The sequence below is a fragment of the Coptis chinensis genome, chromosome 4 (genome assembly GCF_015680905.1).
Source record: "Coptis chinensis isolate HL-2020 chromosome 4, ASM1568090v1, whole genome shotgun sequence".
Classification (NCBI taxonomy): domain Eukaryota; kingdom Viridiplantae; phylum Streptophyta; class Magnoliopsida; order Ranunculales; family Ranunculaceae; genus Coptis; species Coptis chinensis.
In genome coordinates, this window is record NC_141459.1 from 3507815 (window position 1) to 3579903 (window position 72089).

A 72089-nucleotide genomic window follows, 5' to 3' on the forward strand; every position below is an offset into this window, starting at 1 on the left:
GAAGGTCAATTTAAACCCACCTTCACTGTTTCTTCATCATCTCAACACCAACTTTGCCCTATCTATCACAATAACCATGGTCAGTTCCAAAGGAAAAACCACCTTTACCCAAGATCACTCAAAAAACATTGAAAATCTTTCTACTGACTTTGCCCAAAAAGTTTGTTTGCCTTACAAATCAACCCCTACTATTGTTTACTCAGACCGTATGAAAGTAAAACTATTGGAGCATAATAAACTTAGCATTTTTATTCATGTCTTGGATGGTAAAATAGTAGCTGGTAATATGTGTGCTGGTCTGGAAAAACTATGGGCACCTTTCAAGATAGTTAAGATGGAGTTTTATAAAAATGAAATCTTTCAGGACTGGCTAGAGAACCAACACCAACTGGAACTGATCCTCAAAAGGCAACCTTGGATTGTGTTGCAACATATCTTGCAGATTGAACCTTGGATATATAGATGTGAAGGAAAGCAAGGAACTTGATTTCAACAAGTTCTTCATGTGGGCCCAATTACTAAATTTTCATGAGATTTTTTAGGACAAGGAAATAGTTGAGAACAACTTACTTGAATCTGGTTGTTTCAGACCTACCCAATTGATGCACTTAGAACTATACCTAAAGCACAAAGATATGGCTGAACTAACAAGACTCAAGGTGTTACTTGATGTTAAAGACCCTATTCCACCTGGTTTTAAGCTTCCTAAATCGATTAATGGGGCAGAATGGATCCAGTTTGCTTATGAGTATCTACCAATTTTTTGCTTCCGTTGTGGTTTCATTAGACACATTTAGGCGTCATGCAATTTCAACAATGGTGATTTCTGTGTTGAACCTCAATTCACCTCAACTGGATTGAAGTTTGAACTCTACAATGCCAAGAACCACATTTTTCCTAAACCAATTATTGAGCGTCCTGTTCAAGAATCTCAAGTGTTATCGCCAATAGAACCACCTCGAGGACATTACCCTTTTCTCATCAGAAACTCTTTTAATGAAGGAGGACTGTATACTTCAATGAAAGGGCCAAATGAAGATGGTTACAATCCAAGTCTACCAAGTAAAGGTAAAGGTCCGATGATAATGGAAATAAACACCCTCGATTCTAATATGGGCACATGCCAACATTTTAGTGGAGACTGGATGATCAATGACAACCCTGTCAACACTGAAGCCATTTTTCCTGATCAACTGGGTTTTACCCATCAAATCCCTGTAATTCAGTTCAATACACTTCCATCACAGCCTTTCTATGCAGGAACATCATAGATAGAAATGTCTACTATTAATGTTGTTCCTTTGGTTGATCTTACTACGCAGTTTGAAGGCAGCGAAGCGGGACATTTGAACCAGTTCAAAAGGCAAGAAATTAGTCAAGGAAAAGCTACTGATACTAATGAAAACTATGTCCAAGTCCAGACTGAAGTGGTGGAAAACTATAGCAAGGAAAGAGAGCAGCGACGCAAGACTCTACTAAATATAATTATGGAGGACCGTGACAACTCCATGTCTTTGAATGGTAATACTTTGTGCCTATCTGGCAGGCGTAAGAGAAGCCAGACGGTGAAGGCAGCTGCCCACAAGCAGCTCCACCCCAAGCCATGAATTGCATCAGCTAGAATTGTCGGTGGTGTGGCCCCTCGACTTTGGAGGAGCTTAAGAAGAAGGTATCTCTTATTAGGCCATTGTTTATTTTTGTAATGGAAACTAAATGTAGTAACCTAAATAAAACTACTAGTATGATACGTAGATTGGGTGACTATAGTTCTTTTGTAGTGCCAAGTATGGGTTTGTCAGGTGGTATGTGGTTATTGTGGGAAAGTTTTGTGAAGGTGGAAGTGTTGGGATCAGACATTTGATTTATTTATTGTAATGTCGATCTATCTATGAATGGGAAGGATGAGAAATTTGTTTTGTTTTGTGTTTATGGAAATCCCAAATTGGCAATTTGTAAGATGCAATGGGATGTTTTACCTCTGCTGAAACCACAAAATGATGCAAACGAAGTAACAACCGAGATAGAAAAGTGGGGTGGTCGGCCTTTTAACTATGTACAAGCCATACCTTTTCTGGATATGATTGCATCTTGTGAATTGATCGATTTGGGTTTCATTGGGAACATTTTCACATGGACAAATAAATAAGTTGGACGGCGGAGAATATGGGAACAACTCGATAGAACTTTGGTTAATGCTGCTTGGATGTTGCAGTTTGTGAACACAAATGTTTATCATCAAATGTCAATGACTTCTGATCATAAGTTCCTGGTTAATTATCAAAGTTTACAATGAACCAAATCACCTCCCAAGACTTTTTCGATTTGAAGTCATGTGGTTACAAGATAGGAGCTGTACAGAATAAGTTCAATTGGCTTTTGAAGTTGACGTTGCGGGCTCTCCCTCTTTTAGTTTGTGTAACAAGCTAAAGCAATGTCAGAAGAACCTCAAATGGTGAAATAAGAACATTTTCGGACTTTTAGACACCAAAATGCAAGAAACATAGCAGAAACTTGAGCATATTCAATATGATATCCTTACTCACAACGATCCTAGTGATGATTTGTTCGCGGCAGAGCACACATAAATTCAAATATACAATGATCTTCTGGTCCAACAAGCTACTCACTGGGGACAGAAATCTTGCTTAGACTGGTATAAGTTCGGTGACCTGAACACCAAGTATTTTCATGCTTTAGTCAAATGTCAACGGCAAAAATCTTTCATTCACCGGATTAGCGACCCTACAGGTGCTATACTCATAGAAAGGCAGCAAATTGGAGATAGATTAATTGATGGAATTCTTTGTAGATTTAATGACTACTTTTGCACCTTCTTTTGATTTTGAGATTCTAAATGTTGAGACACCGGCTTTGTCCACTAATGATCTTCATTGTCTCGCGAAGCCGATTGATAACAAGGAGATCTTGTTCACTTTAAAACAAATGCACCCTTTCAAAGCTCCAGGGCCTGACGGTTTCCAAGAAATTTTCTTTCATCAATTATGGCACCTTGTCGGACCACAGGTTTGTGATGCGGTAAACAGATTTTTTACCCAAGGATCCTTTTCACTCCAGCTAAACCATTCTTTCATTGCATTAATCCCAAAAATTTCACATCCTACATCCCCTGAACATTATCGCCCCATCAGCTTAACTAATGTTGTGTACAAATTAATCTAAAAAATTATTGTAAATAGGTTACGACCTATTCTAAGAGGAAAATAATCAGCCCTTTTCAAACCGCTTTTCTTCCACAGAGAAGTATCCATGACAATGCTTTTCTAGCAAATGAGTTTTATCATAAAATTAGGGGTCATGGCAATAGGAAACCCAAGTTCTTTGCCTTAAAGATTGACATGCAAAAAACTTTTGATAAACTTGAATGGTCCTTTCTTAAAGTTGTACTTACCAAATTTGGATTTCCTATTGACTGGATTAAGCATTATGTTTTGTGTGGAGAAAGTCTCGTACTCTATTCTTTTAGATAGAGTTGCTCATAGTTTCTTCAAGCCAACAAGAGGTCTTAGACAAAGAGACCCCTTATGTCCGTATCTCTTCATTCTCTACACGGAGATTTTGTCTTTGAATTTTCTAAAGTTGCAAAGACAAGGTTTAATTCATGGTTGCTGGCTTGCAAGACATTGTGATGCTGTTTCCCACCTTATGTATGCCGATGATCTCTTTGTATTCGGGAAATGTGACCTGCCGGAGAAATATCACTTGAACAACTTGTTGACAGAATATTACAGAGTATCTGGCCAAACAATTAACAGAGACAAGTCTCAGATTCTTCATCATCCAAAACTCCACAGGAGGCTTGTTTATTTTCTCCAAAAATCTTTCAGAATGTCATCCACCAGCTGCATGCCGACCTATTTGGGAATACCAAATCTTATTGGCAGAGGCCACATCCATAAATTTGCTTCGTTACTTCAACGATTCCAAAATAAACTTGCTGGCTGGAAGTCGAAGATTCTTTCAAAAGCGGGTTGTCTGACCTTGGTCAATTCAGTTTTATCTTTAATACCGACTCACACTATGTTTTGTACATTGCTACCAACAAAGGTAATTGATACTATGGATGTGATAAGAAGATCTTTTCTCAGGGGGCACCCTCCATCTGAACACAAGATGCATTATTTTTCTTGGAGGCTAGCATGTACTGCCAAGGGTAATGGAGGACTTGGTATCAAAGGCCTACAACTTCAAAATTATGCTTTGTTTGCAAAAAAAGCTTGGGATTTGTTGCAACAAAATTCCATGTGGGCGATATAGATGAAGGGCAAATACTTCCATTCAACAAGCTTTCTAAATGCAAAAATTTGAAGCAATGATTCTATCATGTGGAATCAACTTTGTGCGGTGAGAAAGGTGATTAGAGCTGGTGGTATCTGGAACATTGCAAATGGTTCATCTATTAATGCATGGGAGGATGTTTGGATCTTAAATGACAATGAACGTATGTCGATGCCTTTAAAACCACATGCATGTGATTTGGAGTTAGTTGCTGATTTTATAAACCAATCTAACAACACATGAAATCTGGAGTTGCTTCGTCAATTTTGGCCAGCTGATTTTGTTAATAAAATTGCTTCCATTCCATTGTTTCACACGACTGATAGTGATAAACTGGAATGGAAAAGGACCTGTTCGGGGTACTTTTCTGTTAAGTTAGCATATAATGGATGTCTACAATTGGTGAATTTCGGGAGTAGTATGGTGTGCGAACAAAGTTTTTTGTTCAAATTTGTGTGGAGACTCAAATTACATTTTCGAATCATATTTTTCTTGTGGCAATGTTTGCAGGGTGTCATCCCAACAGTGGATCATTTGGCATCCCTTCATTTTCAAGTTTATGTGCAATGTACTTTATGTGAGACTACTCTTGAGACTCAATTTCATGTTTTCTTCGAGTGCAGTTTTGCAAAGGCTATATGGTGTGGTACAAATTGCATGTCAATGATCGACGACGTCAACTACTCTTCTGTTCAGGATGTCCAATAAAGAGTTTTTCAGATATTTAATACAATCATGAAGTAGCCTGAAGGGGATATTCAAGTTTGCCTGCTAGGACTGGGTTTGTAGTTCATTTGGATTGCAAGAAATGATTCACGCTTCAACCGCAACGCTTCAAATCCTATTTATTACATCAGAAAGATTCATAGATAGCTGCATACTCTTAAGGATATCCTAGATGAAAAAGCACAAAAGAAGCTCATCACTATATACATTAAGTGGCATCCACCTATTGGAAGATGGGCAAAACTCAACACAGATGGAGTGGCTCTTGCGAATCCATAGGATTCGGAGGTGCTGGATGTGTTTTACGAATGGCTAATGGCCAGTTTTTTATGGGTGCAGCGATCCCAATACTTCACACCTCTAACAATTTGGCTGAGTTTTTGGCGGCTATGTTATATGGTATCTAATTGGCGGTGAGACTTCGCATCCGCAAGATCGTATTAAAAACTGGTTCTCAATTGTTGTACAAATCCATGACTGCTATCACGATTGATTCAAATTGGATGTTGGAAAAAATTAATAGGGAAATTATTTCTTTGTTACAAACTTTTGAGGAGTACATTATTCAATGGTGCTATAGGGAGGGAAACTCATGTGCTGACTGCTTTGGCATCGAAGGATACTCGGAGGCAACACCTAGATGCGGAAAATACTTCGTTGTCTTTAGACGAATTTAAGTTATTTACCTCATTTTTCTTCTGTATGGTTGCATGGTGCATCTATTTTTGCTGCTTAGTCCTAGCTTTTGATGCACGGGTTTTTTTTTAAATATAGACTTATAAGTAAATAATGAAATTAGCTTTCAATAAAAAAAAAAAAAAAAAAGTATATAGAAGAGTTTGTAAAGTTAAATTGAGCACGTGAGTGGAGATCAGAAAATAATAATAATTAAAAAATGAGTATGGAAGGCGTAGAAAGGGCAAAGTGAGGAAGAGTCGAGAATAAAAAAGATGACGTTGGGGTTAATGAATGCGAATCCAATCGTTCATGCCAAGAAAGAAAGAAGTGCTCGAACTGAAGATCTGTTCCACGATGATGACGTTGTCGACCCACTTGACATCTTTGATATCCTTTTATTCATTTATTAATTATTAATTAATATATTTTATTTAATTTGTTAATAATAAGATTTTGTTTCTTTAACTCAAGACAACAGATTCTGTTAGAGATATAAGAGATCCAGAACATCCTTATTCTCTGGAACAACTTAGTGTTCTCTCCGAGGAATCTATTACTGTTGACGACAAGCTTGCTCGTATTCTGTAAGCCCTCCTTTTCCCCTTTTTCATTTCTCAACACTTTACTATTCTTATTTATTGATTATATTTTATTTCAAGGATAACATTCACCCCAACTATCCAGCATTGTAGCATGGCGACCGTAATTGGCTTATGTCTCAGAGTTAAGCTAATGAATTCATTCCCTCCTCATTTCAAGGTAAGCTCTTATCTTTTTTTAAAAAAAATAATATGTGGTCATTCCATCTCATTTGGCTCTATGTTTCTCTCATTCTATATTATTTTGGACTGTTTAAAATCTTCAGATTCTTGCGACTCATTTCCCTAGGTTGTTCCTATTGGGTATGTGAACCTGAAATATATATAGTGCCACATGGGATAAATGAAGAGTTCATTAGGGTTAATAAAGTAGGATCTAGTACCAAATAGTGCCAAGGCCTTTCCAGACACACCCGTGGTCGTTGTGTGTTGGACCATGCCCAACATTTGGTTAAGTCAGGGACACTGTTGGTACTAGTTAGATCTGTGAAGCTTGTGAGCCTGAGGTTTGGCTGTATGCCATGCTGTAAAAATCAGCATTAGAGCTGAGGGTTTGGCTGGGACTAATGGCTCAGTTTATATAGAATTTGAAAACAAAGCCATTCAAGGTGGGGTGTCAACAATAACTGTGACTTGGATGGAGGAGTTACTTAACAAAGCGTCCCTGTATACTGCGGGGCTCTTAGCGGCTGTGGATGCTAGAGAGTGCACCTCAGGTGTAATTCAACGACATGGAGGTGTCTTCTTGGGACTTAGAAAGTCTGGCATAGTAGCGTGCATTGGTGATGAATGAATAAAGATCCTTGGATTTTGGTTCAAGGTGGAGATTTTTGGGTATGTGAATATGAAATTTAAATAGTCTCCATATGGGATGTGTGAAGATTTCATCATGGGTTAATATAGTAGTATCTAGCACCATCTAATACTATGGCCTTTTCAGATAAAACCCTACACCCATGGGCATATGTGTTGCCCCAAGCCCAATGAGCGGTTAAGTTGGGGACAATATTGATATTAGTGAGATCTATGAAACATGTTGACCAGAGGTTTGTATGCCAGGCCCTAACAATGTTCTTAGAGACATGGCACACCGCCAATCTTGGGCCTGCAGGCCCATGAGACTCACTACTACCAATTTTATCTCCACCTTCCCACCATTTGGGGTTTTGCCACAACTCGGCCATGGGTGTGGAGTTTTATTTGGAAAGGCCTCGGTACTAGTTGGTGTGCGATTCCACTATTTGAACTATGATGATCTCATTTTCTTGTTCCTTACGAGACATTTTTTTTTTCCGCCTACAAACTAACAATCTCCACGTTGGACTGAAATCGAAAGGACTCAATTTGTTCATCACCATTGCATGATCAAACATCATTCCATGCTGTTAGATTCACCATGAGTCACAACTTGAACTTGCATAATCTCCAACTGCGCCACATCTTAGGTGCAACGAGACGCTTCGTTAAGCAACTTCACCTTGAAGGATTTCGTCTCTTATTTCTACATTATTTGTGCTAGCGGCTTCTGATACCAACTGGTAGGTCCTTGGTACACCGCCAATCTTGGGCTCACACACCCATGAGACTCACCAGTACTATTATTATCCCTAGTTCACCAATTTATATCACTTCACCACATTTTATCCACCCTTTGGTCTTGGCCATGATTATGGGGTTTTATTTGAAAAGGTTTTGTATTAGTTGGTGTGAGATCTTACTATTTGAACCCATGATGAACTCCTTTCTTGTTCCATGTGGGAGTATAATTTAGTTCTTTAGTTTTTTATTTATATTTCTTTATTTGGTCCACACTAACAAACTTTGCAATAACACGGTCCACACAAAAAGCATTTTCTTGAGTCGGACTGTGGCTACTCATTTTACTGTTTTTTTTTTATTGTTTGTTTGTTTGTTTGTTTGTTTGTTTGTTTGTTTGTTTGTTTGTTTGTTTTTTTTTTTTCATGGTTCCCAACTCGTCGATACCAGCCTACCTTGTGTGTAATTTTTTAAAAATAATTTGCGCTAAATCTATGGAATATAATGTAGTAAAACATTTCAGCTTCAGTTACTTGATATACCAAAATTTCTTCTCCTCAACTCCCTCCCTTATCGTCCTTTCTAAAAAGCTGGAAGAGAAGGTGGCGATGTTTATTTGATAGTTAAAGGACGATGGATAAAAATGCTTGACATAAATACCAGCAGTACACTTTAGAGTGTGTGGTGAATCCTGTTAATAAATTGCCTTTTAAAATATATATAGATTGTCACTTTGGTCAAGAGCAAAAGATAATGGTGATGAAGCATGAAAGTGTGGCAGGTCTTTCATTAAGCAATGGAAAATCTTCAAAAATAGATTTAGAACTTTTTGTTGTGCATTTTTACTCTATTAGTACAACCACCTAATGCATATGTAATGCATCATGTATGTCATGTATATATTTATAACTTTTTCAATTGGTTTTTACCTAGGTTACATGGACACGCCATATTTTGAAAAAAATCTGTGTCGGATACGTATCCACGTGTCCGTATCCGTGTTGGACACACACGGACACATATTTTTTACCATCTAATTTAATAAATTTGTAATTATTAAAAAAATTAATTAATTATTCCTATCCGTGTCCCCGTGTTGATCTTCAACTGCTTGCAGACACCCCATCCGTGTGGACATCTTTTAACCTAGGTTTTACGATTACAGAAGCCCAATCTTTTAGATGTGGAAGTATGTGATCCTCCAAAGGTTCTATTTCATAAAAGTGAGATTTGACCTGATTAGTGATTGTCATAGGCATATGATTCAAATTACTGGTCATCAATTTTTCACAGATCTATAAACAAGTATTCAAGTTTGTATTGCATGTTGCAGTTGTCTCATCAGCCTTGAAGTGTGGGACTTCATATCTATGGTTACATCTTTTCAGTCATTGAATACAGTCACATCTATAGGGAACTCTATATTTCCCTAGTTTGAAAATCATCAAAGTTTGTAATCTGTGTAATGCACACTAATACACACTCAAATGATTCATATCTGTAATTATAATCACTGGTTTTCAAATTGTCATTGATCCATATATAAGTCTTCAAATTTGTATTGCATGGTGCAGTTGTATGGGGCATCGTAGAATATCTGTTTTAACATCTTTTCTATCATTGAATATATTGGCGTATCACAGGAACTCTATATATTCCAAAAGTTTAAAACCATGAAAGCTTGTAAAATCTGTAATATGCACCCAAACAATTGATATCTCTAATATCCTTTCACCACACTACAAAAAAATAATAGTTTATTCATAAATGCACTTTTTTGCAGGTTGACATCAAAGTATCCCCAGGATCCCACGCAAATGAAGAGTCAGGTAGAACTAGGAAAGCTAGAGACTTTTTAATCAGACACTAAACTTTTCTTTGGCTTGAAATAGAACATATATCGACTACATGCCCACAAAATGAGGTTGTTGGTTTTATCACACTTCACAGGAAGACATTCAATGCCTCCATGGCCCTTTTTTTTTTTCAACTTTAGAAGTTCTAGGTTCCTTCCTTCTAATGGTGGTTTTCTGGGGCCTCCCTCCAGGATATTGTATACGAGAGGGAAGGGAGCTCCATTCCCACGTACTTTAAAAATAGGGGTCCTTTTGAAAACCACTTTGAATTCTCATCTGAATTAGTAGTTATTTACATCTTTCTTCTTTTCACCCTCTCTTGAGGTATGCATTATATGGAAGAATTGTTTTTTCTCTTCATGCAGTTAATAAACAACTCAATGACAAAGAAAGAGTTGCTGCTGCTCTGGAAAATCCTTATCTTCGCCAACTGGTGGATGAGTGCCTCTATTCCAATGAACTCTAACTAAGCCTCAGGTAGAAAATTTTTGTACAGTATATGCTTCAATATTATGGGTCTATGGAATCTAAATATCTAATATACCTCGTGGTTGTAAAAAGAATTGACTTATGCTGAGTATTTTACTTTCATGGATTTTATTTGTTTGTTGATATGGTTGTTTGTGGGAAATTAGAAGATAGATGAGTTATGATGCATAACAACCATATACCCATTCGTAAAAGTTTTCTCTATGAATTGCAAATTGATTGAAATATGGTATAGGGTGGCATGACTGCAATTAACACAGTTGCCACTGGGCTTGTAAATTGGAATTATAGTTGACCACGTTTTCTTTGATTTTCCTGACATTCTTATAAAGATGCATCTTCCTACTCTTATAACGCCATGCTAGAAACTCAACGGCTTGCAATGGAGTGATAAGATGAATGGAAATGCAGATTGTGGAGGTTGATGTCGTTGAAGTAGGGTTGACAGGATAACTAAAAGAGATGAAGATAGATACAAGGAAATTTTTCCAACAACCAGAGATGAAGATAGATACAAGGAAATTTTTCCAACAACCACTATCCTGGTTGTTGCATTTTTGAAGAGTAACTTGACTTGAACCCCATTATTTGAGATGATTTGGTGACAGGATATCTTCAGACAGATAAGTTTAAATAAGGGTGGGAACCAGTTGATCTGTGATCAAAACTGGATTTGCAATAACCTTGCAATCTATATCAGAGAAAAGGGGACAAAACAATGGGCTTTTGACTTTTGAAGCTGATTTTAGCATTAAAAGAAGTTATTTGAACTCAGGTTAAAGGAGACCATATTGCTGAGCTTTGAAGGAGAATGTTGTAGTGGTGCTCATGGTCTTTTAACTCAGATCTGAGGATATTGTGGAATTACTGCAGAAAAAAGATGGTGAGAGAATAAAATGAAATCTAAAGGGTGAGCTACTCAAAAGATGTATTTAAACAATGTACTGTATTACATATTGATGTACGGTACGGAGGTGTTTCATCTGCACTCCAACTCGTTTGCATTTGAAATCCGAAATACAGACACCTGGGTGGTTGTTTTATTGTATATATATGTTATCTTGTTCAGAAACCTAAAAGTTTATAATTATCTTTACCGATTCTAGATTCTAAAATTTCATGCCAGTGAAGAAGTCTAATATATATACTCCTGTAAAAACCAAGCGAGTTTACGATTGATTTTGAGGCTGTTATTCAGCAGCATCAATTGGTTATCGGTGGTCCATGCTCTCGTGTGTCAGTTACTCGTGGAGTCCAATATGCAATTTGCAATCAAATTTGATCTTTCTTATTTTGTATTTCATCATTTTGGCTATATTGATTGGTGTGCAATTGATTTTTCATTTTCAAGTGATCCCTTATTATCAACTTTATAAGATGCTCTGCCTTTTACAAACAACATATTGTCGCGCTTGATTGGTGTTTCTCTACCTCCGAAGTCCTTCCCCAAGGATGCGAATTCAGTTTAAAATTTTTCAGCAGTGATTCACTGATTTTGCACCATTTTGTTTGTTTACATCAAGGCCCAAAATTTCGATATTGGTTCATATATCGGTGTACTCAAAAACTGATATATATTAGATATATCGGATATATTTATTTTTTTTGCATCTCTATTTTTCAGATATATTCAAAAATAATATCTAAACATATGAAAATATTTATTAGATTTATTTAGTTCAATTGATATATATCAATATCGAAATTTATTATATTGGCGATTAAAATTTTATATCGAAATTTTGATATATATGGGGGTTCAATATTCATTAATATATTTTGAAAATATTGTCGAATGATATCAAAACATTTTGGGCCTTGGTTTACATATATGCACTACTTGCGAGTTGCATCTCTATGTTTTAGTTCAAAAAAACTAATATGATTTATTGATTAGTTCAAGTCTACAACGAATTTTAGTCTGATTCCTGCACGACCTCTGGCTTGATCATTACTAGTCGAATGATCAAAACAAGGAATTCTTTTTTGGTTGAAATTGCAAAACAAAGAAAATTTATTGAAGCCATAAGTTGGCTAGAAGGGGCAGAAAATTTCTCTATATTAATAGTTCGGTATTAAACGTTTGCCATCAGATGTATCGTTGTAAGAATTGAAGTTTCCTAGAATCCATGGACTCTGAGCACTCGTCGAGTCCAAATGAACGGACTTATAAAACGAAGTGGTGTAAGCAATTTGACTCCAAGTTAACTAATTTGCTAAGTTTTCTTCACAGCCAAACTATTGTAATGACCAACCCTAGTACCCAAAAATCTTGAAAATTAAATCGGTAATTTGGTAGGAGACCGTTCGGTCATTGACACTCATCGTGGTCTTCTTCTTGAGGACATAACATCTAGTGTAGATTGGTTATATAGTTTTGTTGAGTTCAAGTAGTGTATACTTGAGGAACATTGCGGTTTAATTAGTTTGTCGTCACACCCCTGAGTCATCTACATGCTTTACATGCTGAAAGGTCAAAACACTGATGTTTTTTCCGAAGTACTGTACTACAAAGATCTGGATTGTTATGATGTTATCAAGAGGTTAACGAAAGAGCGCGCAACTCATATATTGGAGGAAGCCGCGATGTGCACAACCTAGCCTCCCAAGTGAACATGTCTTCCTTCTTGCTCAATCTGAGCTGGCCAGCTGGGTGCCTGGGTGATCGGTCGGCTTACCGTGTTGTTTTTATGCTATCAAGGAAAAACCACTGTAGCCTATCGGAAAAATTAAGAGTTAAAAGGATATTCTGTCCAAACTAAAGATTGAACAATGTTTGTTGATCTTGTGCTTGAAAAAATGTTTCGAGCTACCTTGTACATGTATTATTTATACTTCAATTGGTTCTTCAATTCTAATACTAATCTACATCCATTTTGTTGCATTGACCAGATCTATCGAATCCTGTTGCAGTCTTCACCAGATTTTAGTACTCTATTCTTAAATCTGTCCATCATACCTGAATTCAAGTTCAATTCACAATGGGTGTTGCCAAATACAAAGGTGCCACAAGTTTTAGTATCTGGCACATAAGAAGAGGATGCTAAGTCACGTATGCACATACGCATACGTACCTTATTGCATGGCACATGAATCCTGCGTGTAAAAGCGGAAGACACGTGTAGATAAAATGTTCAGACAGCGTGAATAGGACACATAGTTAGAAACGTCATCTTCTTGTTATGTGTGTTCGCATGGTCTTCACGTGAGACTAAAGTGCCAAAATAATATTTGGATGTTTTGGATAGTCCCTGGGAGTAGGAGGAGCCATGACCAATTTGGTCCAAGCACCAATCAAGAACTCATCATACTACTCTAACTTCAAGGCAAAATGCAAAGCTGTATCACTTGGGACCAGGGAGGCAGGGAGTACTCAATTACTCATCAGTCATCATAAGGACTAGCCAACGAGAACTGGGCGACGTTGGGAATAATAAATTTTTCGAAAAAGAAAAGAGACATTTTTTTTTGGGTTAACCAAACTAATTTATTAATTACTTAATTACACCAAACGGTATATGCACACACCAATAATATCCATACTAAGAATATTACATAGAAAAGATGGAGGTGTGGAGAACCAAAGTTTACTATAAACAGGGAGAAAGAGATAGTCTTCATTATGTAGTTGATGAGAGAATGACCAATTTGATTGTTGAGCTCGTGTCGATTCCATTTTTGCAAGACAATCTGCCCCAAAGTTACACTCACGATAACAATATTAAATCAAAGTTTGTGGAATTCCACTTATCAATTCTCATATATCTTCCACAATTTCCTTAATTTCCCATGAAATTTGGCTATTTTGATGATTAAGGAGATCGCATAGGAAACTGGAATCCGTTTCAACAACTATTAGAGGAATTCTAAGTTGTGAAGCTAAGCGCAGTGCTATTCGAATAGTAAAAGTTTAAGCTAGCAAAGATATTGCATAAGGAATAGGAACATACCCTGCACAAATGAAAGAACCATCATCCCGTCGAAATAAACAACCAGCTCCACTGGGACTAGGATTACCAAACAAAGACCCATCTGTATTTATTTTTGTCCATCCATTCCTTGGAAAACTCCAAAATACTGGAAGAAGAGTTCTTGAGTGAAACTGATTCGTTGAATTTGTAGTCCAATTTAGAACATTCGATACTAGTGCATTAATCGAACGCAAAGTACGTCTTGTATCAGGTTGAGAACCATCAAACCGACTTTCATTTCGGCATTTCTATATCCACCATAAAGATGCTCCAAACCTGATGATATAATCATTTGTCTGGAGTCTAATTAAGGATATAAAAGACTTCATGACATTCTAAAAACACTGGGAGAAAGACAGAGCTTGAATATTTACCAAGGCATGTAGTTGCTGTTGCAGCCAAATCGCCCATGCAAAAGGGCATTGCAAGAATATATGGTACTGAAAATCATCACCATGATTACACAATGAACACGAGCTATGCACAACAAAACCCTTGGATGCGAATAACTCAGAAGTAGGAACAAGTCATTTACAACATTGCCAGAGAAAGAACCTAATTTTGAAGGGGAGTTTTATTTTCCAAATCAACTTTGTCAACGGAAATTCATTTTTGTCTCTGTTCTTGAGTTGTCATAGTAGATCATATGCAGATTTAACCGTATAGCTGGCAGACTTATGTGGTGCCCAAATCTGCCTATCTACATGGGATTGAAACCTGAGGGGAAGGGAGAGGATTTTTAGAAGAATACTCGAAGGCCAAACAGCTGACACAGCTGCCCAATTCCAATGTCTTGTTTGGGGATTTATAAAGTCTGCCACTCTTTCATACATGCATTCTGGTGGTCTTGGAGGTAGAGTGAAACTGGAATCTAAAGTAGGTATCCACCTGTCTTTCTATGCATCTATGGACAAACCATCACCAACTTTCCAAATAAGACCATGACTAAGTATAAGTTTCATCTTCCAAATATTTTTTAAACATGGTGATGCAGTCGATGGTAATCTAGCTTGCATAAATGACGACGCTGGAAAATATCGAGACTTAACATTTGAGGCCCAAATAGAATTAGGTTCCATTAGATGTCATGCCTTCTTACCTAACAAAGAATAATTCTACAGTTGGATATTGCATAGTCCCAGACCTCTGTAAGACTTGGGCGTGTATACAAGCTCCCAATTAAAATAATGAAATTTATGTTGACTTGTATCATTCCCCCATAAAAAAGCTCGTCTTATGCGATCCATCTGATCCAGCACACCTGCATGAATGAGAGTGCAAGCCATCAAATACGTCTGGAGGGCAGATAGTATTGACTGTGCTAAAGTTAGCCTTCCTCCTTTTGAAAGTGTCGGGAGTGCAGATAGTACATGAATTTCAAATAACTTGAATATGATTTGTAATTTCATGGGTAATATGTTTGCCACATTTTTTTCTCTCTCACATATATTGGATAATGAAAACACTTTTACTGTAAATTTGTATGTTTTATCTTGAGGGATTAACAAAACATTATACAAAGTATTTATGACTTAGTTCTAATTTAGATGAAGAAAGGTGATGGTTTTGGTTGATGGGAATGACTGCTCTTTATGAGTAAGAAAATGCTTACGTATCCAGCACCTTAGGATGAGACTAAAGTCAAGTGTGTCGAAATCAAATATGCTAAAATCAAGCCAGTGTAGTTATGGGGGTGGTTTTTATAGAGGTCGCGAACAAATAGTTGGTAGGACATTTGTGATGGTATGGATATGTGTGTTGCTAAGATGAGCGACAAGTCTTCACAGACTGCACGTGTGCGGTAGTTTCAGGTATTATGTTGTTTGAGTTGGTATGGAAAGAGTGTAGTCACAGAGGTAATGATGGCAGTTGTAAGGGAGTGATATCCCCTTTTAGGAATATCATCAGGCGTGTACTCGATCAGCACGGTGGAACTATCACACCGACCTGTGGAACCAGATCGCACCTATAAGCTAAGAGAACGTTTCCGGCCACAGGTTCAAGCGCCCGATCTGCCCGGACTATAACGTGACTCAGCTTGCCTTCTAGAAGCAATCATGAACAAAGAGGCACATGCACGGATCACTGCCACCAGCTATCGACCGCTGCTGCAAGCTACTTGTCCAGACTACTAATCTCCATCATCACAGCAGACCTATAAAGATAGGTCTCGCACGCCTCCTTGATCTAGACTCCACGTTGGTGATGCACTTTACACGTGGTGAGCGAGGATTCATTCTGAACATCTATAAATACCCCTCCCATGAACTACGCCAGACCTGATTCTTCTCTCCCTCACGAATCGAGAGCAAGATACGTAGGTAGTTCGCTCCTAAGCCGAACTCGGTCCCAATAATAACCCTTTTTAGTTCCCATCCAACTGTATTTGTAAAGGAAAGCTGAATCACGCCTTTACAATAGTGATTTGAGTATTGCAATGAGCTAGTAGTGGTGATAGTGACAAGTCTTGAGATGATTGTGGGAGATTAGTCAAATATGATACGCCATGCGTCGTTAATGATAGACCGAGCATGTGTTGTTGTCATGTAGTATGAGGATACTTTGAAGTCGTATGTCTGGAATCGTGACTAGTTGGTAGTCGATATGATCCATTTGGAACAGGAGGTCTATTAGATTTACTAAAACTAACAAATCTCAACTAACAATCCCCTTCACAATGTTATAATTAGGTAAGAAAATGCATTTTTGGCTAAAGAAAAAATGATTTCCGTTTTCCGAACATCAACAGTATCGTTTACGGGAAGTTTGGGACCCGCGCTAAATATGCCGGGAAGTAGTAAGACTGGCACTTAGCCGTTAGTAAAATTTAAGATTTATTTGAATACGACTTTTACGGCTATGCAACAACAACAAAGTTAAAAACGTAAAAAAAATACTGGTCCGACAGTATAAGAAACGTGGCCATTGCTTCTGGTACAAGAAATCAAGGTGAGATATCCATCAATCATATTATCTTATCTTTCACGCCCCACAACAACGTTTGTAAATTTATTTCATGCATACAACAGCTTTTAATCAGTTTCCCAATTCTTAGACATAGACCTCGCTGATATATATATATATATTCAATTCTATTTTCTTTTTCCTTTTTTGGATAAGATCCATTTGAAACGGATCAAACTGGGCCTGCCTCATTTCCTTTCACTCTCCAGTATCTCATAAAAACAGTCACTTATCAACTCTGATCCATTTTCTAAGGACAACTTGGGCTGTTGTTCTTTTTTTGATTTGCTTGTTATATTTTGCTTGGTTTTGAACTACTTGTGAGCTTGAAAATAAAGATAACTCAATATAGTTTGTGTGATTAGAAGGCTTGGCCTGTTGTTATTTTCTTCATTTGCTTGTGATTTTGTGTGGGATCAAAAGCTTTGTATTCTTGTGCCTCTTTTGAAAGCGATTGGTGAAGTATTTTGAGCCCTGAATACAACTTGGAAGGACAGAGACAGAGAGAGAGACAGAGGGAGAGAAATTTTGTGGATGGAATATAGTTATGGTAAGATTTATATTTGTGCGGTTATGCTAAGCTAAACAAGTTTTGTTTGATTATGGTAAAAATTGGATAGAAACAAATTGAATGAAACTTTTTTGTCTGGTTGCGTGACGTTTGTGTGATTAGTTGCCTGCTTGTTTTCTTCATTCACTTGATTTTAACCAAATTTAGTTATTAAGTGTGAATTCATGTTACTGGAATTGCACCAAGTTTTATAAGGGAAAAAAAAAAAAGTGTGAGATGAAATATTCCTTTATTCAGGCTTTTGTGCAATGATTCTGTTTCTGGTAGGTTTCTTCAATCCTATTGTTTTATACGGTTTCGTCTTAGGCTTTGATATTTTCCTTTAACAGCTTTCATTGAGGCTTCAGTTTCACTAAAGATCACTTTTTTCAACTTTAGCTTGCTCTCATCATTCTCCAAGTTTTCAACCTGTTGAATGAATTGAATTGCCTTTGTTTCTTTCTCTGAAAAGGATATGCTCCTCTTATTCTTTCGCCTCGTCTTTTGGTTACTTGTAATTTCTGTGGATTAGCTCACTTTTATTTGTTCTTTGTTGTGGTTTCTGAATTTGTATTCTTACATATGGCTGAAGAAACCGTAGGTTCTCATTTCGTTTTTCAATTTGAACTCAGTTATACATTATTTCTGTAAATCTGTTTTAAATTCGAATGCTTCTAATATCAATTGTTATGTGGATCTCTTCTTTCGCTTTGTAAAATGCTTTGTTGATCTTGGAACAGGCTTCCTCAGACATTCTCTGATTCCCTTTTATGTGGAGCTTTCAAAGCTGTCATTTCCATTGTTGTGGTAGCAAATTCAGCAAACAGAAGTAAGATAACTTCAAGGTGATGGAGTGTTCATTCGATGGAGTGAGTGAAGATGAACCCGCTAATTCCTGTCGTAAGATTGTTAGGCATTCTCCTTATTTACCTTCCAACAAGTTAGCGTCTCCTTGGTTTGAGCTACGAGTTTTCTATGTGAGGGTCAGCAATTGTGAGGTTGATGGATTAGCCCCAGAGTACCTTACAGTAAATCATATTCCATTAAGTCATGATACTCTTCTTGAAGTCAATGGTGGAAGATGTAGCATGTATTCTGAAGGAGTGACTTCTCTACTTAGAAGAGACCGAGTTGATAAAAAATCTGAAGAGGCTACATTTGTGAGCACGGACAGTGTAAGGATGACAGGAAGTGTGAAGTTTGAGGTTTACAATGATAAAGATATTGTTCTGTCTGGGACGTTGGAGATGTCTCATAGTAATGGCTTTAATGGTGATTCGAAACACAATAGCAAGCGGTGGAACATGAACTGCAAATCTGAGATGAATGTAGGATTAGGCTTCTTGAAAGGAAAACCATATGCAGGTCCTGAATTACCATCACCAATGATTGAAGTTTACATTGCTGGTTGTTTCTCCGGCAGTCCAATTATCTTGACAAAGACTCTACAACTTAGTTTTCGAAAGAAGCACGTTAGAATGGGAATGTTAGACTCAATCCCAGAAACAACTGAATGCAATGGAGAAGTTCCATCAGAGCTTGGTTTGCAGGTACTTGGTACTTACTTGCTTAGCTTAGAACTTTTTTCTCTCTCTCTCTCTATTCTTAAACATAAGTTCGTACTGCACTTACAATAATCCACTGGCTTAATGCTCTAGCCTCTACTGTCCATGCCCATGTTTGCTTGGGTGCTCCAACTCTCAGTTGTGGAGGCTCTAATGCTCCCTGTCATGTAACATGTTTTCTTGTTGCAGAAAAACCCATTCCTGTTAATGATAGACTGGCAAATGGAATCTTATCTTAGATGGGTCAGAGAAGAATGGGCGTGACACAAGTTGTTTTGATATGTATAGACTTATACAATTTTGCCTTATTTTGCTGTGATATTGTCTTGTTGCTACCAGACTCTGACATGGCTTCTATTTATTAAAGATTTGCCTTTTGGGTTCTATAACCAACTTATTCAGAGGGTATTGATTTGTTGAAGAACCTGAAAGCAACATATCAGTTACTTGCTTTATTTATCATTCAACTACAACATAAATCTAATTGGATAACATCACTTTTATATTGTCAAAAATATGATGTTCAAGTAGCCTCTTGAGATCATTTTCTCAGATCTCAGCAAAGTTAATCTCTTAAAGGATGAGAAGTCTCATGTATAACTCCAAAGTATTCTTGGTTGAATTGTCGTAAGTTTCTGTAAGGGTGACCGATGTTGGGTGATTTAGGTGTTACAATAGTGTGCATACACTATTTTATGGCCAAACTCCAAGCTTACTGAAAAGACTGATTTTTGATGATCTCTTTAGTCTTGACAATGAAGATCATTCTGGTGAGGGAAAAGCAGAAAAGAGAAGAAAAATATAATAAATCATATATCAACATTTCTACAAGATTTAATTGTTTTTTATTTCCGATTAACATCATCTCCACAATAGAGTAATTAAAAATTTCAGAGTAAGTTGACCTGTTTGTGAAAGTTATATGTACATGGTAAGCTTCATGATAGTAAGGCTCTTGATTCATCTTTATGTGCACCGGATCACTCTATCCTGTGTATCTTTTGGTGTTTTATCATATCCTGGCCTTATTGTCTATCTACTGTTATGCATGGAAATCATGGGTGATAATGGAAATCCTTACAGCTCAAAATCCGTTGGCATTACTAGCCATATGGGAAGAGAAAAAAAAAGAAAAAAAGAAAAAGAAAAAAAGGATAATGTGGCAGTGATCGGTAGACATCACAACTGTAATATGGCAGTATATAGTTGGATATTTCGATTAGTTTACATGTCTATGTTAATTTTTCTGCTAGCAGAATTTTTCCTTGTGGTTTCTAATTTCCTTCCTTCCCATCTTTTAGCAGGTAGCAGAATACGACGACTACAAGCTAGAGAACAGAGAAGAATATGAGCATATGTACCCAAGAACAGAGTATTTAGAAAATGAAGATGGGGAACTATCATGGTTCAATGCTGGTGTAAGGGTGGGCGTTGGAATTGGCCTTGGCATTTGCGTGGGAGTTGGGATAGGTGTTGGCTTGCTTGTACGTACATACCAGACCACAACCAAAACTTTCAAAAGGCGACTTCTGTAATGCATGACTACCAGTTTCATATACATCCTTTCCCTCAAAAATCCTAAAGAAGCATAACCGAGTAAAATTATCTTGTAGCCAATAGTCATCGTGTCGTCGTTTTGTATTGTTTTGTGAAGCTTGTTTAACTGGTAAGAACAGTGGACTTTGGTTAGAGACCTCTCTATAGGCAGATCTATTGCAAAGTTAGTGGCGTCTGTTGTTGCAAGTTCTTCTGCACTTGTGCTGTTTTCTGCATATATCTTGCTGGTCTGACCTTGAAATGAGTACAAATACAAATACACAGAGATCGGAGTTAACAATGCATTCAGTGTTGGTTATTCTGGTCATTAGCTTTCAGAAGAATTCGAAAGCAACCGGTTAACTTTACCGACACAGAAAAGTTTTAGATGATAAAAAGGCAGAACCAATTTAAGCACTGTATAAACATGACTTGATTACATTGCACAAACTCTTTCTTCGCATAGTTATAAGTTATAACAACCGTATCTGAATCTTGCTATGACCGTATCTGAATCAACAAGTCAATGATAAACACTAATAAGACAATTATCGATCGAAAAAAACAACATTGCAAGACCAGATCACAAGCTGGTATGTGTGCCCAAGTAAACTAGACAGAGGCGACTCGTCCTATAGGCGAATTTGGCCGGCTGCTTATGACATCACATTTGGAAGGCCTCCAAATTCCTTAAATATTCTCATTTTTAAGTGCAAAAACTTCGGTCAATAAGCATCTATCCACCACAAATTTTCACATTTTGGACATTTTGGTTCCTGCTTTTGATTATGTTGAATTCAAGTATGTTTATAGGGAGACTAATAAGGCTGCTGATTACTTAGCCTCCCTGTACTTGAATGAATGTAATAGTTCTAGCTATGTGTTATATTTTATCCTCCTTTTGATGAAAAACTTAACACAATTGTAATGGAGCAAAGACTAGCTAGGTATTGTGTATTAGAAATTTATTAATAAAAACTAGGAATGCTGTAATCCTCCTTAATCCCCCCACCCTAAATGAGCAAGGACTAGCTATCATTTCATTTGGGGTAAACGCCTAAGAATTTAAGACAAACTTATTGAACTGGTTCCTCTGAACTGAAATCATATAAAACAAACTGCACTTTATCCACAATAATACTCAATAAGATGTCAAACATATGAAAAAAATTAGTCTAACACTTAGGATTGTAATGAGATTGTGTGTCATCAACAAATATGATATTCTAGTTGACTCAAAATTATGTGATTATTAAATTATATTTTAAGAGAACACCCTAATTTGCTATATACTATTATCTCAATCTCATAATCTCATAGTAATAGTTCACATATATATGATAAGGTATAAACATCTTATATTTTCTACAACTCTAGAGTTGATTTAAAAAAATTCATAGATATTATCTGCTAACCATAGTCTGCTAACCGTAGATAACATCTCCACATAAATTCATCTCATTTGGAAATTTCTAACCTAATTAAAAACCGTTATCAACTTAAAGGAACCCAATTGGATCATATTGTAGGTTTTAATAAGTGAACAGTCCATCCCATCACCCATTAGCAGCCATCCCCTGCTGGAGCCATAGCCCATAGCAGATAATCCTACTCTGCAACTTGTTATAAGAGAAGCTGTAAAATTAAAAACTGCACATAGCTGGACACCTTGTGTCTGCCTGAAGGCTGAAGCGTCCTGGAAGCACTAACGACTAGGCATGGTTTTGAGGAATAATGGAACGCCATATTTTGCTTTTGGATAATAGCTTCATGATTTGGTGAGATATTAATTGAAGGCTTTCTTATTGACAGTTGATTACCAGTTGTTAGTTTGGCCTTTTGTCTATGAAAACGAGTGATTTTTTTGCTCCCAGCAATATTGCTCCAAGGCCTCCCAGGGGACTCTACAGCCAACCACCTGTTCAACATCATTTGAAAACCAGCCTAGCAGTAACTGACCTTATTTTCGACTTCCTAATTTGTCATTTATCTTATATCAAAACAAAATGAAATTTCTCCTTGTCTTCTATGCTAAGTACGTGATTCCGGCTTCGAAATCGGTGGTAATGAAAGGCTACCACTGATAACCATTCCAAAATTTCGATCTTATTTGAGTTATTTCAACTACTACTAATAACAGTGATTAATGAAAGGCTACTTGTATTTCTAACTAAATCAAAATTTGTAGTGTTGCTCAAAACTGTGGGCTATGGCTAGAACATTGTTGATTTTCCTCTCATGAAATAACAAGGGGAGTGGAAAATTTGGTGAAGACTGTAATTCTTATCTCTTTTTCATTTTGTATTTTATAAGGGTAATATAAGAAGTCAAGATTTTCCATGGTTTTTGCCTAGCTGGCTTTTATGAATTTACCGACAATTGGTTGGTTCTAGAGTCCGCTTTTTAAACTAGCAATATCACCATTGCAAAAATCACTTATACTATAAAAACTATCCGATAAGATTACTTGGTAGTTTAATCTTTTTAAGCACTCATGGAATTACATTGGGCAACCCTTTAAAAATAAATAAATAAATAAAATACAAAAAAATTTGCCATTTTCTATATATATATATATATATATATATATATATATATATATATATATATATATATATATATATATATATATATATATTTGGAATATGCCCAAGACAAAATGGGAGGTTTCCCGTAGCGGATATGATTATTAATATTAGTGAAGCACTATAAACATGGACATAGACACGGTATGGATGTGCATCCGACGCGGTCAACTAAACCGGATAAACCGGACACGGGTCAAGAAGCAATCATGATGCGGGCAACATGGTCAGGACGTGGATTTTAACTCAAAAAAAATATAAAATAAGTCAAAATAATGCTAAAAAACTCAATTTTTCCAGTTTTTATTTTGGGAAGATTTATGACACGTTTTTAAAGTTTGATTAGGAAATATTAAACTTAATCTTGTGGCTATTTATTTTGAATAGTTTTGAATTTATGAATGTTGATATATTTAATTTAGTTTTTAATGTTTTATTTATATAAAATAAAATTATAAATATTAATTAATTTCCGCGTCTGACGTCATACTTTTTTGAGATATAACCGAGTCACCGCGTCTGTGTTGGCATTCGCTTCAGTGTCCGTGCAACATAGGTGAGGAACTATACGGAAAAAAAATACAACCGTGCGGGAGATTAGGCCAAATGTTATAGTTGTCAATTTTAGGCCCAAGTACAATTAGGCCTAAAGCCCATACCATAAGCCCATAAGAATACTTTTCAGTTTTTAAAGATAAAAAACGAGAGCGAAAGAGTATCAAATCATATAAAAAAAGTTAAAAAGTTTTAAAAAAAAAAAAAAAAGGGACAAAAAAGACAAAAAAGAAAAGAAGGGCGATGAGTTCGGTGCTAAAAGAGGTGAATCAGCCGTAAAAACCGGTGACTACATGGGATAATTTACAGAAAACAGCTACCATGCTCGTTGTAGTGGGTTTTGCTTGGAAAGCCGGTAGCAAATTTTCTTCTCCAAGTACTCACTCTCATGTCAGTGTCTCTCAACAGGATCCTTTACTTACACTGAAGGAGGACAGTTTGTTTGGGAATAGAGTCAAGAGACTTTATATAGTGCGAATCATAGATGGATATCGTGTGGGGGCAGTCACAACCCCCTCTCCTCCCGAGATTAGAAAAGCTCCACTACTACATAACTAATTGCCTATAAATCACTACCACACCCCCAAAAGTTTCACAACTATAGTGAGAATATAATCAATAAAAAAAAATAGTATGAAAAAAAAAAACTAATAAAAAACATTCCAATAAACCAACGTTTTTTTTATTTCTCTTTTTGTCCTTACAAAATTATTATTTATCATTTATTTTTAGCCCAAAATCATTAAAGAGAGACAAATGTGTCTTTGAATGTTTGATGGGTTAATGAGACTAAAACAAATAGCCAAAGACCTAAAGCTCAACCAGTCAGTATAATTCTAAACACCTATAACAAACCCGTAAGCTCTCTCTCCTTTCTTCCACTCTCAATTCTTAAACAAGCATCATACCTCAACCCAAAAAAACAAAACAAAAAACAAATTCATAAAAGACTTTGGCATAGCTTGTTGCAAACTTGTCCTAATTATTTATAAAACTCGTTATCATTATCAATAAAATTTTCACTTAAAAAAACAAAAAAACAAAACAAAACAAAACAAGATAATTTTTTTACTTTCAATGTTAATCATTTATAGTTTTCTCCACATGATGGTAGGGTTATATAGGCTTATAACATTATATGAAGTTTTGTTAAATTGTTGTAGACTTGTGGACTAGATTATGTAGATATGTATAGATATATAGTAATATCAATTAATGACGTAAGGGCTTAAGTAATTAACTTCATCAGTCCATATTAAATTGTTAGTAGTTAACACACTGTAGTTTTGTTAATTAAAATAAACACATAATTTTGTTCATCTTTATTGTTTAGACCTTCTGACAAAAAAAATAATAATAAAAATAAAAAATTGACATACTTTTTTTTGTATGGTGGGGTGGGGTGTGCACATAATCTCTCACCCCCTGCCTTAGAATCCTAACTCGTCCCTGGTGCGAAGGTACATTTCTAACAAAGTTTTTCAAGTTTAAATGTTGGGGTTTCTTGTTTTTGAGTAAGTATGTTGGGTTTGTTGTTTGTAGCTAATGAAAGTTCGAGTTCTCATGTATCCCCAAGCAATTTCTAAGGTAATATTTTTTATCGGATGATTGGGTTTTAGTTATAATGTGTTTGATTTAAGTTATATTGTGAAATGAGACTTGATTGTGTTTGTTTATGTTATGTTGATGTGTACAAAGTTGTTGGGTTCGTGGTAAGGTTCTGATTACTGTTAGGGGTTTCACATTGTTTATTTGAGCTATTTAGAGTTGTGTAGTTATTAAGTTGAAAACCTCGTTCTCTCCGCTCCAAACCTCGTTCATCACGATTTCTACATCTCTCGTTGCGTGATCAGATGGTTTTCTGATTGCGGTTTCTTGATCATGATTACAAGCACTACTTTACTACTAGCATCTTAAGACTGGAGTAAGATCTCGCTAATCGCTGGTTTTGTCTTTTTACTTTGTTTTTATTGAGTCCGATTGAGTTAGTTTGAACCAAGTTTGGATGTTTAAACCGGAAGGTTTTAACCATAGTTTTGTGCAAGATCTTTGTGGTGATACATCCGCAGAATCGAATGGTAATTGGGCGTTTAAACAAAGAAATTTGTTGAAATGATTAAGGTGATACATGGACGATTATGGAGGAACTGAACTCTATATATTCTCATCAAGGTGGCTTCTTCGAGTCAGCCCTATAGTGGTCTTTCCTCTTTCCGATCTTATATTTCCTATATCTTCAAGATGGTGTCCGATGTTAAAGGCAAATCCCAAATTACCAATTCAAATTCGGATCGGATCAACAATCTCTCAACAGCTTTTGCTAGCAAAATGAGGTTACCTATCCGGGCAATTCCAAATCCACTTTCTTTCAATGATCGTTATGAAAAACAAGGTCAGGGAGTACAATCGCTTTAGCGTGGTGGGGGGCGAAGTCCTTGATGGAAAATTGAATTATAAGACTATCAAAAAAGCACTAGAAATGTTATGGAATGCAAATGCAATTCTGCATATGGAGACAATCAAGCCGGATGTATACCAAATATGGTTATCCTCCCATGATCATATGGAATCTCTTCTAAAGGAGCAACCTTGGATAGTGTCAAATCATATTTTCCAAATCGCCTCGAGGAATTCAATGAGTCCGGATGAAGCTTTTCTAAAATTTCATGTGTGGATTAACTTTCTTGAACTATCCATCTATATTTCGGACTCCCATATTGTGATGGATAATATTTTGATTCTCGGTCTCTTAACTCCAACTCAGATTAAGTTGATTGAATCAGATAAACAAAGAAGGTAATGAACCTGCTTTTTGTGCGATCAAGGCGGTGTTAGACTCCGGGGATCCTATACCACCTGGTTTTCTTATGCCAAATTCAAAGGCAATCAAACTTCGATGGATACAGTTTTGCTTATGAATACCTCCCAATGTTTTGCTTCAGTGTGGTTTTTGGGACATATCATCGCGAACCGCGGTTGGAATGGCAGCAATGCCGACTTTAGCATCATCTAGCAAGACCGAGGATAATGTTGAGCTATACAATCCTCGTAGTCGAAGTTATACCTCGATCGCCGGGTACATAGGAAGGTGACCGTTTCAATGTGGATGATGAGGAATTTGTCAGACATCCGTTCTATTCGATCAGTCACCAAACTAACATGCAATGGACTAATGCGAATTAAGTGGTGCACATCCAAACATTGCTCCACGGCCCATGGTTGAAACGCGACTTTTTGCACTACCAAATGTTCAACAGTTTATAGACCGAGAACTTCGAAATACAATAGTGGACCTCTCCTCACCGATCCTAGTGATGCTCATCTCAATTATGCACTCACGGAGTATGAAGCAAATGTATCAACACCAACTCACCAATCGAATCACCTGTTGGATCTATTTCCACAACAAATTCTGCAGAGTAATCGGTCAATATTCAAACTCTTATTTGGACTTAATCATGGGAAACAATAGAGAGCAGTTCTCATCTATTGATTTTCTGATTCCACCTCCCGAGGCGATGGAAGAAATAGGTCCGCTTCAAGTTCCTTTTCTCACACAGCAGAAAATCAGAGTACACCGATCGCCGATTCACAAACGTCCTGAAATTGGAAAGGGAATAGCAACCGAGGACTACCGTGGGCAAGTGAATATGAAACAAGATGCTGAAGATGTGGAAGATTTCATGGCTCGTGAGGAGAACAGGAAGACACCAATCCAGTTTAGACAAAAGTCACAGAGTCACTTCGGTTCTTCAAGGGGTTTGAAAACCGAGCTCGTAAATATGTACAAGAAGGCAAGGAGCCGGCCGTAAAAGCCCCCAACTTGATCAATGAGGATATTAGCTTGGAATTGTCGAGGAGAGGCCTCGACTTCGACAATCGGTGCTTAAAAGATCATATCGAGTAGAGAGGCCAAGTATAATCTTCCTATGTGAAACTAAAGCCGATGTAAATAAGTCGTCCGCGATTTTATGTTCTTTGCTAGTGACTATAAGTCTTTTTGTAATAGGGGTCGCGAGGGTTGTCAGGGGATTATGGTGTTTATGGCAACATGAACTTGATGTACAAATTGTATGGTCGGATAGTTGGATCATACATGCTGCATTAATGATATGAATAACGACTTTTGGTATTTGTCTTGTATATATGGTAGCCCCCATTCCCAACCCCCAAGTCGGTGGCACTCCATGCAAAATCTTATTCCTGCAAATACAAAAACCTTGGCTATGCATTGGAGACTTCAATGATGTATCCACCAAGAGGAAAAGCGAGGAGGACCTCCATATCGTTCTCATATAAAACATTTCAATGAAATGATTCAACAATGTGCGCTAATGGATCTGGGCTACAGGGGAGCACCTTTCACTTGGTGTAACAACCAAAAAGGAAGCAAAAGAATACTCAAACGACTTGATCGAGGAATGTGTAATGCACAATGGCGAAGTTTGTTTCCAAATGCCCATGTTAATCACTTCCCTACTCTGGATTCGGATCATAAAGTACTATTGTTAGATTGTGCTCCACAACCTCGAAAATTTCAAAAACCTTTTAGATTTGAAATCATGTGGCTTTCAGATCCGACTTGCAAAGAGGTGGTAACGGGAGCATTGCAGTCAAAATTTCATGGCTCCCCTTCTTATATTAAATGCAAAAATATATGTAGGAAAAAAATGGAACTCCAAGCATTTTGGTAACATCCATCATCAAATGGCACAACTCGTGAGTACGATTCGGTTTCACTTTGGCTATTAATAATGGCCGATGGCTGAATATTTTCTTCAACAAGAGGACATCCTACTCACGAGATATAAAAGGTATTGTCAAGGAGAATTCATGTCCACTTTGGGCTCAAAAAGCCGTGAGTAGATAGCTTACTCTATAATGAGTTACTAAGTATTTTCATGCAACCGCCGTGAGAAGGAGGCATAGAACATATATTAGTAGACTCTTCAATACGAACATTGTTACAATCTCAAAGATGCTATCGAGAGCACATGGTATTCTATTTCCAAAATTTGTTGTCTACTTCGACAATCGACAATGGAGGATGATATTCTACAATTAATTCCTCCTAAGGTCAGCATCGACAATGCAAGTCTCTTAGCCCCAAAGGGATAGGGCTAAATATGGGATGCATGAAGAATATTGGCTCCTTCAAATCACCCGTCCGGATGGGTTCCAATCTATTTTCTATAAAAATTCTGGAAAGAAGCAGCCCCAATTTAATTTCTATGGTGAAAGAATTCTTTCTATATGGATCATTTACAAAGGAGATTAATCGACATATATTATATTGATCCCAAGATTGGCAACCTAAAAGGGACATTTTCATCCAATCACCTTTATAAATGTCACCTACAAGGTCATCTCTAAAATAATGGTGAACAGATCATGACCTATATCGCAAGCTCGATTAGCCCAAATCAAAGTGCCTTTCTACCGGAAGATTAATACATGACAATGTTCTTCTTGCCCATGAGGCTTTTCATCGATTAGAGCCAAGTCAAATAGAAAGCATCACCACTATGCTCTAAAATTTGACATGCAAAAAGCCTATGATCGACTGGAATGGAATTTCATCAAAGAAGTGTTAGCAAGGTTTGGATTTCATGACCAATGGGTACAACGGATGATGTTCAGTATTACCACTCCTTCTTGTGCGGTCCTTGACATGGTACACCTTCGGGTTTCTTCACACCCACTTGTGGCATCCGGCCAGGAGATCCTTTATCGCCTTATATTTTTATCCTTTGTGCGGAAGTATTATCGTTAAAGTTACACCAACTGACTTTTAAAAGGTGGAAGGACTCAAAATCGCCGCGAAATTGTGAGCTATTAAGCCATTTGATGTATGCAGATGATCTCTTAATTTTGCAAAAGCTATTAAAGAGTCTCATGAGATTGATACACCATTCATCATATTGTAACATATCCGACAGAAGATTAATAGATCAAAATCTCAACTAATACATCACAAAGCCATGCCACGAGAACTTATACATCAGCCTACATAGTCTCATCATGTACCTTGTACCACAAAGTTCCCAATTATCCGGGAGTGCCATCCATTCTCGGAAGAGCGTCTATAGATCATTTTGCTCCTTTAACCCAAAGATTTCAATCTCGACTTTGCCGGATGGAAATCAGCACTACTATCAAAGGGGGAGACTGACATTAATCAATTCGTTTCTAACAGCTTTTTACCAACTCATGTGATGTCGTAATCGCCTTCCAAAGTTATATTATAGAAGAATTGGATAGGTACAAAAGTGTTTCTTCCGAATCATGAGAGGAATCACCGCGAAATGCATTACTTCTCATGGCAATTGGCATGCAGGCCGGTCTCCCAAGGAGGTTTGGGTATTAAGGATCTCGGTTCAAAATGTTGCACCGTTAGGAAAAACAAGCTTGGTCTCTTCTACAACCAAGCACTATGTGGGCAACTTACATGCAAGCAAAATATTTTCCAAATAAAAACTTTCTCGATCCACGTCCTAAAAGTGCATCTATTGCGTGGAAGTCCATATATAAACCGAGGCATTTGTTGGCTCACGGCATTATTGCAGATTGGGGATGGAATGAAGGTACGAGCATGGGTTGATTCATGGGTCCCCGATACCCCAATCCCACTAACTCGCTTACCTCAACCACCGGAATGTAATCTTGACCGAAAGTGGCTGATTTTATTGACCCTCGCTTCAACGTTGTTGGAAACATGAGCTTGTTATTAACAATTGGCCTGAAAATTATGCTCCAGAATCCGCTCTCGCCCTAAGATTCCAACCACAAGAAGATACCCGCTTCGGGCACCGATAAACATGGAGTTTACAATTAAGAGCGATATACCATTGTCACGAAGTCGTTTCAAAATGATGATGTTCATTACGCTCCTTTTTATAAGAGATTATGGTCCATGAAGGTACCATATAAGCTACGTTTCTTCATTTGGCAAGGTACCCAAGCCGGATCCCAACTGATTTTTGGCCTCTAGAAATTTTCTGGTTGATCCTATCTGCTATCTTTGTGCTCAACAAGATGAGTCACTTTTCCATTTATTTGCCGAATGTCCATTTACTCGGGCAGTTTGGTATGGCGCCAATTTATCTCAAGTCATTAATTCAGCTCAAAGACTCCACTTTAAGTCTTGGTTGTTACATATATACCAGTATGTAAACCATAATAAGGAGGCGGAGTATTTGCAAACGCTTTTCACTTCGATTATGTGGTTCATATGGCTAGAGAGAAACAAATATCATTTCCATCCAACAACCGGACCACCCAACCCTTCGGAGCTTATCCAAAAAGCACGAAAGTTTACAACTGAGATTATCAGAGTGCATTCATCTGCCACCACAAATGATCAGGAGGTATCACCTATTGCTATCTCTTGGCAATCACCACCTTCTACACACCTAAAATTCAATATGGATGGATCGTTTATGGTAATCCAGGCCCTCGGAGGCGGGAGGTGTATTAAGGAATACTGATGGTGCCTTCCTTCTAGGATTCGCTACACCAATCTCTAGAGGATCAACTCTACTAGCTGAATCGACTACCTTGAGAACTAGTTTATATTTAGCTCATAAGCTAAACATGGAAAATGTGATATTTGAGACGGACTCACAATATCTCAGATAACTGCATTGTGAAGACTTCTCACCAAATCCTTGGGAGATTCAAGCAGTTATCACAGACATCAAGGAGCTACTTGCAGCAAACACAAGTTTTCAACTTTGCTGGAGCTACAGAGAGAGCAATTTTGTGGCTGACAAGTTTGCTAAATTTGGATCAGATCAGGCGGCTAATCATAATTGGTGGTTAAACCCCACTCCCACTCGGCAAAGATCTACCTGTAGAGTTATCTCAATTTCTCTTGGAGATACATCGGTATGGTGCAATATAGCACCTACTTTTGTGTCTGTTTTACTGTTTAACGACAAAACTGCTGTATGTACATATAGAAACATAAGATAAATAAACCGCAGTTACCAAAAAAAAAAGTTATTAAGTTGATTTGTTGGAAAATGGGTCTGGTAATTTAGGAAATGAACTGTAGTTAAAACTAACTACAATTAATGCCCTTAAATGAATAAGAAAGAACTTGGCGATATTAGAGAACAGGCCGGTTCAGAAATAAGGAACTGAAATACACGTCTTGATTTCAGTGATTCTGTTTTGCATGAATGTTGTTGTCTTGGTAAGTGTAACTAACTGAATTTCTGAGGAGCTTGCTATCTGGGTTTAAAAATCTCGTGCCTTCCTTGATTTGTGCACTGCCCTTAGTTTTGATCGCTATTGTGATCACTATGTTTTCTTTGGTGGAATTTGTTTGGTTCTGGTGAAGTAGGATTAGTGGGAACTAGCTAAAGGTGGAGAGTGTGTGTGACCGAGAAGACTTTGGAGAGTCCTGATTTCCCATTGTTACTTTCCTTGTCCTCTCATACAGATTGTGTCTCTGTGCCCTTCACTCCCTCCATCTTCATGCCACTCTGATTTCACCAATTAAAAACCTGCGCACTTGTGTGTTTACGTTTCCTATAGTCCCATTTGTATACATATTGCACATTCTTAGTAATGAAAGTACAATTAAACTATATGGAAGTGTACTTATTTACCAGCATCAACTTTTTCATGGGTGCAGGTTTACTTTGCAGGTTTGGGAAGATTAGTACTGCGGTTATATAGGGATAGTTTCTCGATTACTTAGTTTTGTGATGTAAATTGCAGACAAATTATCGACTTGTTTTATGTTATGTCTACTCAGTTGGAAAGAATTGGAACCTTTCTTTTAGAGCAAGTCCAATAGAGGGCTACTAAAAGGTGCCACATAGGTATTTTAGCAGGCCCAACCAAATTTGACAGCCCAAGCTTCTAAAACCATTCCAACAACACTTTTAGCAAAGTTTGGGAGACGGACGATCAAACTCGTCGTCCAGATATTAAGTTGTATCCGGGAGATCCCCCTGCCTAACCAATATCCCAACGGCTAGAAACGATTAGTTTTTCTGAAATTGCAAATTTATAGCAACTACTTCACACAACTCTCTCACTATTTGCTCTCAATTCTCATACAATTTTTATCTACTCCAACTACAACAATCACTACTCCAAGTACAATAATGGATCCAAATGAACATGCAACAACATCAAAAGGAAAGAAAGTTACAAGGTCCGCCAATTTTTCAATTCAGGAAAACGAGGCTCTTTGCAAAGCGTGGATATATATTAATGAAGATCCAATTGTTGGTGCGGGGCAACGAGTCACACACTATTAGGGAGAGAATATTAGAGAAATTTCGAGAGAGAGTTGGCGAAAACAACAAGAGAAGCAAGGATTCAATGTCCACTCGATTTGGATACATCCAAAAAGCTTGCAACCGGTGGGTGGGAATTATCTCCTCTTCACACACTATATATATATTGTATTGGGCCCAAGCCCAACAACCAATCCAACCAGTCTCGCCATGCTGAAACCCCCATGTCGTTTGAGTGTTACACTCAAACAACCGCTCCATGTCGTTTCCGTGTACACTCAGCGGTTTGCGTGTGTTGTTTGAGACAAAACTCTCGGGGTTTTAACTCAAAACAATCCTTCCATGCACAATTCAAATAACTCAAAAATCTTATATTAACTCGTACAACTAATGTACAAAGAATTTAAAAAAAACACACAAAGACATTCAAACGACCTCATTGGGTCGTTTGGGCCATATATAAAACGACCTCATGGAGTCGTTTGGGGCACTTTGAAAACAACCTCACTGGGTCGTTTGGGGATTTTTCAAACAATAATTTGGTTTGGTACTTCTAAACAACCTTATTAGTATTCAATGGGTTTATACAATGGATTTATACAACATCAGTATGCAATAGGTTTATACAAACATCCTTATTAGTATTGGATGGATTGCCTTCGTGCCGAGTCTATCGAAAATTTGCTCAACATTCCTTCCGGACTTATTCAGGTATTAGTTGGACACATTTTTGAGTTATTTATATTAATTAAGTGTTAATTTGTAGTATGAACATCACAGAAGGTAACCGGTATGCGTTGAGGGGGGAGGGGGTTGGTATGGGATATTGCTATTGGACTTCTTGTTAGGCTTGGGCTGGAAGCTGCCCAATCGAATTCGGTGGTTGTCCAATACAGGACCCTTCTGTAATTACTCTGGGATGAGTATAAACCCTTGGAAGTTTCGTTCAACTAACTGTTAAAAGGAAACAACACTACAAAAAATTTAAAATTAGACCATCAGAATTCCCAAATAACCTCAGTAAAAAAAAAATAATAAACAAGAAAATTGTGGGTAAAACATCTGCAGTTCAGTAAGTTAGGGTGCCATCCATCAAAACAGTGAACCTGGTTTTAGTGAACTTTACCCAACTATTGAAGTATATAGATCTATTCCTTTCTAATATTTAAGAGACCAAGATTTTTTAAAAACATATTCAAAAGATGTGAAGTACTAACCAAACATATGAATGAGCTTTGGTGAAAGAAAAGAAAAGTTCATTGTAATAATGGCGCGGAGTTGCTAAAGTTAAAGCTTCATATAGCAAAAATGACCATTAATCATATTTGTGAAAAACTGGGACTGCGTCTCCAAATCACTCAGATAAGGTGAACCAGCAGAACAGATGTATTGTTTTCTTACGTTATCGTACCGTCCGACACATCAGGGAGGCACACTCAGCTTGCTGGTGGTGCAAGAAGCACTGGCTCAGGAATTACCTCTGCACCTGAATAGACATTTTTAACATGACCAAGTTTAGTATCAAGTCCCCATAAGCTGGAAGCTTTCACATCATCCTCAGCCATCATTCTTGAAAATTCCTCATGGTCATACTGTAGTTTAGCCTCTCCTCCAAACTCAGCAGGAAGATTTTCCATGTCAAAAAATGACCTCATAAGCTCCACACTGTCTTTGTTCTTGGGGTAGACAAACTTTACCTTCTGAAATGTCTTTGGATCGAGGAAGTACTTGATGATCTGTTAGGCACATACGGATGACTAATTATCAGGACAAGAATTTCAGTGATTATCTAGAGTAATAATATACGAGAACCAAACATATTGCGAAAGCCTATCACAATTTACAACCATGCCCGACTAGAGCGATATTTAATTGGCAGTCTTAAACGGTTGTGCCTAAAACTCATAGGTCTGCGAACACAATCTTCTTAATGTGCTTATGTTAGATACTATTGAAGCTGGGAGGTCTTTCCACCTAGCAGTATGACACCCAAGTGCATATGAGAAAAATTCACGAAAATTTACGTCTATGAAGTGGAAACCACCTATAAAAACCACGGTCCACATGCGCCTCTGAGTTATAGATAGATAGTGTTGAATGCTTAAGATTAAACCTAAGAATGCAACATGGATAACAGGAAGTAATGAAAACGAAAGTTGTGGCGACATCATTATCATTACGATCAGATGTTCTTTGTCATTCCAATTCATCAAAAAAGAGTGCACTGAAGGAGTATAAAGCTCAAACCTTCAAGAATGCTTCAAATATCGTTGGAGGATTGTAAAGAAAAGCTACAGCAAGCCTCTCAGGGTAGTGGTTCTGTAAAATATTTGAAGTGTCTCGGGCAGTTCTGATTGGCACATTGGTGTTTAGCGACCATCCAGTGAAGTCTATCAACCATGACATCTGTTCTTGACCCGCCGAAAGGTTAAGGATAGCATTCTCTATGAGGTATACTAGATGGCGGATCTGATTGTCAGCTGCTGTTGTATTCTGGATGAAAAGGACAAGATTAAGTTAACTGTTAGTCTAGGAAATTTCCTACCATATTATGTGAAAGTGATCCGAGTAGCACCTGCTTTCCTGGTCGCAATACAAGAACAGTTCTCCCATATCGATCATGAAAATTTGCTCTATACACTTTCCCAGTCTCACCTTCATTTGCTACTTCATGCTGATGATGATCAGAGATTTATACAATAAGAGAAAATCTTCATGGATAACTTTAAGTCTACCCTATAAATAAGAAATATAAATCTGTAATCTACCAGAGGTTTATAAATTTATATTTTACAATAAATTCACTAGTGCATGACACTTGCACATCTGATATGAGGAACTCATGTTGCCATGTAAAAGATCCCACAAAGAAGAAAGAAAATGATCAGAGAAATGCTTAATCATCTAAAGCCTAGCTTCTTTTCTGATCCTTTCATTATGCAGAGTCAGATAGAATTATAGAAATACTAAATTATTTTGCTGAAACCTTTGAATCTGTAAATATACCTAGAGTGGGAAAATAGAAAAGAACAACCAATAAGCATCTAATCCACAAATTATCGGATGACAATTTTGTATAAAAACAATCATTTTGGGGAAAAGAGAACATCAATTATAATATCCACCGAGTGGGAAAATTTAAAAGTAAAACCAATAGGCATCTTATCTATGTATAGTTATTGGATGATAGTTTTGAACACAAAACAAGAACTTTGGGAAAACAAGAACATCAATGCTATTATGTAGAGGAGGTAATTTAGCATCACCCACATCCACCCAACAAAATATATAATATTATACAAAGGGACCCAAGAACTGTAAGCGTTTGAGTAAATCTAGGAAGCACGGCATGAAGAACAATGTCGTGTGCAGAATTCTTCAAAAATAGGACAACGGCAGTACAATAAGAAAACATGTAATGTTAGTTATAGATCATGTACATAAATAAGGTTAGTATTGTGATCCAATTTCTTCTTATACAAAATATTACTAAAGTATTAATGAAAATTTTCATCATTCACAAGGTGAAAAAAATAATGCAATCTAACACATTCTCTATGAATAGATTTCATCAATATCACATCGGTGTATATAGCTCATAAGAGAAGACCCAAATAATCTTCATAGTCTATAGACTTAAATACCAAAAGATACAACATACTTTTTTCTATGTACCAATTGATACAATGTACTTTAAAGAATTGACCAATTGATACAACGAGTAGGATTTAGGCGAAATTAGGTTGAGAATTCTTTGATTACACACTATGATAAGTTGAGGGATTATGCACAGGAACTATTGGACAAGAATCCAGTAGCCCAGTGATAGTTGATGCCCCAAGTGAACAAGAAATTTTTGGTCTAATTTGGTCTGAATCATACTCGTATCATCAATTGGTCAATTCTCTAATGCACATTGTATCAACTGGTACATAAAAACGTATGCCATATCAATTTGATCAGAAGTGTCTCCAGGTTAGTAAAAGATTAGGAAAAATATTTTGGCGTGTGAGACATCAGGGGGCGAGTGCCAAAGTGTCCAACATGGGTACAATAACACGATTGAAGTGTCCATGCTTTCTAGTTGTAAACTAATCAGAATCTGGAATTAGTTCAGTGTTGACACAGAAACAAGCATAGATGAACAGATACTGGAACAGTAAATTCGATTACCCAGCGAATTTCCTCAGGCCTATAAGTTGACCTCCACTTGAGAGAGTCTTCCAACATTTTCTTAGCCTTGTCGACATTCCAGTTTCGAGCTTCTAAATATCTCCTTAGGCATGCATCAGTACAATACACTAAACTACGTCCAGACAGTGCTCCAATACAAGACTTGAGCTCCTTCACCTGCTCATAAAAAGAATAATAGCGCACATCAATCAACTTCTTTAGCCAATATATATATATATTTCATTTACTAGTTTACCTTTGCAACTTGCTTCGCAGAATCATTCTCTGGATGATCATGAGAATGCTTTCTCCGGAACATGCTCACTCACTCCGTAATTTTACTGAAAAGTCAACGAGTGAGAATTATTTGTAGATCTAAAATGTTAGTAATGATATGAAAATTAATTAACTTACAAAAAGATTTTGAGTTTCCTGGTATGGTTTGTCGTCTTATATTAGTTTCAGACTTTCAGATGAAAAATGGGGAGTGTTGCGCTCTTTTGTCTCTTTTAATGAACGAGTCAAATATACGGTTTTTTGTTTTTTTTTATTGAAAAGGGAAAAATGGACTAGTGGTGAGTGGACAGTTGCAGTCTTTTAGTCAACTATATAGATGACGTAATTCGTTAGCGGTCTTAAGCTATGAATAGCAAAATATCGGCCATCTTGAAATCTGGAGAGGTGAAAATCAGTAACTTTTGATAACCCAACTCTCTTTTTTTTTTTACGATAATCTTGATAACCCAACTCAAACACCAAATCACGGCAACAGCTTGTACAGTTGTACCATTGATCATTATCATTGTTTTTTCGTTTAGGTCCTTCACTCCTTCCCCAATAGTTTATACTCTTGCTGGTGTGGACACAATCTGGATAGAGACACACGAATAGTCAACCTACCTTGTACTTTACATCTACTCCTTATATGAAATGAATGTGAATGACAATAATCTATTTTCTTCCGTGCTGTTTAAGTGTGCCGGACTTGTAGCAAATAATTCTATCATTTCTATGTCAACGAATATTTATTTTCATGTTGTTTTTTAAAGAAAAAGAAAAAAAAAGAAAAATCCAACACAAACCTGTTATTATCTAGTCATCAAAACCAAAATAAGATAGTAATCAGAAACTTATCGCTAAGGATTGTGCTCGGCACAATTTCCTTAAGATGAAAAAATGATGCCGGTATAGTAGCTGCTAGCCTCAAGCGCACGCGCTCTCAGATACAATAGCGGAAGAGCAAGTCACCAGCAAATGACCAACTCTGAGTACTCCAAAAGGCATGTTTTCACGCGAAACGAAGTTTATTTTTTTATGGAAACAGTTTTGGAAAGACCAAAAGAGATTTTTCTACAAAAACAACCCAGTACGGCTTACTAAGATTTTTAAAGCTCCCACCTCCCAAGACTTAAGTTTTATATCTCTACACAAAATAATATAAATTTAAGAGACTTAAGTTTAGTAATTAACGTGGACTAAAACCCCCAACATTAGATAATAGTATAAATAAGTTCATGAGTTCAAACCCCATAGGTACACAATTTCATTAAGTTTCCGACAAAACCTACGAGTTCAAATTATTGAGATGTGATAGTCTTGTCCCCGTGGGTTATAAAAAAGATGATTTACTGGATTCACACAACACGTTGTCTACAACCATAAAAGCATTTTCAGCTTTATGAGTGGGAAACTCGGAATCTTAATAAATTCTCTCACATGTGATGTTTAAATGTAAACATTTCTTTGATGGCGGCTTTAGGAGCAAAACGCGGAGACGATAAAATAAAACAGCAACTGAGCCTCATGCCCTCAATCCCTCATGGTCCTTAAAATTGTCGTAACACTGACGTATCATCCATATCATTTTCATCTCCACAATACATTTAAAGGACATATAGATGAAGGTCAATACTTGTGAGAAATGAAAGCAAGGGTGAGCAGAAGCTTTAGGCTCCAAAGAGGGTCGTCGATTAAGCTAGGCAGATCAAACAGCTCAGCGCTACTGTCCGAGTCCATTTCTCCAGAATCCGCTCGATTTACAAAGTATGAGAGGCTCTCTCAGTCCATGAGATTACCAGATGAATGGAACCAAGATCAGTTACGACGTCAAAAAAAGAAGAAAGCTTTCTATTTGCTGAACAGGATCTTTTCCAGAAATGGAAGGCAAAGTGGTAGAACTGCAGAAAACAAGGGCCAAGGTTTGAGGTCTCAGAAGGAAGAGAATAAAAGGAAGAGCTGGTTGTCCTCATGGCTACCAGATCCGAATCACAGATGGCCCGTTCAGGGATGGTAACAGCAACCCTGAAACCGATTATGTATATTAACAAAATGAATCCTTTCACTCCACCCAAAAAGTTGTTTCTTTCTACATGTTGAAACGTCAATACAAACACAGAACGTTAATACAGACACATTTACTACATGTTAGAATGTCGATACAAACATAATCAGATCCAAAATGAAATCCGTAGTTCTATATTCGGATGATTTTTGAATCCAAATGCAAATCTGGAATCTATGTTTGAATTCTAGATGACAAAGGCAAGCATTAATTTTTTTTTCGTTGTGCTATCAACGCATATTGGAAACAAAGAGGATTTGCCAAATGTTTATCCTATTACAGTGGAGGATATATACTCTGGTACATACTTACATGCGATTAGTCTCCTAATATACACGCTACTTGCCAACAAAGTTTAGTGAGGACTCAGGAGCCTCAGTTATATACAGGAGTTGTAACTTGTAAGCTGATATGGTTACCAACTGTTATATGATCAGCCCACAGCCAACAAAAATGCAAGACCAGATGCCAGCAACTAACATAACCAAAATTAAACCTGAGATCACTCAATTATCTGTGGAGGCCGAGCTGCCCGTCGGAACCAGGTATTAAAGGCTGCAACCAAGTGCGGACAATCCTCAACACTGCGGGTTGAGAAACTGAGGCACTGTTGTAGCAACTCCTGTGCATCCAACATTGGTAGTGTGGAGATGATACCAAGGAATGTCTCTTCTATCTCTTGGTAAAGCGATTTATGAATGGGATTTCCTGGTGAGACTTTATGTTTGCAAATGATCAGCACCGGGAGCCAATTGTTTACCAGATTCATCCGTACCTGGGAAAATTTGAAGTGAACAGAAGAAATCTGATTCAGCCATCATTATTTGAGGAGGGTGGCAATAAGCCAAACTAATGTAAGTAGTAACGAGAGCTGCTCAAGTTACTAAAAGAAAAGGGACAGGAAGTCTCTCTGCACAACAACACAAATAACATTCCTTCGATCATGATTAAATAAGAAGTTGTGATGATCAGCAGCTGTTTGTCTTAAAGACAAACATCTACAGACGGTTACAACTTACAAGCAATTATGTGTCACTACAAAATTGTGTCCTCTGATAGGATTCATTGTCTGAAAGCAGGTAGTGATCACATACGACAATATGTGCTTAATAAGTTTTACCTTGAAGCCCTAACCCCCACCCCACCCCTCCACTTTCTACTTCTGGTTATGGTCATTTGTTGAGCTCCTTACTCCTTAGTACTATCAGATTACGTCCTGCAGCACTAACACCTCCACCCACTAGGTGATATACTGTCTCAACCAAATGTTTATAAAAGTACTTACAGATATAGTGCAAACAAAATCCCAATTGTGCAACTGTAGCACAAGATGATCAGCACCAATATATCCAGCATAAGAAACATGTATGTTGAATTTTTCTTTTTAACCTCGATGAAAATAATACAATAATTTGATTAATAGAAGTGCAGACGAGAGATGAATCTTATGAAAGGGAAGAGCCTCTTGGACTATAACTAGCTCAGAGTATGGTTCATGATAGGATGATGCTCTTGAGAAAGAAAGAAAGTGGGGAGTCCAAAAGATTTAGTAAGAATCTCTAAGCTCCATTTTCTATTGAAAACTCAATTTACATTAGAAACTATACCGTTGCCTATTCTCTTTATAGTTTCATTTTCTTTCAGCAGCCTTTCCCTCTCTACTCTCTACAGCTCTCTTTTTAATCAGCCCAAGTGGAGTATATTATATATAACCCCACTAACAAATTCGTCTCATTAGGTTCCTTACAACACATAGGAAGCCGAAAATGGAGGGTCAAAATGATCTGACACTACAAGATAACTGTATAGGTCGGCTATTCTCCATAAACAATCAGACATGATGTGCCAAAATGAAGTGTCTCCAATCCTATCAAAATTTTGACCAAAGGAAACTAAATTATTCACACACCCCCCCTGAACAAACAACACACACCATCCTACTCCCTCTTAGGTAGACCTCAATCCTAAGAAAGGGCTTTCGTTTTCAACCCTCTGTCCCCTCTCTTTTTTGGAGCATATAATCAAATAAAGTTGTTTGATTAGACATCCTTCAACAGTACAACATTTAGGAAGCAAAAAATGGGGTGTCTCTCCACAGAAAATCTAAAGTGCAAGACAAACTGATACAACAAGACAACTGACATAGCTCAATACTCGGCCTATTCGACACAAAGTTCCCAAATGGGGTGTATCTTCCAATCCTCACAAATTGACTAAAGGAAAAGAAAAAGAAAAGAACCACCCCCACATCCTCCCCACATACACACACACCCAACCTCTAGCATTCTTGGAACGTTGGGTTGACCCACAAACCATAGCCATGTGATTTTGGAGGTAAGAAAATCTGGAGGGTGTAGGGACACTTTCTAATCATTTTAAGAACAATAGTGTCTGACACATGACTTACAATAAACTCACGGTAGAACTCATCCTTGAAAATTAGCTTACAGAGAGAGGCTACCCAAGTGTTTATACAAAACACATCCTAAAGGTACCTAGGCAATGTGGGACTAATCATTCCCCTTCAGCACCAGGTCTGGCACTCAGCTCTCCCCCTCCACGCAGACCTAGGGATAGGACTGCGAGAAAGCCCTGCCGTACACCCAATCAGATACCATGATAACCCGTAAGTAGAACTCGTCCTTGAAAAATTGCTACCAAGGAGAGGGTGCCCGAGTGTTTATACACAAGTACACAACACATCCAAATGTGCTCAGAAGTGTTTGACCACTAATATGTTACAGCAGTTACGCCATGTAACAGCAAGGTTAGTCACATAAAAAATTAAAATTTAAGTCCTGCTAACACGTATTATATCACACCAGCCTAATGTAATATATTACACATGATTTCCAACATTGTTGTATACTTCTAGTAGCACACATATAAAACAGATGAGTACAAACTAAATTCGGCGAATATAATGATGCACTATATGATACTATGCTATCACCAAAAGAAAGTAAAAATCTATTCCAACCATTTAAAAGAAACCAGAAGTACAAGTTCCATGCTCAAGCACATAACTAAGTAATCAAGCTATCAATGAACATTAGAAGCTATCTTTACAAAGAGAGGATATACAAGGGTTTATACACAGCACATTACAAAGTGATGTAGGATGAGAAGGACCATTTTAGCAATTATTAGTTAGTACATTATTGTTAGTATTTTAAGGATAAATTAGTAAGTGGATTTAAAAGTTTCCTTTAGTCTTGTTTCTTGTTCATCAAGTATAAGGCCCATTGTAGTGTGTTTGGGTATCCAACTATTATTCACTCAAATTATCGACCTCTTAAAACCCTACTTTTCTTCTGCAATAATTCTTATTTGTCTACTCTTCTTAGCCTCTTTTAGTCTTTTTTATGTGCACTAAGATTGGCGGAAGCTTCAATCAATTATCAATTCACTCGATAATTAATATAATTTCATTAATAAAAATCACTCGGGGTGAAACATTAATCTTTCATATATCAAATAACTTAACCAAAAACAACAAAGAATTAATGGAGTCACACTATTCTATTTTCTATTTATACTAAAACTTAAATCTCCTCAAACCTAACCTAAGTCGAATGGATTGGACCTGGATTACAGGGTCCACATGGTCTAAAACATAATAATAATAATGAAATTACCGAACTGCCCTAATACCCCTATTACATAACTATTCTTCTCTCTTCCAAGGATTTATGTATCCGTTCACACCCTTGTTCCACATTACAAAATTACCAGGATGTGGCCTATTGACATCCCCCTTCAGTGTCGATGGTACCAAGCGATATCATTTTAAGATTTGTGAAATAAATTTTTAACATGTGTCCACACCAGCCTAATGTAACATATTACATCTAATTTACCAACATTGTTGTATACACGTAAGGGTAACAGATCCATAAACATGAGAACACAAAGTGAATTTGGCCTATTTGATTATGCACTATATGATAATATGATATTGCCAAAAAAAAATATTGCTTTAAAATTTCAAACATCTAGAAGCAACCACAAGCACAAGTACCACGCTAAAGCATACAATGAAACTAATAATCTTTTAATAAACAACAAAAGCTATTTTTCCAAAGATAATTAATTAAGCCACATATAACTAATTACTTTAGTTTTACCTCTTTAGGAGCCAAAAAAGACCCAGTAGTAACAGCAGTAGCAAGCCTTAGCAGACACCTTAACACCGTAATTGGCAATGCAGGCACAATAATAATACACGCATCTTCCCTAAATGCCCTCTGCAAATCAGCTGCAAGCGAATACTGCTCACTCCACTCCTCAACAGCTCTATCAGCAACTCTCAACTCAATCATCATCTCAATCAACCACAACAAGTGCCTAACATTAGTATTGGCACTATGCAAATTCAACCGTTGTATCGCCTCTGTCTCTCCCAAATCACCTCTAAACTCCGGACTAGAATAATCTTCCAAAGAACACTTGACATTACTTAAACTCACACTAAAGGCGCGATCAAGTACATTCCTAACTACAGCCTTATCTTTAAACTCCCTCAACATTTTGGAAACAAAAATTTTAACGTTGGTCATATTATGACAGTTTTGTATAGCTGAAGTAATCATACCATCTAACATTTCCTCACAACAGTTAATATTCTCCGGTGCAATCCTCGAAACGAGCTGCTTACATTCTTCTTGTTTTAAGAATGGTATTATATTTACTACTCTCATTTCTTCTTCCTCATTCCAAGGGACCGCTTCGAGGAATTTAACACATGCTTTAATACAATCTTCAAATAATAATTCTAATGCAACGGGTAATAACGAAAGTGCTGACGTAACAGAGTTTATTATTTCGGAAAAGTTTTTCGTGTAAAGTAGTTGGAGGAGTGTGAGATGGTTTTGTATTGTGCCGGTAGAAGCTGGAATTTCGAGGACGAGATTTTTGGTATTTTTGTTTTTCCATCGGTCGGATAAGAGAGCGGAGAAGTATTGGGATTCGCGAAGGATGTGGGAGTGGAGATTGAGGTAGAGATTATTGTTGTTGTTGTTGGATTCGAGGGAATTGGATGGTGAGGATTCGAGGTAGAGATGGAGGGTGACGTCAGAGGTGGATGGGTCGTTGAATTGGAAAGTGGCGGGGGATGAAATGTGTGTAGAGGTTTCTGGCCGGGGTCGTTTCATTTTTCTTTCTTTTTGTCGGTTGTTGTTTGAGGAAGGAGGGTATAGAGATAGAAATGGATAAGGTGGGGCCTACATTGCGAGATTGGGCCTCAGGCCCAATATGGTTTTGGGCTTATTGTATATCTACATGGGCTTACAAATGGTGTGTGTTGATGTGGAAGAGGAGTGTTTTGTTCTCCATGAAAAGAAGTCACGCACTCACGCCACGTTCAGCTCAGTAGATCACGTTGAAAGATTTGTAACGATGAAAAAACAAAGTCTTGATATGGTCAAAAAGTTGTTCCTGGTGAAAGCATTTTGATTCTTTTGGCACTACTCTTTGAGTGCTGGGAGAGGTGTTCTTAATGACTTAATGGGAAGAGGACATAAAAACCCTCTTTTACCTTTTTATTTGTATAGCAATTAGCAAAGATGGAATTATGGCAAATTTCCTTTTGGATATTATTAAGAATGTAAAGTAAAAGATGGTAATCATAACACAAAATATATGATCAAAGTAGCATTGCTATTAGGCAATAAAGAAGATGCAGAGTATAGATCGAACGTACTCATGTCTTTGAACCTTAGTTGATAAAACTCGTGATTTATTAATTAACCCTCCTTTGGTATATGAGGTCTTATTTATTTGATTAAAAACATAATTGGAATTGATCAAATGTCATTAACTATTTTTCAAAAGAACGCCATCATATCATTAGGTTGAATTACAAATATACGCAAACACCCCCATCAAAAGGCTTTTAATAGGTTTTGGCTACCATTCTACGGAGCACGCAATTGCATGCAAATATGCAATCCTCATTGAAAAGAAAAAAATAGTTATACATTAACCAATAAAGGGACCCTCCTCAATTATAAGTTTACAACGACACATATAGACAATGGATCTTACCTACTTCCATAAATCCATCACACTAACAATTGGGTGCTCCAATTAAATAGATACAGGAGCGCATACTTCAGTAGGTAAACTTAAAACTTGTAACGTGGACGGTGTACAAGTAAAAAAGTTTGACGTTAAATTGTTACAAGGAGAAAAACTTGTGCAACAATGCATTTCCAGTTTTACTCAAATGAAGTAACACAATCTTATTCAAGCAACAGAATAACTGATGATGTTCATTTTTTCTGATCAGATAATGACAATTGATTAGATAGTTTAGTTAATTAAGAATATTTTTTCTTCCAAAGAAATTCACTCAAAATCTATCACAAGTAATCATTAAATAACGAATACTATATTGAAATATATTAACATTGCTCCATTTAGTTGAAGTAACAATGGAACATTCCCTTGAAGTAAAAACATCGGACAATTTATTAGTTGAACTAATAATTCAGAGTGGTTCGTCTGATTCCAGAACCATCGAATTTTTATATGAAAAGAAGGTGTTAATAATGCGTCAATATTTCTATTGCCTTATAGTTTTGGACGAGATAGTACGTTGTCATGTTAACAAAAAAAAGAAGGAACAGTACACTAGTACAGTGATGTCTATTTTCTAGACCTAAAAATATTCCTTCGACAAGTCCTTTACCCAAAAAGTATTCCTTCGTCAAGTGACAACTTCTCTTGGTCAACCCAACAGACTCGAATTTGGGAGTTCTTGTGAGTGTCGGTGTACTATACAAGCAGTCAAGTACACGTATTCTGATTTTATGGTTTCAATTTGACACAGCCATACTATTTTCAGGTTGGGCTTCTTGTAATTCTGAACCAACAAAACGACCATGACAGAAGCCAGTAATTGCTCCATAATAAGAAAGCATTCATACTACGTGAGTACGTGACCTCATTAATAAATAGCAACAAAAAAATAATCTTTAATGGAGCGTCCCCTAGAAAGCAACAACACATCCTCTATCTTTTTCTATCTTTTTTTTTTTTTTTTTTTTTTTTTTTTTTTTTTTAACTTTGGTATCCGTTGAGATAGTGACTTCTTTTTAGTCTTTTCTCTACTACAGTCTTGGTAGCAAAGTTCCAATGTCTCAGTTTACTAATTCTTCATTTCTCAACGGTTACATGATCTCATTGTATCCACAATGCAGCCATAATAACTAAATCATTCTTAGTTCTATTCTTCTTGCAAGAAACAACAATGGCAAATGTCGACAAGCTTTCAGAGAAAACTCCATTTCTTGGGTTGAAACTTTACGTTGTTGTAATAGGAGTATTCATTGTTAGTTTAGTTGCTATTGCGGTACTACTTCTTCTGTACTTTTATTCAAGGAAACGCAGAATGTTAAGTACAACTCCGCCAACTTCATCAAAAGATATAAAGGAAATAATAGCTAGTGATGCAAAAACTAGTAGTAAGATCACTTATACAGTTATTAAGGACAGAAAGGAAAAGGGATTCAGTTGCGTGAATGGAGATAAAGTTGTTGATATGTGTAGTGGAAGTTCGGACAGTAACATTTCTGGTGATACTCAGAGCATAACATCTTCTGTATCAGTGGATATTTCATATATTGGATGGGGAAAATGGTATAGTCTTAAAGAGCTGGAGATTGCAACAAATGGATTCTCAGCGGAAAATGTGATTGGACAAGGAGGTTATGGAATTGTTTACAGAGGAATTTTGCCGGATAATTCAGTAGTTGCTGTGAAGAATCTTCTAAATAAGAAGTGAGTATTTCCTCTTTACTATAATTTAGTGTGTGTTTCGTTTATTGTTTTAGCAAATTATTGATGACACTGTAATTTTTAATGATCAATGGTTTCTTAACTTGTACCATAGTCGACGACAGGTGCATTTTGAATTGTGTTGTGATTTTAGTCTATTCCGAACAAGGGATCCATTCCACCGACAGTACTGGTGTAGCTAAGAAGTGTTTACTGCATCCCTTTCTGTATACTTTAGCTAAGGTCAATTTTAATAATTGTATTATTATGGTAAAATTGTTGCTTTGGCCTTGGTGGAAGCTAGCTGTTTGTATTGATTTTAACTCTTGTTCTTGAGAAAATTTACTCTGTCTAGCATGACACTAAGTTGTGGCTGTCTTGGTTGTAGAGGGCAGGCAGAGAAGGAGTTTAAGGTAGAAGTTGAAGCCATTGGAAAAGTAAGGCATAAGAACTTGGTCAGTCTACTAGGTTACTGTGCTGAAAGGAGTTCAAAGGTATGATATCTTTTTAGCATTTCACACTCTTTCTCTGTTTTGAGCAATGGTGTTTGTGTATGGGTTATTTGTGAATTTGGTGGAAACTTGTTGACTATTCAGGATGCTTGTGTACGAATATGTTGATAATGGCAATTTGGAGCAGTGGTTGCGTGGTGATCTTGGATATATCAGCCCTTTGTCTTGGGATATTCGGATGAAGATTGCCATAGGGACAGCAAAAGGGTGTGTTCTGAATCTCATCTTATGTTTCATACCCATGGTTTATCTAGTGCATAATGAAAGTAGAAATATGAAATCACAAATTTGGATGTGTCTGATCTCATAATGTGTATTAAGCAAGAAATCTTTGTAATGATTAAATTTACTAAAGAAACTTGATTAGTTCAGCCGAATACAGAATTTTAAGAAAAGGTGAAAATTTGCTGAAGTTTAGTTTATTTTTCTTACCCCAATGTTTCTTTTCTGCCTTTGAACTTGTGAGTACAACTTCCTTCCAGATTAGCTCATCTACATGAAGGATTGGAACCAAAAGTCATACACAGAGATATCAAGTCTAGTAACATTCTTCTGGACAAGAGATGGAATCCAAGGGTATCAGATTTTGGATTGGCCAAGCTCTTGGGATCAGATGCCAGCTACGTGACTACGCGTGTAATGGGGACATTTGGGTATTTCCAGTTTCTAACTTTCTAGTTTCTACACTTTTGTGATCAGTTTCAGTACAAATGGGGGGACCTGTTGGTTGAAGTCATTCGGTAATGTTTTGATGCCATTGCAGATGTGTTGCTCCTGAGTATGCCAACACAGGTATGCTTAGTGAGGGAAGCGACGCATACAGTTTTGGAGTTCTACTTATGGAAATAATTTCTGGAAGGAGCCCTGTTGATTATACTAGACCAGCTGGAGAGGTGATGATAGGGAGCATTAGACTTGCATCCTTTCAACTTAGATAATCATGTCCTGATACATCTTCTCGCATCGTTTGCAGGTAAACATGGTTGATTGGTTTAAAGGAATGGTAGCCAGTCGTCGTGGAGAGGAAGTGGTTGACCCGTTGATCAAAGTTCCTCCCTCACCTAGAGCCCTGAAACGGGCACTACTGGTTTGTCTGCGGTGTTTAGATTTGGATGCTAATAAGCGACCAAAGATGGGACAAGTAGTACACATGCTGGAAGGAGACGACTTTCCTTTCAGAGCTGTAAGTCTGAATCCTAGAAACTTTCTCTCTTAATTAATTATGTAATGATCCACTTCCCTTTTAAGTTCTTCACTACATGTCGCCGTTACATAGATAGTTAAATGAGGTGGGCTGGAAATCTTATTCTAATTAGACTTGTTCTCGATGCTACTTGTATACTGTTAGCAACAATGAAGCTCGATCAGAAGTTAGTTGTTTAGGGCGAATTTCATATCAACCTATTCGGGACAGATTCAAGTACATCTAATTATCTAAAGCTCTATCAATCAGATGATATGAAGTTGATTGGCTTTTAAGTTTCCTGCTATCAAATATTAAGCTAGATGGACCACGACAAATCTAGTCTTTTTCGAGCGATAAACTTTAAGTTCTTGAATCATAGTAACTTAATGATGTGTCAGTCATGTAATGATGTGTCAGTCATAATGATGTTTTGCAGGACAACCGGTCACCCCGAGACACAGCACCTCCTATCACAAGTAAGAGTTTCTCTCCACTCTTGGGTGCAGGGGTCAGATGATATGAGCATGTCAAAATGGAGACAGCGCTGACTGTTGAAATAATGTTACTTAAAAAGAAGAGTTGTTACTTTAGCATGCAAATTGCCGACTGCTTATACTAGTCAATATACCACATGAGTTCACAACCTTGTAGTCAAAATACCACATGTTTCTTCTGTTCACAGCCTTGTACTCACATTTCAATTTTTATTAAAACAATTTCGATTCTTAGACTCCCCTCCATTATCAAAATTAATGTAGATGCATACTCTCCTCCAATATCAAAATTCATGTAATTGCATTTCATTTCAAACGCACGTTATCTTTTTCCAGAATCTACAGCAAGGCGTTGGATGCAACCATCATGGATTCATGGCCTCATCCTTGTCCTCAGTCAAGTCTATGCACTCTGCTCTGATAACCACTAGATACTAGGACTCATACACTAATTCTCAAGTAGGGGGAAAGTCAGGTTTCTCCTAGAGAAACAACATTTTGTGTGTAAAACATGTAAATGAAGCTCCCTCATTGTAGCTTCTCAAAAGCTGCGCCATGCTCTGCTGATCCTATGAACGTTAGTATAATTCTTATCATATCTCTCTCGCTCCACCAGTGGTTTAAGTTGTGGAAAACGACCATAACAATAAGTATGATGGACAGAAGCATTGGGCACACTGTTCTTTTATCGCTTACAAAGTTCTGAGCACATAGAAAACGACATACACAAATAACATACACGAGCCACAACAATAATGACAACATTGAAAAGACAACTAGAGTATATGTATCTACGTATTGCTAGATAGCAAATTAAAGTTAATTGGACGTATAGAAACCACCGAAAAAAAAAAAAAAAAAATCAAGTGAGCGAAATTGGACGTATGTGAAACTTGTTGGAGACACCATCTTTTTGCCGACAAAGTGAGTTGGAGATGATATCTAGTTACCGAGCAAGTGAAACTTATTCGATATCTTGTTACTGAATTTGAGAAAACAACCCGACTAGTTGGATTTTTCAGTATCTTTCAGTATCCCACTGTCAAATGGTATGACATTTCGGTATTCATATGTCGAAATGGATCAAAATTTCAGCTACACTATATAAACAGAGTTAGGATTTAGAATTTTGTAAGTAAGACCAAATTAGTTGTTATGGTTTGGGATTTGGTGCCTCTCTCTTGAGAGCTTTGTTCATGTCCAAACTCATTGGTTTGGTTGTTTGTTGTATGAGAGATTTGTGATGCCATTAAAAAAATAAATAAATAAAAATTGGGGGTTTTATCGAACCAAAGTGATGTAACACTATTTGATTTTCTTTCAATTAGAACTTCTCTTTGGTTGTGGATTAGGCCCAAACCAAATCACGTAAATCTTCATCTCTCATATTTAATTGATTGGTTTGTTATTTTGGTGAGTAGTTTATATTGTTTACTATTTATTTATGAGTTATTTAGTTGATTTCATACACCGTAGTTGTGAGTTGTTGTTTTTACCACGTTTGATATTGGTTGACGTTTCCGTTGCATAGAATTGGTGTGCTCTATAGTTTTTGGGGCACAACAAATTGGTATCAGAGCCAAAAGTTCTACATTTGCATAGTTGGTGGTTGATTGTGGTGAAAGTTTTGGTTGAAATCAAATATTTTGGTTTCATTGGGTGTTTCTGCGTTGGTAGTGTTTGAAAAAATTTCCAATAGGATATTTCTTTGGTTGTTGGTGTTTGTAGTGTATGAAAATTGTGAGGATGACAAAACCTGGTAATGATGAGACTCCTAATGTTGAAACTTCTTCTAATTCGAAAATGAAGGTGGTTAGTGTGGGAAGATTTGATGTCGAAAAGTTCAATGGGAAGAACCATTTCGGTATGTGGCAGTGTGAGGTTTTAGATGTTATAGCAAAAGAAAATTAATTTGGATGAAGTCTTGGAAGAAAAACCTGAGGCAATGTCAAAAGCAAAGTGGAAAAAGTTGAATAAACAAGCTTGTGGGTCTATTCGACTTTGTTTGGCAAAGGAGGAAAAATACTTTGTCATGAAGGAAACCTCCGCTAAAGAACTTTAGAAGAAGTTTGAAGACAAGTATATAACGAAGAACATTCATAATAAAGTGTTCTTGACGAGGAAGCTTTTTCGGATGAACAATACTTTGGATGAACATGAGGCCAAGTGTTATCTTGTATGAGCACTTGGATGAGTTCAATAAGCACGTTGCCGATTTATTGAATTTGGATGAAAAAGTGCCTAAGCACTACAAGGCGGTATGCCTTTTGAATTCCCTTCCGGATGATCTCGAGTATCTCGCATCTAATTTGAATCATGAGTATAGGAAGAAGGACCTCGCGGTCCACAGAGAGTCAATGCCTGAAGCTTTGGTTGTGAGGGGAAGAAACTATGAAAGGAATAATGGTAGAGGTGGTGGATCTCGCTCTAAATCAAGAGTGAGACATGATCGATTAGATGAAGGCAAATTTTCTTTTTGCCACAAGAAAAGACATTGGAAGTTTAAATGTCCCAAATTGAAATCGAAGGACCAAGATTCTTTGAATACTGAAAGTGTGAATGTTGCACAAGATGGAGATAGTGATGACGGTTTAGATTTTTCTTTTATTGTTTCGATGGTTGGTTGTTCCACGAGTGAGTAGATTATTGATTCTGAATGTTCTCAGCATATGTATCCCAATAGGGATTTGCTTACTAGCTTCAAAGAGCTAGATAGTGGAGATATTATGTTAGGTAATGGCCAAATCTGCAGAATACGAGGAAAGAGAACTATCCGTTTGAAGATGTTTGATGGAGCAGTTAAATAATTGGTTGGTATTCGGTATGTGCCGGATTTGCAATAATCTAACCTCATCTCTTTGGGTTATTTAGAGTCAGATGGTATGAAAGTTATATTTAAACATGGGGCTCTAAATGTTGTTGTAGGTGCACGTGTGGTGGTGAAAGAGATAAGGCGAAAGAATTTATACTTTCTTAATGGAAGTGTGGTTGGTGCAGGTGGAGATCATCCTATTTGTATGGTTGTCGGAAACTCTACCATGAAGGAAGAACGTGGTTTTGGGAAGAAACAAAAATTTGTTTTTTTTGGGCATTTTGATTTGAATGTGTATTCGGATGTTGGAGAGATATCTCAAAAGGTGGAGATTGATGCCGCTCCTTGTAATGTAGATGAGTATACAATTGATAATGAAAGTGAAGCCACAGTTGAAGTTGTAGATGCTCTAGCCCATGAGCATATATAGTGAAGTTGTTAAGTCATTTGTTGTTAGAAACCAAATGAGGTTTCCGGGTGTTGGAAGTCATATGAGGTTTTGGGGTGTTGGAACATTTTCTACTCTAGGAGATGGTATTGGAATATCTTCAGTATACTCCGTGGAGATGATATTTGGTACTTTTGACCCTTTTGTGTTGAAGTTTGTTGGTGATCCTTTGAGGGACTTCCGCCCTTCCGGGCATTGATATGGGCATGGCTATTAATTGACCCTCTTTTTGGGGGTATAGAAAAACTACGAAGGTTTGATCTCTTGACCAAGTAATTAGTAGGCAACTATTTCGTGGTGCAGTCATTGTTGCGTCCTTAGGGACATTGATGGTTGGATTGGTTGGTTCTCTTTTTTATGTTGTTTGGTTGGTTGGGTGTAGCGCATTGGTTGGTTAGCTCAAATTTTAGAAATACCTCGAGAATTGTTGGAGATGGCATCTTATTACCAAGAAAGTAAGTTGGAGATAGCATTTAGTTACCGAGCAAGTGAAGCTCATTCGATATCTTGTTACCGAATTTAAGAAAACAACCAATATAATATATGGTCAATTTCTGGTACTAGGCTACATAAATTCAATACATAATTTTTCATATGTAAACATATACATCACTAAGAGAAAAACCTATAGAATTGAAGATAATCGAAGGATCGTAGGAAGTCCGGTTAGAAACGAGATGTAGAACATCTCCTACATACAGGAGATTGAAAGCGAACATATATAGGTTTTTTTTTTTCGATAACAATATAGGTCAGTTTCTACTTTCTAGACCTAAAACCATATTCAGTTTGATGTTCTGATAGAATATCGTATATTCTACAGTTTGTATTTATAATTTATGTGCAAAGGTGGCACTATGTTTTTCTTCTCCGACATGTAATTCTAATGTGTTCCACATAATAAGCTGTCCTCTTATATTGTTTAAACTTTGTTGGTTCTGTTTCTCGATTTGTAACAGCAAAATAACTCCTAATTAGGTTTCTGTATATCCTGGCAATGTAGAAAGACAGTTGATTTATCATGGCAATTTTGTGGAAAGAACCAGAAAAGAGGAAGCCAAAGTAAAAGCACGAGCTGATGGAATCATTGATGATAAAAACGACTTGCTACCCATAATTAACTACCATGAGAAATACCATTTGACATGGATTTGAGGAGAGTACATATGTCATTATCGAAAAATAAAAGAGTACATATCAAACTCCCACACAGGAGACAAGAGCTTCTAGTTCAATTGGTTGTGTACCCCTCTCTTCATGGGAGAGGTTGCAAGTTGAATCCCACCTACTAGATGAGTCAATTGGAGCCCACATAGGAGGGAGTCCATGTCTTGTTATGGTTGCCCAGGAGTTCTTCTCTTTGCCCCAATGGATGGACCAAACAGCGAAAGCAAGTCTTCATGGACAAGGTGGAGGCGGTTGGGTCGGCGAGAGCCTTCGGTCCCTCCATGTCTTGTTATGGTTGCCAAACGTTTCTAATATATTTCAAAAAAAAACTCCCACATAAGAGGGAGTCCATGTCTTGTTATGGTTGCCAAACGTTTCTAATTGGAGATAACTCAGGAGTTCTTCTCTTTGCTCAGATGGGTGGACTAAGCAGCGAAATCAAGTCTTCATGGACAAAGTAGAGGCGGTTGGGTCGGCGAGAGCCTTCGGGCTAGATTCCCTTCGGGCAATGTAAGCCTTCGGACTAGGGTCTTTCAATGTAACCGGTGTGGAGGCGGCCTTAACCCTCTAAATATTTCAAAAAAAAAAAAAAAAACTCCCACATAGGATGGAGTCCATGTCTTGTTATGGTTGCCAAACGTTTCTAATTGGAGATAACTCAGGAGTTCTTCTCTTTTCCCCGAGATGATTATCTTCTTGCACATATAATTCTCCAATTTTCCGCTTCCTGCTCAGTACAGTATCACAAACATGACTAGTAGTTCTGTAGGGCCGTGTTGGTTGGAGCCAAATCGACAGTGAAAAGTATTTCAAAACTTGCATCTCCTACATTGAAGATGCCCATATCAAGCTTATCTGATTCTTGACGTCTTTCATCTGTGAAATAGATGCAATTTGGCTTGCATCCACTGCCAAAATCTGAAGTAGAGAAAAGGAAGAGTTCTTACCCAAGAACAGTGAACGTCAGCATAAATTTTTCACTTCGTCCCAGTGTCTGGAGCTTGAATATTTGAAATTCAACAGTCGATTTATCTCCAACTATCCTTCTCACACACAACAGCTCTCCTGCTGATTCTAGTACATACGTCATTGTATGAGGTGGTGTGGAAATGTTTAGTCCACAAAGAGGCGCTAGGGCATAATACTTTACTTTTGGCTCAGCGCCACTAGTGTCACAGGACAAAAGCGCTCCAGCTTCATCAGTTGCGTAAAACTTATCATTATAGTACACAGCGTCCTCAAAATTTATCATACGCTGATATAGAAAACTCCACGAATCGGATGAGTTGGACGGCTTTAAAAAAAACAGCCAATGGTTTATTATCGCTTTCTATCCAATCGCCAACACAAATTAACATCACAGTATAGTTGTACGCTAATGTTGGATCATGGGATAAAACAAACTTTCTTTATATGGACATATGCTTACTAAAGGAAACGAGTTGGATCACACTTGCTCTTTGAAAAGGGATTTAATAGATAAACACTGTCACCATAAAGCGTTAGCAGCCATCCCTTGCTGGAACCGTAGACAATCCTTGTACTCTCCACCTGTAACAAGTTGTTGTGAAACTTGTTATAAGAGAGGCTGTGAAAACTGCGCATATCTGGACACCCATCTTCAGCACCGATCACATAAATGAAACTATAGCTGTCAATGGTTTTGATAACCCAATAACCGATAGGAACCAAACCAATAAAAAATGGTTTGGATTTTGATAATTTTGTTTGTCCTTCCACCAAAATATTAGTTTGATTTCGAGCCTGCCTTCCAATAAAATGATATTTTGGTAATATTTATAAATAATTTTATATATATTTATCAATTTTGTGGCTGAAATTAATTGAATTAATTTAAAATTTAATTGATTTTATAGTTTTCAATTCGGATAATTTTGTGGCTGAAATTAATTGAATTAATTTAAAATTTAATTGATTTTATAGTTTTCAATTCGGATCAGTTCAATTAAGAGTGTTTATAGGTCGGTTCTGAGTTAGTTACGATTTTGAGACTATTTTTAGCGGTTCTTATTAGGTTCGGTTCTTTCGAGTTTTTTCTTATATTTTAAAAACCCAAACCCATACCCATTAATTAAGTTGGTTTTGGTTCGAATTTCGGTTTCTTCTAAGATTATACATTTTTTTTTAGTTATATAACCGATATAAAAATTGATTTACAGCGACTATAACACTTCTCATCGATATTTTTGTCCTCTCATAAAAAAATAATGGTCATAAATTTAATAATATTTAAAAATTATCTAAAAACTTTAAATACATTCTCATACATTATTCATATGTATATATTTTAAATCGAATATGTATATATTATACTATACATAATACGTCATATATAGAATAAATACATATACTACAATTATTAGTTATTATTGCATATATTCGTTATCCAATATGTATACATTTAATATATCAAATACGTACACGTTCATGCATTAATTAATATAGACAATATATTAGTTAATTCATAATATACGACTATATGTATAGACAAACACATAAACATTATTATTAATATTTATAATATACATATTTAATATAATATTATAAAATTTACATTTAATAACACATTCACTATTATACTAAATATTATATATATTTAGTATAATTTTACACCTAACAAATATAGACTATATATAATAATAATATTTATATTTGTCTTTATTTAGTATAATATAATACTAAATTCTATATATCAAAATCATATTGATTTACAGCAACTATTGATTTACAGCAACTATAACACTTGTCATCGATATTTTTGTCTTCTTATAAAAAAATAATAGTCCTAAATTTAATAATATTTAAAAATTATCTAAAAATTTTAAATACATTCTCATACATTATTTATATGTATATATTTTAAATCGAATATATATATATTATACTATACATAATACGTTATATATAGAATAAATACATGTACTACAATTGTTAGTTATTATTGCATATATTCGTTATCCAATATGTATACATTTAATATATCAAATACGTACACGTTCATGCATTAATTAATATAGACAATGTATTAGTTAATTCATAATGTATAGCAAACACATAAACATTATTATTAATATTTATAATATACATATTTAATATAATATTATAAAATTTACATTTAATAACACATTCATTATTATACTAAATGTTATATATATTTAGTATAATGTTCAGTTTTTAAACCAAATACCCATTCAGTTCTAACGGTTTCAATTTTTTATCAGTTCGGTTCTTGAAAACCCACTTTAAATAGGTGCAACATTTTAAGACTCAAAACTGCTATAAACAATTTCGGTTCCAGATATGCACACAATTTTGGATTACAACATATTTTATCAGTTTGGTTCGATTTCGAATGAAAAATAATATTATCAAATCAAATAATATTATCAAATCAAAGCCTCATTGAAATCAATCCGAACCCAATTTTCTTATCGGTTCGGATTTTCCACAACACAACCCACACCGATCCATTGAAAGCCTAACTGAAATTGAAAGCCCTAATTGAAACAGAGGCTCACAGAAAACCACATCCCCTACAAGAATGGCAGACAATACAAAGGCCGTAATACCTAAAGTCTGTTTCCCTACATATCCTAAAGAAGTGTAGATTCAAACTTTGAATCCAAATGAAATTTAGTATTTTTTTTTTTATCAGATGAAATTTAGTATTCACTTGCTATAAATTGATTTTCATAAAATATGTCCAAGGATATAGATGGATTTGAACCACCAACCTCTCGAAGACCCAAAAAGTCTCCAAACGCTCTTCCCATTTTGAGCTTATAAATCCTCCAAAAAATAAAAGGCCAAAAGAAATAAAAAACTAAAAAACGAGCAAAATGGCAGAAATAAATTTCCCTATTCCAAACAGCAGTTCTAGAAAAAAGTGTGTGCGAACATGTTTTGAAAAATAAAAAATTAAATTAAACTGATAAAGACAGAAAATCATTTCAAACATATAATAGAAAATTATTTAAAAGAGTACATGCATAACAGAGCAAAAAAATTTACAAAAATTAGAACGCCTATTTCAATTCTAATATTATTCAAAAATAAATTGTTTAAATATTCACCACAAGAAAATATCAACCCTGTTTTTTCCTAAAAAATTTAAACCTGACGCAATCTCCAAAAAATTGGCAAACATAACCAACAAAATATGAATTTTACACCTCTTCTTCCTAAAATACTAAGCTCGAACTAAGGCTGAGCCCAATGGCTCCCTATCCCTTTAAAAGTAGTGTTAAAGTCAATAAAATAGAGCTAAAGTCAATAAAATAGAGCTAAAGTTGAGCTAAAGTCAACATATAGAGAGTAAAATAGAGATAGAGAGTAAAATCCTTTGTATATATACATAGAAAAATAATAATAGAGTAAAATATGTTGACTTTAACTCTATTTTATTGACTTTTGCTCTATTTTATTGACTTTAGGTTGCCATTGGACTCAGCCTAAGGGGGTAATTGCAAAACAAATCAAAACCAATGTTTAAACAAATATTTGGTGTTCTACTATAGAAATGTAGAATTTTGACAACTCAAGAAATCACCATATTCACACAACCATTTTGATCACATCTAGTAATGCAATTAACACAACCACACTTCGGGTTAAAAGGGTGATCAAAACTCAATAATTCCCACCTTTGTGTAGTTGGGCATTATTAATAAAAACTAGTTTTCAATATTTAGAACACTGCAGAAACATAATCCTGCTACATAATCCCTGAACTAACTCCAACAAGATGAATACTGAATCACCACAAAAACGGTAACAGCTCCTACTGCAGTACTGCAGATCATATCTCCAAGCCACTACATATCTTGGTGCAATATCAAGACTTGCTCTCCAGAATTTTCAATCAAACAATGCGTCAGTAATATACAGAAGAAATAATACATGAAGAATTAAAATGCAGAACCTAAAATCATAAAAAAGGACCAAAATTAATCGCTCTCAACTTCATTGTATGTTATTGCCGTGCTGAGATCTATCTGAAAAATTAATGACTACTCCAAACAAAGTTTTGATATTTAGTTAGTAATCATATATGCTTGAATAACATAACCATTGCGTAAATTTTCTTTGTGGAAGCAAACAACATCAAAGCCAACAAATGCGGAAGAAATGTAAGATAAACGATACCACAGATTATTACAAAGCAAACAGAAGGAATAGCACCATGTACCGTTGAGGACCACTCTTTCGCCAATCAGGGAAGTGTCTGATTTGCCTAATGACTACTCGCAATCACACAAATCCCAAGTGTAATAGTTCCCCCTCCTACACTTCATTAAAGAAAACAGAGTAAAAAGTGACAAAAGATAAATGCCCAAGCAGTCGCCTCAAACAAGCATTTCATTAACAGTAAGACTGACCAACAATGCAAGCGCATCTTTCAAGGAGAAAACAAAAACAGGCCGAGGAAAAACAATCTTCAATATCAAGAAACGATACCATATTCACCACTTCTGTTCACTACAAGAAAAATCCGAGTTGGTTTCTTTTAGAGATAATAAATGAACAAATCATAACTCCGTGCTTCCATACCAGAGCTTAATCAGTAAAACTGGAAGTGGCACTACCACGATGCTCAACAAAAACTACCTCAAAGACAGAACATATACATGTCAGCTGTCAACACACCAAGAATAAGCAACCTCCTGATCTCACTTGCACTGTAGACCCTAATCCTTTCAACTCCTCCAAGAACTTCATAATAGACATCTATAACAATTTTTCACTACATATTTACATTGTATAGTACAACTACTTTTCCATGTCTCGTTAAATGAGATAACAAAACAATCTGGAATTTAATAACAATTCCAATGTACAGATTTAACAAAGAAAACATGCTTCAACCAACATTTTTAAGATAATCTAAAATGAAGAAGAAGATAAAAGATGCACACATTAAAACAATAACAAACCATTTGCTGAATCTATTACTTAATAATTAGCATGGGATAGTGCATATAGATAAAAATTTGATGGGCCTTATTAAGTCCTATCATCAAGTTCTTTCATGTTGGGACATTGCAATTGATGATTAATGGATTTGCAATGATCGAATATCCTATGATTGGTGGTGCGAAAAAAGAAAGGAGCACGCACACACAGGGAGAGATCCCGGGTAATAAAGAAAACCCCGTGCAATCTCCCCCCAAAAAGAAATGAAAATTTTATTAGTGTTGTGATGACCTGCCATTCAAGCGCACCTGACATGGCAAAGGTCCATTGACAAACAACAATCAACACAACATAATAAACCTCACCACTCAACAACATAACATCATACTAAATAAATTACAAACCACACCATATATACTTACAACCAGATCTGATATTAGATCTAGAAATTAATCCAATCTGAGATCATCATCACTGAAATCCTGACAGAACCTCATCTTTTCAAGTCCTTCGGTATAATAAGACTTCCTCTTTAATCTGAAAACATAAATGAGTTATGAATCTAAAAAGGAGGAGGCGTACCAAAGTTTAAGATCGTTGAAGCCAAGAACTAGACTAGATCTGAATGGGAAAAAGAAAGTGAGGTAAGAAATGAATAGAAGGTGAGAGAGAGAAATGAAATGAAGAAGAGTATTTAAAGAGAGTCAAATAGAATCAACGGAGGATTTTGAGTCAGTCGGTGGAGAAAGGCATTAGATTTTAGCCACGTGGAGGAATCGATGCCTTTTGTTTTCAGAGGCGGTGATAAGGAATCGACGGCTGTGCTATGAGTTGATAGACTTTTCTAGAAGGTATCGATACTTTGACATGATCGATGCGTGAACTATCTGCTCACATCTATTTTTTTGACGTTTCATGCTTTCTGGCACCAGTTTTGAGTGGAGTTGTATGGGCCGGACTTTGAGTTGAGTTGTATGGGCTTTTCAGTTCTTCTTCGTGTTTTACCACGATTTGATCCCATGACCAACCACAGTACAATTTTTGTGAAAATTTTCTCTCAAAAAAATTTGTATTTTGTACAATACATCCTCAACCTTTAGTTTGAGTGGATGAGGGATGTGAATTGGTGCATTTGATGTACTTTTGGCGCATTGAAGATGTGTATCATATTGAGTTGACTCAATGAGCACAATTTGTTGCCTTTGATTTGGCATTTTTTTCATTGAGATTTGAATTTTTATGAAAAATTTCACTAAAAAACTTTACTTTTTATGCAATTAATACATCCTCAACCTTTCATTTGAGTGGATGAGAAGTGTGGATTGGTACACACTGAGTACGTTTGACCAGTGTAGTAAAGGCGTTAAAGCACACCCTGGCGAACACCTCTGCTTTTAGGCGCTTTAGGCGCTGAAGCGCGGCGTGCTTGATTGAAGTGAGACGCGTAGTAATAAAAAAATAGATATATCAAATAAAAAATAAAATAAATATTAAATATGACATGAATTATCACTGATTTGCTTAGCCAAACTTTAAAATTAATTTTATGTGATTGTAAACATAAAACCATTGTAGTCATTTAAAAGAAAAATCTCAAGCAATAAGTAAAAAGCAAAATAAAACTCGTATCTCTCAATACAATCTAGCTCAACTTCAATAAACTAAAATAATGAACCGATCAAATTGATCCAAATGAGTTCTTCATAAAATAGAACACATGATTCAATTTTAGAATCCCGTAAAACTTCATTTAAAATTTAATCCATCTTTGTGTCTTCTCTCAATCCATACAACTTAACAAAAACTAGTCAAAATTAAGTTTAAAGTGTACTCCACAATTAAACTTACTAAATTTGTACAATTTCTTATATCATACAACAATTGGATCGAGTGTAAATGTGTCACGTATAACAAAAATTGTAAAAAAAAACGAAAAAACTGTAAAAGTTGATAAGGTGCACGCCATAGCCGCCTTTGACAAAAGCTAAAAAAAGCACAAAAGCGCATGCATATATTACCTCTCACGCCTTAGTCAAGGCGAGACACTAAAAGTGCGCCTTGACTACACTGCATTTGACTTTTGGCGCATTGGAGAAAATGCCAATAATGATTTAGTGTTTAGTGCTAATATATGAAATGGAAAATTATTGAAGGTTGAGATGTGGATATGTTGCAACTATAAGTTAAGTTTACATGTAAATTTAGTGGAAAATCGTAAATCAGGTCGGAATGAACAAGCATCATCCATTGTTTCAGCTAAAATTGCCAAAACACATTAATTTGGTCGGAAGTGATTTTTACAAAAGTGACTATGAAAGAGATTATTGTTTGAGAGAGGTGAGATTAGGCTTCGGTGTGAAGTTGCCTATGTATATATTCAAATGTATTACTTAGGCCTTAAGCGCGCTATTAAATTGAGGCTGAAAGTGAAAAATAATAATAATAATTTGAAAAAAGGTTGTGTAGATTTTCATTTAATTCATTTCGAGGAAAATAATGTTTTATATGCACATTTTGACATCAAAATATGTCAGGACGGTTGAATGTTAAATTCCTTAGAAACTGCCGAAGTTCAACTTCCCGAGATGTACTTTTCAACTCTAGTTCATCGATTTTACTAGGCACAAACTGATAAACATAGCGTTAAGTTGTTAGCTTGTGAGTGGGGGAAGGTCGGCCCTGAGCTTCAAATGGCCCAATGCAAAGGTCCGCAAATGGGGTATTTTGTTTTTTTAGAGAGGGGGGGAGGGGGTTTTAACACCCCATTGGGATTTTTAAAGCTTAATGTAGCGTGCCTTTAGTTTTGATTTATTTTAAAACCCTGGTACGTAGTCTAGTCTTGATGTGTGTGTAGTTCTGGAAAATGACAAATGTTGCATTTTATAGGTATATACTCGGTGATCAATTACTTCCTTGTTCTACAACATTCTAATGGTGTGATGAATTTGGAAAATAGTTGGAGAACTATCACGTACACTGATCTCAAGTGATGGAAGTTATTATGAATGAAGGGATCTTGAATGTGGAATGTGGATAAAGGAGTGGAAGTTGTTTGATCGAACCGAACAAACTTGTAACGCCCGTATTTAAAATATGTATTTAGTTATTAATTTATTAATTTATTTATTTATTTAAAATTTGCTGGATTGGATTTGGGATATGTGGGCCTGGTTTCTAGGCCCGAGTCTGTGTTGGGCTTGGGTTTCAAACCCAAGTATATAATCACATTGTTCTAGAGAATAGGGTTTTTAGAGAATAAAATAAAATAAAAATGGAGGCAGAGATAGAAGCTGGATTGCTAGAGCGTGGGAGCGCGACGGTTCGGATGATGAGGGATTCGTCGAGTTTTAGTATAGGTGAGTAGTTTAGTTTTCATTTCACGTCGATACACGGAGATAACTTTAACTTTACTGTAGTACAGTGTTTCCGTTCATTTTCTGCTCATTCCCTTCAGTTAGTATTCTTCTCGTTAGTATTTTTTAAAAAAAAAATGGTTATATTGTAGGACTGTCGAAACTCTTACGGGGCTGTTAATGGCGGCTAAAGTCCCAAAATAATGAATCCTCCTCTGTTCGGTTTTACTGTGATACTGTGGGGGTATGGATATATTGTTTTGAACTATTATTTGGTGTTTTTGGTGGTTGAATTGTCGGGAGGCTATCGAGATTGAAATGGGTGGTCGAACTGTTGGGTGGTATGGGAATAGTGTGGGTTTTGATGTTAGTTGTTGATGTCGGGGCTGTTGAAGCTTTGAAGGCGTTAATGGCGCCGGTGGAGAGTTTTGAGAAAAACTCGGTTGGGCTGTTTTTGGGTTTAATTGGAGTGTGGGGCTTTTATCTAGACTAGTTTATAGTTGATTGTAGTGTGTGGGCGAGTGTTGAGGTATGGGCCTGTGGAAAGCTGTAAATCCGGCGTTAATGGCGGTGAAAATCAGATCTAGATTTGATGAAGGGGGATTGAGGTAATGAATCGAGTTTTTGTGTGTATTAATGTTGTTTGGTTTGTGATGAGGAGGGAAACCGCTGGGTTGAAATGCGCGGAGGAGTGGAGATTGTGGTGGCCGAAATTTGGGCTGGTGGTGGAGGAAGAGAGCTAGTGAGGGAGATGACCGGCTGGGCTTGGGCTTTGGGCCAAAGCCTTTTGGTTTTGTTTGGGCCGAAATCTAATTTTCTGTGTTGGGCCGAAATCTAATTTAGTTTTGGGCCGGTTTCTATATTAGTTGTTGGGCCTAATTATATTAGCTGTGTTGGACCAGTTCATTTCTTTTTCGTTGGACCGGTCCATATGACTTAAAAATGGGTCCAATGGGTCTTTCCACATTTAGACTTTTGGGTTATAAGGTTTGGGGTTTGGGGTTTGGGCTTGACTAGTGGGTCCGAACCATGACCTTAGCCATGATCCCATGAACCATGCACATTTGCCCTTAGCCATGAACCATGGCTATGACCATGAACCTGTTGAATATGGAAACGACAGTTTGACTTTGACAATGATGTGTTGACTTTGACAATGACGTGTTGACTTTGACTTTGACCGTTGACCGTGGAATGTTGACTTTTTCCAGTTTTTCATATATTTAAGAATATGGACAAATGTAGTAATAAAATATTATCAAAAATTGTATAACTTTGTTTGTTATTATCTAATTAAGATTTGACGTGAGTAGTGTGTAAAGCATATAAATATTGACACGTAACAAGACGGGAATTCTTATAAGACTTGTGATTTGGACTCGAATAATTATGCGTGATATTTGGACTTGAGTTGTTCTTTCTTTTAAAGTCGTTTCAGTTTGATATTTGGTGAAATGGACTTATATTTTGAGTATTTATATATTATTTATATTGTGTACAAATGGAAATAATGCGTGCCTTTGATGGTGAATTGAGTTCACATAAATATATGGAACGAATACATTACATGATTGATTACTATTATGAGTTGTTGCTACTTAAATGAATGGTAGTATTTATGAAGACTCGAGATATTCCATATGGTGTAGTGCAATATATGATTGGCACGTGAAATAATATATTTCGAGATTTGATATAGAGATACTTGGATATCGTGCAATGAATAGTATTGGCACGTGATCATGTGGATTGTATTATAACGAGAAACGTTGAGCTTTAGTACAATTAAGTATACTGGCATGAGATAAAATAAGAATTATTCTGAGATATAAATGTATAACACTGGAATAAATTACGTAACGAAAATCCTATAACCTAGCTACCACAAATCATGTGATTTGGCCCTTGTGATGGGCGTATGTGATAGGATTGGCCCTTCTGGCGTTTCAGTGAATCTGAATTGCCCTTCTGGTGTAAGTAATGTGATTGGCCCTTCTGGCGTAGCCAAATGATGGCTTGATTATTCCGTTCGCAAAATTAGAACGAGATGCGCGATATTTTATGCCGAATAATGGCAGTACTTACATAATGACTTTCATGTGAGGGTTACCTGGTGTGCGACATCTCGCTCAAGATAGTTATGCACGGAGTGGTTCATTATGTAAGGGGAGACATGTGGATATACATGTTCGGCGTTGGGAAGCGAATGTGGTAGCTAGGGAAACTAGGTAAGACATAAATACGACATGATTTTAGGGACACGCAAAGAAAACCTTAAATAATATAATTATGGTAATATGTGAGTTATTGATATACCTTTAGATAGATGATTGTATATGGTTTTGCAGAAGGGTGGGTCAAACTAATTACTTGTGCAGAGACGACCCACTCTGTAATTGAGCATGAAATGCGGTAAATATAAAATATGCTTGGCTGGTTAGTAATTTAGTTAGAACCTAAGGCGCCTCGGTGGATGAACTACATGTCGTTGTATTATTGTTGGGAAGTTAAGGCGCCTCAGTGGAGGAACTACCTGCCTTAATTATTATACTTAAGGATGTCGTATTAGTTGTTGGAAGTTAATGTGTCTCGGTGGAGGAACTAACTGCCTTATGGATTGTATATATATATGTATAAGTATATGTTTTATTTTAGGGCTACTCACACCAGCATTGTTATAATGCTTACCCGATTTGCATGTTTGCTTATCGGGTGTGTTCATTAAATGAACATAGTTGATAAGTCTTGACAGTTTTTAGTGTTGAAGAATGTTGGTTCTTTGCTTGTGGTTTGCATTAATAGCTGCATTTTCGTGATATGTTTTGTTTTCCTTGAGGTGATATAGATTTTTCGGTCCTGACAATGTTTTTGGTATTTTCATTTGTAATTTTAATTAAAGAGTTGTTGAAAGGAGATTTGTAACCTAATCTTATTTGCAAATTTTTTAATGAAGATGACTTTTGTTTAAGTTAAAATTTTTATTGGTTTTTAATTATCCGCATATTTAAACTGTTTATGGGTTTTTGGAAGTGGAGAGTGCATCACACCTCAAATATCGAAGAGTCGGGATATAATGTTGTCTTTTTCGAATTCTGTCGAAATTCGGGGTGTGACAAAACTTCTCCTCGCTAGTGTGCGGAACACCTACGTAATGGAGTGCCAAAGATATTAGACTTTACGTTGTGGTCAATAATAGTATATAAATTGGACTTGGACTTTGAACGTGGACTTTATTGTGATGAGCTATAAGTTTGGCTATGAGCATGTGGCTGATAGACGAGATGTGTCTGCGTTGGACACGGGTGCGATATGGATGCGTGTCCGACCGCAGACACGATCAACTAAACCAGACATGAGTCAAGACACAGTCAAGAACGTGGTCAACATAGTTATGATGTAGATTTTAGGTCAAAAAAATATAAAATAAATCAAAATAGTGTTAAAAAACTCAATCTTTCCAGTTTTTGTTTTATTAAAAACTTATAACACGTTTTTAAAGTTTAATTATGAAATATCAAACTTAACTTATGACTATTTATCTTGAATAGTTTTGAATTTACAAATGTTGAAACATTTAATCAATTTATATAAAATGAAATAATAAATATTAATTAATTTCCGTCGTCCGTGCAACATAGATTCTCATAGTCATAGCTTATTATCTTTTGTTGAAAAATGAAATAGAGAATTAAAAATTAAAAAAAAAAATTACTAGAGGGGCTATGTGTAGCTTTGAAAGTTTGAGTTTAAAGGAGGCTGTTGGAGTTTAAACTCAAACTAGTAGTATTGTTTTGTTTTCAATAAGGGTCATGGCATGTGTGATCAAGTCTTTTGTTGGACCAGGTCTTTACCTGTTTTGCACAATCTTAATTAGATAAGTGCCACAAATATAGGAAGTGTTGATGGCTTAGTTGAATTAGTTATGTGGTTTCTTTAGGAGCAAGTATGACGTCTATAAACACTATAAAAAACTGAAAAGATAAACTGCTACAGAAAAGTTTAGAAAGAGTGAAGACTTTAAGCAAATACTTACTATCTTATTCAATGCAAAAGACCTACACCAATTTATAGTGTTTATAGACGTCTTACTTGCTTTTAAAGAAACCACATAACTAACTCAACTAAGCCATCAACACTTCCTATATTTGTGGCACTTATCTAACTAAAGTTGTACACAAAACATGTAATTAAGGACCTGGTCTAACAAAAGACTTGGTCACACATGACACGGCCCTTAAAGCATTCCTAATACAGATGAATATCAAAGAGATATGATGTGACAATATTCACCTCCAAATGGTCAAAAACCTTTGCTCAATGCAAAAGTAAATATCAAAGTGACTATTGTCCCAAGTCAAAACGAGAGTGAAACCTTCAACCGAGATAGTAGTTGAGTTGAAAACTTCGGACGAAATGTTTTATTCCGTCTAGTGTGTTTTTTCAAATTTTTTTGGTTATTTTTTTTCATTCTATCTCGTGTATTTTTTCGAATTTTTTTTCGGTGTTTTTTTTTAAACTTCAGACGGGATGTTTCATTCTGTCCGACGCGTTTTTTTTTTTTTTCGATTTTTACATTCAGACGGAATCAAACATCTCGTCCGAGAATAATAGTCACCTTTGCATTGGCCAATCTCACCTTGCTTTTCACCAAAATAGTAGGGAAAAAAATAATAATAAAAATAGAACTGATGTAGAAATGAATAAGAATGACTTGTATTGGAAATGCTCTTATTCAAAAGAGAACAATACTACTAGTTTGAGTATGGTAGTAAGGACACTGGGTTGATGTGTGGTTTTGGGTGGTGGTAGTAAGAGACTGTTATATATATTATTTATTAGTGTTGGGACTGTAAGTAGTCTGATTCTCTTTTAAAATAACCATTTTTTATCCAGTTAATACATTAATTATTTTAAAATATATTAATTCAGTAAACAACTAAACAACTTAAAACTAAGAGTAGAATTTGAGCCGAGGGCTCGGAGCTCGGCTTGGGCTTTGGCTCGTTTAAACTCAGCTCGAGCTCGCTCATTTACTATATGAGCCGAGCTCGAGCTCAAATAAAAGCTCGTGTAACAAATGAACTTGATAAAGCTCAGCTCGTTTAGTTCAAATATCATATTTATAGTATAAAATAACCGAAGGCTTGGCTCGTTTAAACTCGGCTCGAACTCACTAGTTTAACTATATGAGCCGAGCTCGAGCTCGAACTCAATTTAAAACTCGTGTAATTAGCGAGCCGAGCTTGAGCATGATAAAACTCGACTTGTTTAGCTCAAATTCCACCCTTACTTAGAACTTACACATTCATTCAACAAGCATATTCTTCGATCATGTTAATACATAATTTCAATAAATAGAAAGATGGATGAAATTAAAACATATACTAAAATAACAATATTGATTTTTTGAAATTAGTAGAAAAACAATGTTATATTTCTATAAGGTTTTTATTTAGTTTGTAAACTGTATGTAATTTGTTTTAATTTAGTAACTATATTAAATGAAATAACCGCTATATCTTAAAAATTTGAAAATTAATTGGAAATCAGATCGGCTTTTGAAAACACATCCAATTATTTATTTTATCCGATCAAATTATTTAATTATTTTTCTAAAAAAAATCAGATATTGGAATTTCAAATATCGGAACAAATATCATTATATCATTGCAAAATTCATAAAAATACATCGGATCGGAATTCGGGAATTCGGAAAAAAGTGGCACCCCTAACAAAAACCACCATCAACAGCCGATTTATTTAACCACTAGAAAGATCGCTGGACTGTATTGTTTGTTCTTTACTGTGGAGCGGTCACGCTGGGCTGGTTCCTTGCTTTTTCCTTCTCCTTCACATCACTTCCCTGACTCCTGTCGTATTCTTCACTCACCATAAGGCCATGCCACATCAAAAAACAATTTTTGAGTGTCAATTAATATAGAAAAAAGAGAGATAAGAAATACAAAAAAATATAAACAACACAACATATAGATACCAGGGTGATTAGGTTGATGAGGGTGGACAGCGTTGACTTCATGATCCTCGTTGTGTGTGGGAAGACGCTGGTTATCTCCATAAATTCCACCAAAACCTTCTTCTTCGGATCGGGTCGCGTACCCCTCTCCAAATGAATGAGACATCACATCCCTTCACACATCGATCACAAAACCACAAATAGAATTGTTATACTACAGTACATAAATACAGTATTAATTAATGATAATAGAAACAAGCGATAAATGATTATTACCCGTGGACCTTCTCGCTCTGACTCTGGGGGTTAGCTTTCTGACTTTGGTTCTGTGCGTTGCTCATCTTATCCTGGTTTTCAGATTGAGTGGAAACAGACTTGGCTTGTGCTGGTAATTGCACCACGGCAGTTTTGCGACCGATACTAGAAATTTGAGTGTTCAGTAATATATTTGGTCGACACCTTGCAACTTTCAAAGCTTGAAGCATTATATTTTGTTCTTTGAAGATTATATATAATGTAGAGAGAGCTAGAAATGAATTGTGGCGATGCAGAAATAGTGAATGTTCCAGCAAAATCTGTGCTTAAAGGATTTCAATTTTTACCCGGTGGACGCGTGTTATTACTTTCACTACGTGTCCTTTTCTTGGAGGAAAAGTTAGCTGTTCAAAGGGTCCGACACATACCCGATTTTTTCTCGTTGTTGAACGCGTGTTGTAGAAGCATTCCTCCTAAATTTAGACATAAGCAGAATCACTGAAGCATTTTTTGTCGGTTGGGCTTCAAAGTTGGAACAGGGCCTTGAAGCCCGTCTGTATATCAAACTATGCAGATCAAGGCCCAACCCGTTAAGTGATCGAGTCCAAGTTGGTCAAGGGTGGGACGTCATACCCAAACCAAGTCCATACTCAAATTGTAAAATGTGGATTTTGTATGGACCACTTTTATTAATGAACTAATCAGTTTCAGGCTTTCAGCAGTTCAGCTAACGCTAGTAAGGTTTACTTAGACGCTGCATGCCAAAGTGTTTGACGAAATCCCATGTAAAAGATGTGGTTTCTTAGACATCTTTAATTAATGGCAATGTGGAGGATAGGTAGGGCTTAGGCCCCTTGAACTTGGACTTGGGACAAGAACTAAATTAGTGGTATTTGTTTAGGCCCACTTAGTATTTCAAAAAAAAACTATTATTCAGGCCCACCTGGGCACTAGGAGGAGTTTGGTTTGCCCGGTGACTCTATCCACGAAATAAATAGTGGACTAAGATTTGTTTTCCCCAAAGTAAAACAAAGGCTTCGCGCTCTAAAAGAAATTAAAATAATTTTTGGAGTGAGCATAATCCAAAATTGAATCAAAGAGAGGTAAAGTAAGAAACATCGCCAGTAGAAGTCTATAGTGGAGGTCATTCAGTCACTACTTCAAATGGGTTCCTCGTAGCACTTTACACTAGGCCCCTTTTGGAGGAATTTTCTGCTCCGCCATTGTGTATGTTGAAAATGTATTTTTAAGGAAACAATTGGAGTGTTTTATGGAAATGAGTTTATTGGGTGTGGGAAATAGATGAAGTGACAACAATTGTTAGTGTTCTTTGTGGACTAGGAACGCTTGGTTTGGGAAATGGATTCATAGTTTTTATGTAGAGTGTGGTAGAGTGACTGAGTGAGTCGTGATGTTTATAATTGTAGTGCGCTTGTGTTGGGAGATTTCACTAGGAAGTCACACCTCAACTTAGTTACTTTCAATCCCAAATGACTTCAACTTGGAGATCACACCAAAGAAATCACCCACCCAAGACTTTGGTAGTTATCATAACAAACTCAACAAAGCAAAACCACTAGTTTATAATCACAATTTATAGCAACAATAAATATAGAAGTAAATAATGCAAAGAGACACAAACATTTAAGGTGGTTCGGTAAATGTTACTTACATCCACAGAAGAGCCGAGTTTCCTTTATAGTAAAGATTGAAAAGTTTACAAGAGGTAACAAGAATCAAGAACAAGAGGCCTCACTCAAACCCTAGCTCAATAAAACTCCCACAATACCCAAGAAATGAATCTCTCAAAAGTTGTCTCAAAACCCTATTCTATTTTCTTTATATAGATACACATAGAAAAAGGTGAGAAAATAGGCTTTGGGCCGAAATATCAAAACACTGTATATTTTGTGGTTATTTCAAAGCTTGAGATATTGACACAAGGGTTAATATCTCGGTATATTTTGTGGTTATTTCAAATATTTGCAGGTATTGAGTAGGAAAATAAGGAGAAAGACGATAGACACATGTTGATCAGTGATTGGAGATGAGACTCTATATAAATATATAAAGAGAAGATCAAGAAGGAAACAGGATCATAAAAGAAAGAATCACTTTCATTTTCTAAAAACATAGAGTGATTATCGAGAGCTAGGTCATGAGTGTGTAATAACTTCTTCATTGAATAAAGTCCTTTGACTCCAAAATCAATCTTCTTTAATCATTCAAGTTATATTTCCACCATTCATTTGTAATTATGAGCATTAATTCGAGTGATCTTAGAACAATTAAGATCGATTGTTCTTAGACATCACAAACATGTTTCCAACAAATATAGCAAAAGATAAAAAAAAAAAATACGGGTGTCAACTTTTATCTTACAGTTGAAGCGTGTGGATACCATACATTCTTAACCAAATACATATATGCAGTAACTGATGGCATCAGCTTACAACGGAAGCTTGTGGCATATGAATCTAAAATAGTTCTTCCCACTCTAG

The 72089-nt window shown here is 36.4% G+C and overlaps 5 protein-coding genes, 1 long non-coding RNA gene and 1 pseudogene across 13 annotated transcripts; 3 read left to right on the forward strand and 4 right to left on the reverse strand.

Moving 5' to 3' along the window:
• The first annotated feature begins 5867 nt into the window (after positions 1–5867).
• LOC147501263 (MIP18 family protein (DUF59)) lies at positions 5868–10289 on the forward strand. Its single transcript, XM_086606296.1, has 5 exons — positions 5868–6086; positions 6178–6284; positions 6360–6459; positions 9619–9664; positions 10057–10289. Exons 1-5 carry the CDS (start codon positions 5973–5975, stop codon positions 10155–10157), a joined length of 468 nt encoding a protein of 155 aa, XP_086462422.1. The 5' UTR covers positions 5868–5972; the 3' UTR covers positions 10158–10289.
• Positions 8244–9609, reverse strand: LOC147501264 (uncharacterized). The gene is made up of 2 exons (XR_015221293.1): positions 8993–9609; positions 8244–8764 (listed from the first exon to the last, which is right to left on the reverse strand). It is a non-coding gene; the product is annotated as an uncharacterized LOC147501264 (long non-coding RNA).
• Positions 10290–17089: 6800 nt separating the features above from the next.
• LOC147501265 (Erythronate-4-phosphate dehydrogenase family protein) lies at positions 17090–21069 on the forward strand. 7 transcript variants are annotated; one of them, XM_086606299.1, is made up of 3 exons: positions 17090–17665; positions 18406–19215; positions 20532–21069. In XM_086606299.1, exons 2-3 carry the CDS (start codon positions 18514–18516, stop codon positions 20763–20765), a joined length of 936 nt encoding a protein of 311 aa, XP_086462425.1. In that variant the 5' UTR covers positions 17090–17665; positions 18406–18513; the 3' UTR covers positions 20766–21069. The 7 variants fall into 7 exon arrangements, with proteins under 7 accessions (XP_086462425.1, XP_086462429.1, XP_086462424.1 ...); XM_086606303.1 differs by having other exon boundaries at positions 17098–17665; positions 20535–21069; XM_086606298.1 differs by lacking the exon at positions 17090–17665 and adding an exon at positions 17808–17949.
• A 13301-nt stretch (positions 21070–34370) lies between these two features.
• Positions 34371–37914, reverse strand: LOC147501266 (uncharacterized). The gene is made up of 6 exons (XM_086606305.1): positions 37748–37914; positions 37590–37674; positions 37334–37510; positions 35736–35834; positions 35408–35653; positions 34371–34896 (listed from the first exon to the last, which is right to left on the reverse strand). Exons 2-6 carry the CDS (start codon positions 37650–37652, stop codon positions 34597–34599), a joined length of 885 nt encoding a protein of 294 aa, XP_086462431.1. The 5' UTR covers positions 37653–37674; positions 37748–37914; the 3' UTR covers positions 34371–34596.
• Positions 37915–39914: 2000 nt separating this feature from the next.
• Positions 39915–44855, reverse strand: LOC147501267 (BTB/POZ domain-containing protein At1g63850-like). The gene is made up of 2 exons (XM_086606308.1): positions 43802–44855; positions 39915–40449 (listed from the first exon to the last, which is right to left on the reverse strand). The coding sequence occupies exons 1-2, from the start codon at positions 44825–44827 to the stop codon at positions 40177–40179; spliced, it is 1299 nt and encodes a 432-aa protein (XP_086462434.1). The 5' UTR covers positions 44828–44855; the 3' UTR covers positions 39915–40176.
• Positions 44856–46776: 1921 nt separating this feature from the next.
• LOC147501268 (putative receptor-like serine/threonine-protein kinase At4g34500) lies at positions 46777–49879 on the forward strand (annotated as a pseudogene). Its single transcript, XR_015221294.1, has 7 exons — positions 46777–47456; positions 47842–47947; positions 48050–48172; positions 48448–48618; positions 48729–48858; positions 48939–49148; positions 49588–49879. The product of XR_015221294.1 is annotated as a putative receptor-like serine/threonine-protein kinase At4g34500 (transcript).
• A 19109-nt stretch (positions 49880–68988) lies between these two features.
• LOC147501269 (late embryogenesis abundant protein) lies at positions 68989–69915 on the reverse strand. Its single transcript, XM_086606309.1, has 3 exons — positions 69610–69915; positions 69355–69506; positions 68989–69239 (listed from the first exon to the last, which is right to left on the reverse strand). Exons 1-3 carry the CDS (start codon positions 69816–69818, stop codon positions 69160–69162), a joined length of 441 nt encoding a protein of 146 aa, XP_086462435.1. The 5' UTR covers positions 69819–69915; the 3' UTR covers positions 68989–69159.
• Between the last annotated feature and the right edge of the window lie 2174 nt (positions 69916–72089).

Excerpts from the sequence above, each read along its gene's own strand:
- LOC147501263 (XM_086606296.1), top strand. The coding sequence starts at position 5,973 with ATGACGTTGGGGTTAATGAATGCGAATCCAATCGTTCATGCCAAGAAA. Across the intron at positions 6,460-9,618 it reads CATTCCCTCCTCATTTCAAG|GTTGACATCAAAGTATCCCC; the intron begins GTAAGCTCTTAT and ends ACTTTTTTGCAG. Across the intron at positions 9,665-10,056 it reads CCACGCAAATGAAGAGTCAG|TTAATAAACAACTCAATGAC; the intron begins GTAGAACTAGGA and ends CTCTTCATGCAG.
- LOC147501265 (XM_086606299.1), top strand. The coding sequence starts at position 18,514 with ATGGAGTGTTCATTCGATGGAGTGAGTGAAGATGAACCCGCTAATTCC. Across the intron at positions 19,216-20,531 it reads CATCAGAGCTTGGTTTGCAG|CAGGTAGCAGAATACGACGA; the intron begins GTACTTGGTACT and ends CCCATCTTTTAG.
- LOC147501266 (XM_086606305.1), bottom strand. The coding sequence starts at position 37,652 with ATGTTCCGGAGAAAGCATTCTCATGATCATCCAGAGAATGATTCTGCG. Across the intron at positions 37,511-37,589 it reads CTGCGAAGCAAGTTGCAAAG|GTGAAGGAGCTCAAGTCTTG; the intron begins GTAAACTAGTAA and ends TTTTATGAGCAG. Across the intron at positions 34,897-35,407 it reads TATTTGAAGCATTCTTGAAG|ATCATCAAGTACTTCCTCGA; the intron begins GTTTGAGCTTTA and ends TGTGCCTAACAG.
- LOC147501267 (XM_086606308.1), bottom strand. The coding sequence starts at position 44,827 with ATGAAACGACCCCGGCCAGAAACCTCTACACACATTTCATCCCCCGCC. Across the intron at positions 40,450-43,801 it reads CTTTTTTGGCTCCTAAAGAG|GTACGGATGAATCTGGTAAA; the intron begins GTAAAACTAAAG and ends AAATTTTCCCAG.
- LOC147501269 (XM_086606309.1), bottom strand. The coding sequence starts at position 69,818 with ATGCTTCAAGCTTTGAAAGTTGCAAGGTGTCGACCAAATATATTACTG. Across the intron at positions 69,507-69,609 it reads CAGAGCGAGAAGGTCCACGG|GGATGTGATGTCTCATTCAT; the intron begins GTAATAATCATT and ends CGATGTGTGAAG. Across the intron at positions 69,240-69,354 it reads TCATCAACCTAATCACCCTG|AATACGACAGGAGTCAGGGA; the intron begins GTATCTATATGT and ends TGGTGAGTGAAG.